At 41.8% G+C, this 72,089-nt stretch overlaps 3 protein-coding genes across 6 annotated transcripts; 1 reads left to right on the forward strand and 2 right to left on the reverse strand.

The window, feature by feature from the left end:
• Positions 1-13,208: 13,208 nt before the first annotated feature.
• On the reverse strand, positions 13,209-14,003 carry LOC139391877 (gap junction beta-3 protein-like). Its single transcript, XM_071139488.1, has one exon. It carries the CDS (start codon positions 14,001-14,003, stop codon positions 13,209-13,211), a length of 795 nt encoding a protein of 264 aa, XP_070995589.1.
• A 2,553-nt stretch (positions 14,004-16,556) lies between these two features.
• LOC139391836 (gap junction beta-4 protein-like) lies at positions 16,557-17,977 on the reverse strand. The gene is made up of 2 exons (XM_071139422.1): positions 17,442-17,977; positions 16,557-17,183 (listed from the first exon to the last, which is right to left on the reverse strand). Exons 1-2 carry the CDS (start codon positions 17,975-17,977, stop codon positions 16,880-16,882), a joined length of 840 nt encoding a protein of 279 aa, XP_070995523.1. The 3' UTR covers positions 16,557-16,879.
• Positions 17,978-24,906: 6,929 nt separating this feature from the next.
• On the forward strand, positions 24,907-54,408 carry LOC139391972 (homeobox-containing protein 1-like). Of its 4 annotated transcripts, none has more exons than XM_071139573.1 (11): positions 24,907-25,112; positions 25,578-25,715; positions 28,340-28,775; positions 44,780-44,865; positions 45,594-45,704; positions 47,265-47,522; positions 49,075-49,231; positions 52,363-52,445; positions 52,631-52,726; positions 53,506-53,624; positions 54,193-54,408. In XM_071139573.1, exons 2-11 carry the CDS (start codon positions 25,637-25,639, stop codon positions 54,337-54,339), a joined length of 1,572 nt encoding a protein of 523 aa, XP_070995674.1. In that variant the 5' UTR covers positions 24,907-25,112; positions 25,578-25,636; the 3' UTR covers positions 54,340-54,408. The 4 variants fall into 4 exon arrangements, with proteins under 4 accessions (XP_070995674.1, XP_070995676.1, XP_070995678.1 ...); XM_071139575.1 differs by having other exon boundaries at positions 25,625-25,715; XM_071139574.1 differs by having other exon boundaries at positions 25,106-25,112; positions 25,561-25,715.
• The last annotated feature ends 17,681 nt before the right edge of the window (positions 54,409-72,089 follow it).

The following is a 72,089-nucleotide window of genomic DNA, read 5'->3' on the forward strand; positions in this document are numbered from 1 at the left end:
TATGGAATACTATATTATAATGATGATGATATGGATATGATATGGAATACTATATTATAATGATGATGATATGGAATACTATATTATAATGATGATGATATGGAATACTATATTATAATGATGATGATATGGATATGATATGGAATACTATATTATAATGATGATGATATGGAATACTATATTATAATGATGATGATATGGAATACTATATTATAATGATGATGATATGGAATACTATATTATAATGATGATGATATGGATATGATATGGAATACTATATTATAATGATGATGATATGGATATGATATGGAATACTATATTATAATGATGATGATATGGAATACTATATTATAATGATGATGATATGGATATGATATGGAATACTATATTATAATGATGATGATATGGATATGATATGGAATACTATATTATAATGATGATGATATGGAATACTATATTATAATGATGATGATATGGAATACTATATTATAATGATGATGATATGGATATGATATGGAATACTATATTATGATGATATGATATGATATGGAATACTATATTATAATGATGATGATATGGAATACTATATTATAATGATGATGATATGGAATACTATATTATAATGATGATGATATATATTATAATGATATGATGATATGGATATGATATGGAATACTATATTATAATGATGATGATATGGATATGATATGGAATACTATATTATAATGATGATGATATGGATATGATATGGAATACTATATTATAATGATGATGATATGGAATACTATATTATAATGATGATGATATGGATATGATATGGAATACTATATTATAATGATGATGATATGGAATACTATATTATAATGATGATGATATGGAATACTATATTATAATGATGATGATATGGATATGATATGGAATACTATATTATAATGATGATGATATGGAATACTATATTATAATGATGATGATATGGAATACTGTATTATAATGATGATGATATGGATATGATATGGAATACTATATTATAATGATGATGATATGGAATACTATATTATAATGATGATGATATGGAATACTATATTATAATGATGATGATATGGAATACTATATTATAACGATGATGATATGGATATGATATGGAATACTATATTATAATGATGATGATATGGATATGATATGGAATACTTTATTATAATGATGATGATATGGATATGATATGGAATACTTTATTATAATGATGATGATATGGATATGATATGGAATACTATATTATAATGATGATGATATGGATATGATATGGAATACTATATTATAATGATGATGATATGGATATGATATGGAATACTATATTATAATGATGATGATATGGAATACTATATTATAATGATGATGATATGATATATATTATAATGATGATGATATGGATATGATATGGAATTTATTATTATAATGATGATGATATGGATATGATATGGAATACTATATTATAATGATGATGATATGGAATACTTTATTATAAAGATGATGATATGGATATGATATGGAATACTATATTATAATGATGATGATATGGAATACTATATTATAATGATGATGATATGGAATACTATATTCTAATGATGATGATATGGAATACTTTATTATAAAGATGATGATATGGATATGATATGGAATACTATATTCTAATGATGATGATATGGAATACTATATTATAATGATGATGATATGGAATACTATATTCTAATGATGATGATATGGAATACTTTATTATAAAGATGATGATATGGATATGATATGGAATACTATATTATAATGATGATGATATGGAATACTATATTATAATGATGATGATATGGATATGATATGGAATACTATATTATAATGATGATGATATGGAATACTATATTATAATGATGATGATATGGAATACTATATTATAATGATGATGATATGGATATGATATGGAATACTTTATTATAATGATGATGATATGGATATGATATGGAATACTATATTATAATGATGATGATATGGAATACTATATTATAATGATGATGACATGGATATGATATGGAATACTATATTATAATGATGATGATATGGAATACTATATTATAATGATGATGATATGGAATACTATATTATAATGATGATGATATGGAATACTATATTATAATGATGATGATATGGATATGATATGGAATACTATATTATAATGATGATGATATGGAATACTATATTATAATGATGATGATATGGAATACTATATTATAATGATGATGATATGGAATACTATATTATAATGATGATGATATGGAATACTATATTATAATGATGATGATATGGATATGATATGGAATACTATATTATAATGATGATGATATGGAATACTATATTATAATGATGATGATATGGATATGATATGGAATACTATATTATAATGATGATGATATGGATACGATATGGAATACTATATTATAATGATGATGATATGGAATACTATATTATAATGATGATGATATGGATATGATATGGAATACTATATTATAATGATGATGATATGGATATGATATGGAATACTATATTATAATGATGATGATATGGAATACTATATTATAATGATGATGATATGGAATACTATATTATAATGATGATGATATGGATATGATATGGAATACTATATTATAATGATGATGATATGGAATACTATATTATAATGATGATGATATGGAATACTATATTATAATTATGATGATATGGATATGATATGGAATACTATATTATAATGATGATGATATGGATATGATATGGAATACTATATTATAATGATGATGATATGGATATGATATGGAATACTATATTATAATGATGATGATATGGAATACTATATTATAATGATGATGATATGGAATACTATATTATAATGATGATGATATGGATATGATATGGAATACTATATTATAATGATGATGATATGGATATGATATGGAATACTATATTATAATGATGATGATATGGAATACTTTATTATAATGATGATGATATGGAATACTATATTATAATGATGATGATATGGATATGATATTATAAAAGGGACGAGTGAGCGTGATAAGATGACAGGTGATTGATAAGATGACAGGTAATAAGCTGACCGCAAGATGACAGGTGATTGATAAGATGACATTGTATATGACAGGTGATTGATAAGATGACAGGTGATAAGATAACAGGTGATTGATAAGATGACAGGTAAGCTCAGTGCTAGAGACGTCAATACAGACACCGTGGTTCGAATCCAGGCTGTATCACAACCGACCGTGATTGGGAATCCCACAGGGCGGCGCACAATTGGCCCAGCGTCGTCGTTGTAAATAAGAATTGGTTCTTAAACTGACTTGACTTTTAAATAAAGGTTACGTTTCCTTAACTAAAAATCAGCTGATCGCCTTTTTCAGATGTCAGTCATAACTTTTGGAGGCACTGTAACTACCTTGCTTACAGTTTGTGACGAGTGAGTGTGTTGTTGCAGAAATAAACAGGCCTGAAAACATTTAAAATTAGGCAGCTAGTAGTCGATGTTATGAAGTTCAAGACATGACTGATAAAAGTCCATTTATATTTTTCAAAGAAAAAAAAACTTTTTTCATTTTGAGCACCTGCTCCCTGAAAGGTCACTACACTGCCCTGCATTTCACTGTAAAGAAAACTATTATGAAGAAAACTATATTATGATATGGAATACTATATTATAATGATGATGATATGGATATGATATGGAATACTATATTATAATGATGATGATATGGAATACTATATTATAATGATGATGATATGGATATGATATGGAATACTATATTATAATGATGATGATATGGAATACTATATTATAATGATGATGATATGGATATGATATGGAATACTATATTATAATGATGATGATATGGAATACTATATTATAATGATGATGATATGGATATGATATGGAATACTATATTATAATGATGATGATATGGAATACTATATTATAATGATGATGATATGGAATACTATATTATAATGATGATGATATGGAATACTATATTATAATGATGATGATATGGATATGACATGGAATACTATATTATAATGATGATGATATGGAATACTATATTATAATGATGATGATATGGAATACTATATTATAATGATGATGATATGGAATACTATATTATAATGATGATGATATGGATATGATATGGAATACTATATTATAATGATGATGATATGGATATGATATGGAATACTATATTATAATGATGATGATATGGATATGATATGGAATACTTTATTATAATGATGATGATATGGATATGATATGGAATACTATATTATAATGATGATGATATGGATATGATATGGAATACTATATTATAATGATGATGATATGGAATACTATATTATAATGATGATGATATGGAATACTATATTATAATGATGATGATATGGATATGATATGGAATACTTTATTATAATGATGATGATATGGATATGATATGGAATACTATATTATAATGATGATGATATGGAATACTTTATTATAAAGATGATGATATGGATATGATATGGAATACTATATTATAATGATGATGATATGGAATACTATATTATAATGATGATGATATGGAATACTATATTCTAATGATGATGATATGGAATACTTTATTATAAAGATGATGATATGGATATGATATGGAATACTATATTCTAATGATGATGATATGGAATACTATATTATAATGATGATGATATGGAATACTATATTCTAATGATGATGATATGGAATACTTTATTATAAAGATGATGATATGGATATGATATGGAATACTATATTATAATGATGATGATATGGAATACTATATTATAATGATGATGATATGGATATGATATGGAATACTATATTATAATGATGATGATATGGAATACTATATTATAATGATGATGATATGGAATACTATATTATAATGATGATGATATGGATATGATATGGAATACTTTATTATAATGATGATGATATGGATATGATATGGAATACTATATTATAATGATGATGATATGGAATACTATATTATAATGATGATGACATGGATATGATATGGAATACTATATTATAATGATGATGATATGGAATACTATATTATAATGATGATGATATGGAATACTATATTATAATGATGATGATATGGAATACTATATTATAATGATGATGATATGGAATACTATATTATAATGATGATGATATGGATATGATATGGAATACTATATTATAATGATGATGATATGGAATACTATATTATAATGATGATGATATGGAATACTATATTATAATGATGATGATATGGAATACTATATTATAATGATGATGATATGGAATACTATATTATAATGATGATGATATGGATATGATATGGAATACTATATTATAATGATGATGATATGGAATACTATATTATAATGATGATGATATGGATATGATATGGAATACTATATTATAATGATGATGATATGGATATGATATGGAATACTATATTATAATGATGATGATATGGAATACTATATTATAATGATGATGATATGGATATGATATGGAATACTATATTATAATGATGATGATATGGATATGATATGGAATACTATATTATAATGATGATGATATGGAATACTATATTATAATGATGATGATATGGATATGATATGGAATACTATATTATAATGATGATGATATGGATATGATATGGAATACTATATTATAATGATGACGATATGGAATACTATATTATAATGATGATGATATGGATATGATATGGAATACTTTATTATAATGATGATGATATGGATATGATATGGAATACTATATTATAATGATGATGATATGGAATACTATATTATAATGATGAGGATATGGAATACTATATTATAATGATGATGATATGGATATGGACTACTTTATTATAATGATGATGATATGGAATACTATATTATAATGATGATGATATGGATATGATATGGAATACTTTATTATAATGATGATGATATGGAATACTATATTATAATGATGATGATATGGATACGATATGGAATACTATATTATAATGATGATGATATGGATATGATATGGAATACTATATTATAATGATGATGATATGGAATACTATATTATAATGATGATGATATGGAATACTATATTCTAATGATGATGATATGGAATACTTTATTATAATGATGATGATATGGATATGATATGGAATACTATATTATAATGATTATGATATGGAATACTATATTATAATGATGATGATATGGATATGATATGGAATACTATATTATAATGATGATGATATGGAATACTATATTATAATGATGATGATATGGAATACTATATTATAATGATGATGATATGGATATGATATGGAATACTATATTATAATGATGATGATATGGATATGATATGGAATACTATATTATAATGATGATGATATGGATATGATATGGAATACTATATTATAATGATGATGATATCGATATGATATGGAATACTATATTATAATGATGATGATATGGATATGATATGGAATACTATATTATAATGATGATGATATGGAATACTATATTATAATGATGATGATATGGAATACTATATTATAATGATGATGATATGGATATGATATGGAATACTATATTATAATGATGATGATATGGAATACTATATTATAATGATGATGATATGGAATACTATATTATAATGATGATGATATGGATATGATATGGAATACTATATTATAATGATGATGATATGGAATACTATATTATAATGATGATGATATGGAATACTATATTATAATGATGATGATATGGAATACTATATTATAATGATGATGATATGGATATGATATGGAATACTATATTATAATGATGATGATATGGATATGATATGGAATACTTTATTATAATGATGATGATATGGATATGATATGGAATACTTTATTATAATGATGATGATATGGATATGATATGGAATACTATATTATAATGATGATGATATGGATATGATATGGAATACTATATTATAATGATGATGATATGGAATACTATATTATAATGATGATGATATGGAATACTATATTATAATGATGATGATATGGATATGATATGGAATACTTTATTATAATGATGATGATATGGATATGATATGGAATACTATATTATAATGATGATGATATGGAATACTTTATTATAAAGATGATGATATGGATATGATATGGAATACTATATTATAATGATGATGATATGGAATACTATATTATAATGATGATGATATGGAATACTATATTCTAATGATGATGATATGGAATACTTTATTATAAAGATGATGATATGGATATTATATGGAATACTATATTCTAATGATGATGATATGGAATACTATATTATAATGATGATGATATGGAATACTATATTCTAATGATGATGATATGGAATACTTTATTATAAAGATGATGATATGGATATGATATGGAATACTATATTATAATGATGATGATATGGAATACTATATTATAATGATGATGATATGGATATGATATGGAATACTATATTATAATGATGATGATATGGAATACTATATTATAATGATGATGATATGGAATACTATATTATAATGATGATGATATGGATATGATATGGAATACTTTATTATAATGATGATGATATGGATATGATATGGAATACTATATTATAATGATGATGATATGGAATACTATATTATAATGATGATGACATGGATATGATATGGAATACTATGTTATAATGATGATGATATGGAATACTATATTATAATGATGATGATATGGAATACTATATTATAATGATGATGATATGGAATACTATATTATAATGATGATGATATGGAATACTATATTATAATGATGATGATATGGATATGATATGGAATACTATATTATAATGATGATGATATGGAATACTATATTATAATGATGATGATATGGAATACTATATTATAATGATGATGATATGGAATACTATATTATAATGATGATGATATGGAATACTATATTATAATGATGATGATATGGATATGATATGGAATACTATATTATAATGATGATGATATGGAATACTATATTATAATGATGATGATATGGATATGATATGGAATACTATATTATAATGATGATGATATGGATATGATATGGAATACTATATTATAATGATGATGATATGGAATACTATATTATAATGATGATGATATGGATATGATATGGAATACTATATTATAATGATGATGATATGGATATGATATGGAATACTATATTATAATGATGATGATATGGAATACTATATTATAATGATGATGATATGGAATACTATATTATAATTATGATGATATGGATATGATATGGAATACTATATTATAATGATGATGATATGGAATACTATATTATAATGATGATGATATGGAATACTATATTATAATGATGATGATATGGAATACTATATTATAATTATGATGATATGGATATGATATGGAATACTATATTATAATGATGATGATATGGATATGATATGGAATACTATATTATAATGATGATGATATGGATATGATATGGAATACTATATTATAATGATGATGATATGGAATACTATATTATAATGATGATGATATGGAATACTATATTATAATGATGATGATATGGATATGATATGGAATACTATATTATAATGATGATGATATGGATATGATATGGAATACTATATTATAATGATGATGATATGGAATACTTTATTATAATGATGATGATATGGAATACTATATTATAATGATGATGATATGGATATGATATTATAAAAGGGACGAGTGAGCGTGATAAGATGACAGGTGATTGATAAGATGACAGGTAATAAGCTGACCGCAAGATGACAGGTGATTGATAAGATGACATTGTATATGACAGGTGATTGATAAGATGACAGGTGATAAGATAACAGGTGATTGATAAGATGACAGGTAAGCTCAGTGCTAGAGACGTCAATACAGACACCGTGGTTCGAATCCAGGCTGTATCACAACCGACCGTGATTGGGAATCCCACAGGGCGGCGCACAATTGGCCCAGCGTCGTCGTTGTAAATAAGAATTGGTTCTTAAACTGACTTGACTTTTAAATAAAGGTTACGTTTCCTTAACTAAAAATCAGCTGATCGCCTTTTTCAGATGTCAGTCATATCTTTTGGAGGCACTGTAACTAGCTTGCTTACAGTTTGTGACGAGTGAGTGTGTTGTTGCAGAAATAAACAGGCCTGAAAACATTTAAAATTAGGCAGCTAGTAGTCGATGTTATGAAGTTCAAGACATGACTGATAAAAGTCCATTTATATTTTTCAAAGAAAAAAACCCTTTTTTCATTTTGAGCACCTGCTCCCTGAAAGGTCACTACACTGCCCTGCATTTCACTGTAAAGAAAACTATTATGAAGAAAACTATATTATGATATGGAATACTATATTATAATGATGATGATATGGATATGATATGGAATACTATATTATAATGATGATGATATGGAATACTATATTATAATGATGATGATATGGATATGACATGGAATACTATATTATAATGATGATGATATGGAATACTATATTATAATGATGATGATATGGAATACTATATTATAATGATGATGATATGGATATGATATGGAATACTATATTATAATGATGATGATATGGAATACTATATTATAATGATGATGATATGGAATACTATATTATAATGATGATGATATGGATATGACATGGAATACTATATTATAATGATGATGATATGGAATACTATATTATAATGATGATGATATGGAATACTATATTATAATGATGATGATATGGAATACTATATTATAATGATGATGATATGGATATGATATGGAATACTATATTATAATGATGATGATATGGATATGATATGGAATACTATATTATAATGATGATGATATGGATATGATATGGAATACTTTATTATAATGATGATGATATGGATATGATATGGAATACTATATTATAATGATGATGATATGGATATGATATGGAATACTATATTATAATGATGATGATATGGAATACTATATTATAATGATGATGATATGGAATACTATATTATAATGATGATGATATGGATATGATATGGAATACTTTATTATAATGATGATGATATGGATATGATATGGAATACTATATTATAATGATGAAGATATGGAATACTTTAATATAAAGATGATGATATGGATATGATATGGAATACTATATTATAATGATGATGATATGGAATACTATATTATAATGATGATGATATGGAATACTATATTCTAATGATGATGATATGGAATACTTTATTATAAAGATGATGATATGGATATGATATGGAATACTATATTCTAATGATGATGATATGGAATACTATATTATAATGATGATGATATGGAATACTATATTCTAATGATGATGATATGGAATACTTTATTATAAAGATGATGATATGGATATGATATGGAATACTATATTATAATGATGATGATATGGAATACTATATTATAATGATGATGATATGGAATACTATATTATAATGATGATGATATGGAATACTATATTATAATGATGATGATATGGATATGATATGGAATACTTTATTATAATGATGATGATATGGATATGATATGGAATACTATATTATAATGATGATGATATGGAATACTATATTATAATGATGATGACATGGATATGATATGGAATACTATATTATAATGATGATGATATGGAATACTATATTATAATGATGATGATATGGAATACTATATTATAATGATGATGATATGGAATACTATATTATAATGATGATGATATGGAATACTATATTATAATGATGATGATATGGATATGATATGGAATACTATATTATAATGATGATGATATGGAATACTATATTATAATGATGATGATATGGAATACTATATTATAATGATGATGATATGGAATACTATATTATAATGATGATGATATGGATATGATATGGAATACTATATTATAATGATGATGATATGGAATACTATATTATAATGATGATGATATGGATATGATATGGAATACTATATTATAATGATGATGATATGGATATGATATGGAATACTATATTATAATGATGATGATATGGAATACTATATTATAATGATGATGATATGGATATGATATGGAAATCTATATTATAATGATGATGATATGGATATGATATGGAATACTATATTATAATGATGATGATATGGAATACTATATTATAATGATGATGATATGGAATACTATATTATAATGATGATGATATGGATATGATATGGAATACTATATTATAATGATGATGATATGGAATACTATATTATAATGATGATGATATGGAATACTATATTATAATGATGATGATATGGAATACTATATTATAATGATGATGATATGGATATGATATGGAATACTATATTATAATGATGATGATATGGATATGATATGGAATACTATATTATAATGATGATGATATGGATATGATATGGAATACTATATTATAATGATGATGATATGGAATACTATATTATAATGATGATGATATGGAATACTATATTATAATGATGATGATATGGATATGATATGGAATACTATATTATAATGATGATGATATGGATATGATATGGAATACTATATTATAATGATGATGATATGGAATACTTTATTATAATGATGATGATATGGAATACTATATTATAATGATGATGATATGGATATGATATTATAAAAGGGACGAGTGAGCGTGATAAGGTGACAGGTGATTGATAAGATGACAGGTGATAAGATAACAGGTGATTGATAAGATGACATTGTATATGACAGGTGATTGATAAGATGACAGGTGATAAGATAACAGGTGATTGATAAGATGACAGGTAAGCTCAGTGCTAGAGACGTCAATACAGACACCGTGGTTCGAATCCAGGCTGTATCACAACCGACCGTGATTGGGAATCCCACAGGGCGGCGCACAATTGGCCCAGCGTCGTCGTTGTAAATAAGAATTGGTTCTTAAACTGACTTGACTTTTAAATAAAGGTTACGTTTCCTTAACTAAAAATCAGCTGATCGCCTTTTTCAGATGTCAGTCATATCTTTTGGAGGCACTGTAACTAGCTTGCTTACAGTTTGTGACGAGTGAGTGTGTTGTTGCAGAAATAAACAGGCCTGAAAACATTTAAAATTAGGCAGCTAGTAGTCGATGTTATGAAGTTCAAGACATGACTGATAAAAGTCCATTTATATTTTTCAAAGAAAAAAACCCTTTTTTCATTTTGAGCACCTGCTCCCTGAAAGGTCACTACACTGCCCTGCATTTCACTGTAAAGAAAACTTGAAATTATTAACAAAAAAATAAAAACAAATTACGAATTAAGATAATAATACATTAACCGTAAATCTAAAAAGGTAAAACAATACAGAAAAAAGCAGGGGGCCAGATCAGATGAGCGGGGGGCTAGATCAGATGAGCAGGGGGCCAGATCAGATGAGCAGGGGGCCAGATCAGATGAGCAGGGGGCCAGATCAGATGAGCAGGGGGCCAGATCAGATGAGCAGGGGGCCAGATCAGATGAGCGGGGGGCCAGATCAGATGAGCAGGGGGCCAGATCAGATGAGCAGGGGGCCAGATCAGATGAGCAGGGGGCCAGATCAGATGAGCATGGGGGTTGCGTTTCCTTGCTGAGACGTTACATGCATCAACCAATGATTGGATGCGACAACATCAACTGTGCAGTCGGGCACCAGATTAGCATAAAATGCGGTTAGCTGATATGTAAAATACTGACATTTGTGTTGTAAACTCTGGCATTCGTCAGCAACGTCTCAGCAACGTCTGACCTGTCAAATCACTTTCAAGAACTCTTAACCTTCGTCTGTCTTTCACCCTCACAGAGGTGTGTCCGTAAGGGAGGGTGAGGAGGTGGTTGGCCATAAAAATGACATTTGACTAAAATAAATGTATTGATAAAACTCAGGTTTTGGCTAACAACATTTAGTCAATAAAGATTTGTCATCTAATAAAAGTTAAATTGTAAAAAGTTGTCTGACTCAAAATATAGATGTACTTTTCTTCTCCATGGCTAAGTTGGCCTCGTTGCACTCCTGGTACTCTGCTGTTGCCGCCAGCGTCTGACACCCATCACAGTCCAGCTCAGAGCACCTAATGTTGGGGGAGGTATGGAGGCTTCCCCGATGACTGATCCTCAGCAACCGGATGGCTATCAGGTAAAAGATCTCACACACGTTGAGCACTATACACACAGCCGACGCCCCTACCATGAAGTAGGTAAACACCCTCTTCTCTGTGGGCCGGCCGATGTAGCAATCCACCTGGTTAGGACAAGGCCAGAGGTCGCATATGACGCGTCTCGGCAGGTCAAAGTTGTTGTAGATGAGATGGAGGAGGTAGAGGAACGCCACCTCGATGGCCGTCTTGAAGAAGAGGCTGAGGAGATACGTCCACCAGAGTCCTCCGTGCTTCTGTCCTGTGTTGTCGTAGAGACGGGCGTTTTCACCGTGTGCGATGCGGTACTTGCGTTCGCGTTCCTCACGGTACGCCACGTGCATCACGACCATGAAGGTAGGACAGGTGACGAAGATGAGCTGGAGTGCCCAGATCCTGGTGTGAGAGACAGGGAAGAAGTGGTCGTAACAGGCGTTGGCGCAGCCGGGTTGCCGGGTGTTGCAGTCAAAGTCTTTCTGGTCCTCACTAAAGACGCGTTCTGCGGCCACGACGAAGACCATGACGCGAAACACGAAGACTACCGCGAGCCAGATACGTCCAAACGCGGTAGAGTATTTATTGACCCCGCTAAGCAGCGCCTCGAACGTCTTCCAGTCCATGGTGAGATCGAAGTGGGATCCCCTTCTTTCACCGTTGAACTTTCACCCGGCTGTGTGGATGAGCGTCTGCCTTTGGACTTGAAGCTGGAGGAAGAAGAGAAAGCGATTCATTAATAAGTGTATGAATAACGGTTGAACAACCAGGGTATGTATTGAGCCCCGCCAACCTCCATTTCAGGGAAAGGGAACTACTTTAAAATCAAGTTCCAGACCCCTTGGCATCACCTAACACTGCCTTTGCCATCGCCTGCCCTACTGGAAGGCTACAGAACGAGAGGTAATAAAGCCACAAAAAACAGGAATCATCTACCAGCTGAACAACATATAATACAACTCTTCAATTTTACATTGAAACACATTTCTTCTGGGTGTTAAAGTAGTTTTCTTTTGAAAGATCTGTTCACAGCCTTTTATTTAGACTCTGATCACTTTTCATCCAAATCTCCCTGCGACTCTCTCTTCGCCTTCTGAAGCTGTTTGCTTAAAAGGAGTGGGGTTCTTTGAAGAAAGGCGGCTTTAATATTTGATCAAAACACTGTTTGCCTTCCCTCAAGAGTCTAATGCTCACAAATCCACATTCTGTTGTTATTGCGGGATTTCGTAGGAGAACATCTTGAGCAAAATCATTTCTTATAAAACAGTGGAATCATGTTCAAAAACAGGTAGAGTATATGATAGTTTACTTGTTGTTGAATACACATCATTTTGAGGCAAAAGTCATTCGTATCACTATTACAGATGGATTAAAAGTCAAGTCGTACTTACAGTTGTTTCAGATCACTAGGCTGATTGATGCTCAATTCATTTTAGCTTGTCCGTCTCTCTGTTCAAAGCTTGTCCGTCTCTCTGTTCAAAGCTTGTCCGTCTCTCGGTTCAAAGCTTGTCCGTCTCTCGGTTCTAAGCTTGTCCGTCTCTCGGTCCAACGCTTGTCCGTCTCTCTGTTACAACTTTGCCTCAGTCTGATTTTGATTATTGAATGGCAGGGCTGAACAAAATGGCTGGACTACTGTACGTCTGGACATGATGATTTAGCCTCACTCTGGAGGTGTGGTCAAGCTTTGGGATCAGTGCTGGGTTTCTTTTCCTCTCCGCTGACCAGTTAGTGACGCAACACCTTTGTTAAAATCAACATTGGCGTTGTCATGGTGACTAAGTGTTCCCACCAGGTGAGTCTGGTATCGGTAACACCCCAGGCCCACACAGATGAGTATTGGGTTGGTACCGCTCCATGTCTGCCTAGTCACCCTCATTTATCCGGCACTGCCACAGATTCCGAGATAAACGCTGATCCTTTATTTGCCAGGAGAGCTGGAGCTACAGAGGTATCAGGATGTGGACATAAGAGCACCTCCAGTCTCACAGAGAGCTGATACGGGGACCATAAGTGTTTGTAGTATTTGTTGTTGATTCATATTTCTAGATACTCAAACACTGAACATTTGGTGTTCATGCCCATTCAGCAAATGTACAGTGTATATTTGAGTCATTTAGCCGACACTCTAGACTAGACGGCTCAATCAGCTATAGAAGGTGTCACCTCTCGCCACCACATCACACAGCTGTACAGCTAGTCCTGCTGCTGAGGCTGATGGGGATTTTTAAGTCATGCCGGATGTGACTGTGATCAGATAATTTAGGAGGGGTCCTTTTAATGTGGATAAAGTGTACTTTCACCCCTGCTTACTGACCACTCCCAACCTACTACTGCCAACCTGAAGAATAAACTACTATTTAAATCATTTCATTATCAAGGTGTGTCATTTTGTGGTTCTCTTTCACTGCAAAAAAAACCCAAACACTTTGATCTCATCAGGTGTTTGTTTGCAGCATGCCACATGAAATTAACTTTGTTACATTAAGGTTCATGTGGATATTTAATGAGGGACTCTTGAACAAACTTCATTCAAAATGTATACATCACATATGATCATTTATCTGTGAGATTGTTGGGGTAGCCTAGTGGTTAGAGCGTTGGGCCAGTAACCGAAAGGTTGCTAGATTGAATCCCCGAGCTGACAAGGTAAAAATCTGTCGTTCTGCCCCCTGAACAAGGCAGTGAACCCACTGTTCCTAGGCCGTCATTGTAAATAAGAATTTGTTCTTAACTGACTTGCCGAATTAAACTAAGATAAAATATGTGATTGATTTAATGACATTGTGTAAAGCGTTGAAAGTGTACTATTCAATTCAATACCTTCTAGTGGAACACTGTTGCACTTCCTGTTGTACTGTAAAATGGCCTAGAAATGGTTGCTGGAATGAATAAGAGGCGTTGGATCCAATCAGTTTTGTGCTCAATGGGACTTTACTTTTAAGTTGAAAATCATCATGATATTTTAGTTGAAATTAAAGAAACATTTATATTTATAGAAAATACAACAACAAAAATATAATAGATCATAATAAAATATGTTTTATTTCAAATTACAAGCTGACTACAATCATCAGGCTTGAAATTATATTACACATGTCAATATCTAGACAATACAAGAAATAATGTACATTTAATGAAATGAAAACTTCTTACAAAAAAAAACAGATGGCATGTCATTCTCTAATTAATCACAATTAAATATTTTCCCATTTTGGCAGTGACTTTGTAAACAGCATTTTGGAGTATCCCATATACTCACACTGAACAGTATATGTGGCCCTTGCCTTAAACACAGACATGACAGAATGTTGTAGTCTTTCCATAGGCTTTTCGTCCAGACCAGTACTATCTACTAACTACTACTAGACTTACTAAAACACAACTGATCAACTAATCATCAATGCCTTGATTAGATGCATCTAATCACGTATTAATACTGGGTTTGAACGGAAAGCCTTCACAAGTTATGGCGTCTCCAGGACCAGAATTAAAGATAACAGTCTTAAGAGACAGTCACACTGTAACCCGGAGCAGGGCTCTCTCTCTTATCCAGTCCACCATCCCCATCAGCCATATTCATCTTCTTCAGTTCAGACTGCTTGAACACAGAGGTATCTTTCTCTGTCAGGGGTATGGTAGCTGGCATGGTGAACTGGGGGCTCTCCCTGATGGCACGGGGTCCTCCTCCGCCAATACACTCCCTGCACTTCTTCCCCAGCAGGTAGAGGATCTCACACAGGGTCAAGAGTATACACACCAAGCTTATCACCACCATGAAGGCCGTGAACACTCGTTTCTCTGTTGGCCTAGGGAGCAGACAGTTAAAGATGAGCTTTGTGAAATAGTACAGATCTTTGGTCGTTCAGAATAACAAAGCATTGTAATCACATACTGGTTCAGCTCATCAGCCGTTCATCACCGTCAACAAGTGCAGCATTTATGATACTTAGTGCTCAAGAGATTCTCCTGATGGTCAGGTCACATGATCAGGAGAACTGCAGGGCCATGCCAATGATCAGTGCAAAGTGTGCTCTGTTTGTAATAATAATAGTAATAATAATTACCTGGCAATAAAGCAGTCCACCTCGTTGGGACAGGGGTCCTCTGAGCACTTCACCACCAGCGGGAAGAAGTACGCATCGTAGATGTAAAACAACAGAAAGATGAACACGCCGTCTACCACCATCTTGAAGAGCAGACTGAAGAGGTAGGTCCACCACAGGCCGCCGCGCTTCTTCCCTGTATTGTCATACAGACGGGTGCATCCCTCGCCGTGCTTCAGACAGTGTTTCCTCTCTCGTTCATCTCTGTAGGCGACATGGAGGACGACCAGGAGTGAGGGACAGGTGACGAAGATGAGTTGGAGTGCCCAGAGCCGGCTGTGGGAGACAGGGAAGAAGTGGTCGTAACAGACATTGTGGCAGCCAGGTTGGCGCGTGTTGCAGTCGAAGTCTTTCTGCTCGTCACCCCACACTTTCTCCGCGGCCACGACGAAGACCATGAGTCTGAAGATGAAGACGACAGAGAGCCAGATACGACCGAACGCCGTGGAGTACTTGTTGACCCCGCTAAGCAGGCCCTGCAGAAACGCCCAGTTCATAGTGGAGGTACAAGTTGTAGAATTAGAGTTCGTAGTAATAAGTTCAGTTCAACCTCCAACAGACCACTGGCTCTTGCCACAACTGCCTCTCGTTCCCAGTGGGCTTCTACCCTTCTGGTAAAAAAAAATACTCAACTGCACTCAGGAAAGGTGAGTCTTTAATAAGACCTACTCAGCTTGGTACAAGAGGGGAGGGATGTGCTGCATGCCCATACTGAGTGTACTAGCTAGGTAAACATAGCTGCAACACCCTCAGCTCAGTGTTTGAGTAGATTAGGGAGTGGCTGACAACTTATTATTCAACTTTTACCATAGAGAGAAGGAGACTGTGATTCAAACCACAAAAAGGAGAGAGAGAGAGAGAAATATTTTTCTTGCGATGGTGAAGGTGTAAACTTAGCAAAATAAAGTCTGAACAGTATATATTTGACAGCTAACATCAAATTGTAAAAATAAAAAAAAAATCAAGCAGAAACCTATAAAAATGAACAGCAAAAAAAAGTGGTTTGATGAAGAGCGTAAACAACCCTCCCCCCCCACCAAAAAAATAATAATAAATTGAAACCTACCCAACCAAACACACAGACCCACAAAACTAGAACATACACCTTCACTATGTAATGTAAGTGCCTTAATGTGTTTGGACCACAGGAAGAGTAGCTGCTGCCCTAATAAATAAAAATACTATGGGGAAACACTAAAACAGTAAATAAGAAAAATGAAATGATAAAATAAAAACAGACAACAAATTCAAGTTGGCTACACTCAAACTCTTCATTATTATCCTCGGCTCTGGCATCTTCCCCAATATTTGGAACCAAGGTCTGATCACCCCAATCCACAAAGTGGAGACCAATTTGACCCCCATAATTGAATCTATGTCAACAGTAGCCACATCAATGGCAGACTCCAACATTTCCTCAGTGAAAAATGATGTCCTGTCACGAATATTACCGAAGGCGGCTCCCCTTCTTGTTCGGGTGGCGCTCGGCGGTCGTCGTCGCCGGTCTACTAGCTGCCACCGATCCTTTGTTCCGTGTTCGTTTTGGTTTTGTCTAATTGGTTTCACCTGTTTATGGTTTGGTTGTTAGGGTGGGGTTATTTAAGTTCGTTTAGCCCGCTTCTGTTTGTGTGGGCTTGTGCTTGTGTATTTGTGAGAGGTGTTAGTGTTTTGTTGGGTTTTCTCGCTGTCCTGGTATTTTTACCTAAGGGTACTATTTGTAGTAATAGTTACGCCTGTGTTGGGTTAATACTATTTTGTTCCTGTGATTTTTGGACATTAAAGCGTGTTTTTTCCCGCATCCTTTGCTCTCTGCGCCTGACTCCAAACCCATTCACTCATTGAGCGTTACATGTCCTGAGCAAATGTCAAATTGACTTCTTGTTAAAATATGACTGTGTAAATCCTGCATACTTTAACTGACAAACAAACAAAAGCAAAGTCTTCTCTTTGTTGAATCCCAAAATGAAAAGCAGTGTTAGGGGGAAAAAACCCACGATATTATAAAAATCAATGTTCACAAACAAGTATGCGGTCAAAATTGGCAATAAACACACAGATTTTTCGTCCATCAGGGCCAGGTGGGTGAGGCAGGGAAACAGCATGAGCCCCACTCTCTTCAACATTTGTATCAATGAATTGGCTATGGCACTAGAAAAGTCTGCAGCACCCGGCCTCACCCTACTAGAATCTGAACTCAAATGTCTACTGTTTGCTGATGATCTGGTGCTTCTGTCCCCCACCAAGGAGGGCCTACAGCAGCACCTAGATATTCTACACAGATTCTGTCAGACCTGGGCCAAGTAATTCTCAGTAAGACAAAAATAATGGTGTTCTAAAAAAGGTCCAGTCGCCAAGACCACAAAGAATAAATTCCATCTGGACACCATTTGCCTAGAGCACACAAAAAACTATACATACTTTGGCCTAAACTTCAGCGCCACAGGTAACTGGGGCGCTGAACGATCTGAGAGACAAGGCAAGAAGGGCCTTCTATACCATCAAAAATAATATAAAATTTGACATACCAATTAGGATCTGGCAAAAAATACTTGAATCATTTATAAAACATTTGCCCTCAGTGGTTGTGAGGTCTGGGGTCACCAACCAAAAAATTCACAAAATGGGACAAACACCAAATTGAGAATTATATTGTCTGAGTACAACAGTTCGTCTTGCAAAACTATTGTTCGTGTACAACGTAAAACACCAAATAATGCATGCAGAGCAGAATTAGGGCGATACCCGCTAATTATCAAAAACCAGAAAAGAGATTCCCAAACCTTTCATAACAAAGCCACCACCTACAGAGAAATGAACCTGGAGAAGAGTCCCCTAAGCAAGCTGGTCCTGGGGCTCTGTTCACTAACACAAACAGACCCCACAGAGCCACAGGACAGCAACATAATTAAAACCAACCAAATCATGTGAAAACTAAAAGATAATTACTTGACACATAGGTATTTGTGGTATTTGGCGATTGGCCCAATTTTATTGCAAGGAATTCTAATTGGTCAACCACAGGCTAGGCTTGGGTATATAGTACATCCTGTCTCTTTGTTCAGTGGAGAGAATCACTGAGGACAGGGGAGAATAAACAGCTACCTCTCAGTATAACAACTATGATACGTTCTCTTTGAATATATATATCCCACCCCTGATTTGCTTTGGGATCTGTGTTATTGAACATTAACATCAACTGCTAAACACTATCTATGTGAAAGACACAAACTCGGTCTCAACCTTTAAGTCTTTACTGAAGACTCATCTCTTCAGTGGATCCTATGATTGAGTGTAGTCTGGCCCAGGGGTGCGAAGGTGAACGACAAGGCACTGGTCCTTGCTGTCTCTGCCTGGCCGGCTCCCCTCTCTCCACTGGGATTCTCTGCCTCTGACCCTATTACGGGGGCTGAATCACTGGCTTACTGGTCCTCTCCCATGCCATCCCTAGGAGGGGTGCGTCACTTGAGTGGGTTGAGTCAGACGTGATCTTCCTGTCCAGTTTGGAGTCCCCCCTCGGGCTTGTGCTGTGGAGAAGACATTCGGGCGCTATACTCAGCCTTGTCTCAGGGTAGTAAGATGGTGGTCTGTTGATATCCCTCTGGTGGTGTGGGGCTGTGCTTGGGGGGATTTAGCAAAGTGGATGGGGTTATATACTGCCTGGTTGGCCCTGTCTGTGGGTATCATTGAACGGGGCCACCGTGTCCCTCGACCCACCCCCGTCTAAGCCTCCAGTATCTATGCTGCTATTGTCTATGTGCCGGGGGGCTAGGGTCAGTCTGTTACATCTGGTGTAATTCTCCTGTCTTATCTGGAGTCCTGTGTGAATTTAAGTATGCTCCCTCTAATTCTCCCTATCGCCTTCCCCTCCCGGAGGACCTGAGCCCTAGGACCATGCCTCAAGACTACCTAGCCTGATGGCTCCTGGCTGTCCCCAGTCCACCTGGTCAGCAGTTTCAACTGCTCTACCTGCTATGGAACCCTGACTTGTTCACCGACGTAATACCTTGTCCCAGACCTGCTGTTTTTCGACTCTCTCGACCGCACCTGCTGTCTCGACCTCTGAATGGTCGGCTATGGAAAGCCAACCGACATTTACTCCTGAGGTGCTGACCTGTTGCACCCTCTACTACAACCCTGCTGGTCATCTATGGACGTTTGAACGTGACACATTGGCTGATGTAAAAAGGGCTTTATAAATAAATTTGATTTTGTTGAACGTCTAACCTCAGGCTCCTGAGTGGCGCAGCGGTCTAAGGCACTGCATCTCACTGCAAGAAGCATCACTATGGTCCCTGGTTTGAATCCAGGCTGTATCACATCCGACCGTGATTGAAAGTCCCATAGGGAGGCGCACAGTTGGCCCAGCGTCGTCCGGGTTTGGCCGGGGTAGGCCGACATTGTAAATAAGAATTTGTTCTTAACTGACTTGCCTAAATAAAGGTTAAATAAAAAAATGTAAGAACAATCTGACCTTAATGGCCATGTACTCTTATAATCTCCACCAGGCACAGCCAGAAGAGGACTGGCCACCCCTCAGAGCCTGGTTCCTCTTCAGGTTTCTTCCTAGCTTCCTGCCTTTTTAGGGAGTTTTTCCTGATGATGTAAAAAGGACTTTTATAAATAAATGTGATTGAAATTTGATTGATACTGGTAATGTCTGATTGTTTTTGTTTAATTTGCTTTGATGTTTATTTGTTGTTGTTTTATTCATTTATTTTACTTGCTTTGTGAACGCGTTTCCCATGCCAATAAAGGCCATTTGAATTGAATTGAGTCGGAGACCAAGATGAATACGGCAGAGCTTGAAGAATTTTGTAAAGAATAATGGGCAAATGTTGCACAATCTAGGTGTGGAAAGCTCTTAGAGATTTACCTAGAAAGACTCACAGCTGTAGTCACTGCTAAAAGGTGATTCTACTGTATTGACTCATGGGTGTGAATACTTACAGTATAAGTCAAAAGTTTGGACACACGTCACCTGGAATGCATTTTAAATAACAGGTGTGCACTCTTAAAAAGTTAATCTGTGGAATTTGTTTGCTTCTTAATGCGTTTGAGCCAATCAGTTGTGTTGTGACAAGGTAAGGGTGGTATACAGAATATGGCCCTATTTGGTAAAAAGACCAAGTCCATTTTAAGTCAAGAACAGCTCAAATAAGCAAAGAGAAACGACAAGCCATTATTACTTTAAGACATGAAGGTCAGTCAATCTGGAACATTTCAAGAACTTTGAATGTTTCTTCAAGTGCAGTCAGAAAAACCATCAAGTAATATAATATAATGAAACTGGCTCTCATGAGGATCTCCACAGGAAAGGAAGACCCAGAATTACCTCTGCTGCAGAGGATTTCATTAGAGTTAACTGCACCTCAGATTGCAGCCCCAAAAAAATGCTTCACAGTGTTCAAATAAGACACATCTCAACATCAACTGTTCAGAGGAGAGTGTGTGAATCAAGCCTTCATGGTCGAATTGCTGCAAAGAAACAACTACTAAAGGACACCGATAAGAAGAAAAGACTGGCTTGAGCCAAGAAACACATGGACTGGTGGAAATCTGTCCTTTGGTCTGATTTGGTCCTTTGGTCAAGCTTCTTTTTTTTATTTAACTAGGCAAGTCAGTTAAGAACAAATTCTTATTTACAATGACGGCCTACCGGGGAACAGTGGGTTAACTGCCTTGTTCAGGGGCAGAACGACAGATTTTTACCTTGTCAGCTCAGGGGATTCGATCCAGCAACTAGGCCACCTGCTGCCCCAAAATGGTAACTTCTACATTTGCATTGCTTGCTGTTTGGGGTTTTAGGCTGGGTTTCTGAATAGCACTTTGCGACCTCTGCTGACATCTGCTGATAAATGCATTTGATTGATTAATGAGTCCACATTTTTTATTTTTGGTTCCAACTGTCGTGTCTTTGTGAGACAGAGTAAGTGAACGGATGATCTCTGCATTTGCAATTTCCACCGTGAAGCATGGAGGAGGAGGTGCAATGGTGTTTTGCTGGTGACACTGTCAGTGAGATGGTTTAGGATGCTTTGGACCACAGAGTGAAGGAAAAGCAGCCAATAAGTGTTCAGCAGATGTGGGAACTCCTCCAAGACTGTTGGAAAAGCATTCCAGGTGACTACCTCATGAAGCTGGTTGAGAGAATGCCAAGAGTGTGCAAAGCCATCATCAAGGCAAAGGGTGGCTACTTTGAAGTGTCTAAAATCTAAAATCTATTTTGATATGTTTAACACTTTTTTGGTTACTACATGATTCCATATGTGTTATTTCATAGTTTTGATATCTTCACTATTATTCTACAATGTAGAAAATTGTGAAAAATTAGTAGGTATTATCCAAACCTTTGACTGACCTGTATTTTCAGTAAAAACACGTTTTCACTTTGTGTGTAGATGTGTGAGAGAAAAATATATGTAATCCTTTTATTTTCAGGCCGTAACACAACAAAATGTGTAATAAGTCACGTTTCTGAAGGCTCTGTATCTTTCACTCGATGTCATTTATACGTCTGCATACAATCTGCATGATATGGGATCATTCCGAATGAAATACATAAAGAGACATATACACTGACAATGAAACACATTAAGGACACCTGCTCTTTCCATGACATAGACTGACAGGGTGAATCCAGGTGAAAACTATGAATCTCTTATTGATGTCACGTGTTAAACCCACTTCAAAAATCAGTGTGGATGAAGGGGAGGAGACGGGTTTAAAGAAGGGTTTTTAAGCCTCGAGACGTGTGTGCTATTCAGAGAGTGAATGGGCAAGACAAAATATTGAATTGCCTTTTAACGAGGTAGGATAGTAGGTGCCAGGCGCACCGGTTTGTATCAAGAACTGCAACGCTGCTGGATTTTTTTCAGTTTCCTGTGTGTGTGTGTATCAAGAACGGTCCACCACTCAAGGGACATCCAGCCAACGTGACACAACTGTGGGAAGCATCGGCGTCAACAAAGGCCAGTATCCCTATGGAATGACACCTTATAGTGTCCGTGCCCAGACAAATTGAGGCTGTTCTGAGGGAAAAAGCCCATAGTGTAGTTGTTCCTGGACGGTCATTAGGCCTACTTTATAAACAGCTAAGATATAGAAATATCAACAGGCTACAGAAGGAATAGAATGTTGCCTAATAGTGTTTTTATCAATCAATCAATGTATCAAGCAAACGTATTAACAAAGCCTTTTCTGTCACAAAATGCTTTGCCCCAAAGTACTTTACAGACCACTTTATTATAGGCTAATGGCTATAAGGTTTGCACTATTCACTTTTTTGGGGGGGTCGGGACTGAATGTATTAATTAATAATAAAAAATAAAAACCGTTTTGATTTTCCCTCCCAGATGAATAACTTCCTATATCATCCCGGGACAGTGTGGTGGGGTTAGAGGTCAGAAACTGAGACCGACTCCCCGTTTACCGTTTCTTTACGGTTCTGCTGTTGCATCCCGGGACAATGTGACCCTGCACGGATCACCTTCATTAGCTAGTTGGAAACCGTTACGAAAGTTTTGTTCGGTCGACGTGCACGGTTGAGCGTTTCAAGAGAAGTGCCCACATAGCGTCCCCTGCTGCGTTACAGCTACCCATTTAGACGGCTGCGGCTTGCCACAGCAGCGGGAGGTAAGATAAAGGGGCGCTGCCGGTTAGCATCATGTGTCTGCATTAGCATGCCATTATCTCCCACCTCGGCTAAATCAAGATACAATTTGGTGCAAAGTGCTCCGGTTTATGACCTAATTAGCGTGCGCTAGTTATTGGTGCAAGGTAAATGCAATGAGTTAGCTAGCTTTACAACTTAGCTCAAGTTTGCTACTTTTAATAGCTTGCAAGTTACTGTCAACAGCTAAGAGATAGCTAGCGAGCTAATAATTAGCTAGCGTGATAAGCTAACCATATAGCCGAACCAGGCTGCAGCGCGTCAGTGAAAGTGACTGGCGCTTCTCACCTGGCAAACAACAAGCCAACTTGATAGCTAGTTAGGTCCTTTTATTTAGCAACAGGCCACATCTAATTTAACTACAAAACTTTAATCATATTTGAAGTGAAGTTTCTAGCTAGTTGACCCCAGTGGCATTTCTTCCCTAGTCCCTACACCGCATCATCAAGTGTCGCCTACCTCTCCCCCCCGGCAGCTCCATCCAGCCATGCGACAGTGGTGCCTCCCGGCTGCGGCACCGCGAACCGAGCCTCTGCCCACAGGGCGCCTCTCACCCCCGCTGTCAGGTAGGCTGCAGTCGGGCACTGTAATTCCATGGGCATGGGGCAATGACACACATTATTTTACAATCAATGCACATATTTATTTATTCATGTCAGTATATAGCTAACGTTAAACATCATGGCAATAAATACATAGGTTATTTCGCGGAAAGTATTCAGACCTATTTACTTTTTCCAAAACGTGTTATGTTACAGCCTTATTCTAAAATAGATTCAATATACCCATAAACCCCATAATGACAAAGTAAAAACAGGTTTTTAGAAAAAATAAAAGGAAATATGATATTGACATAAGTATTCAGACCCTTTACTCAGTAAGCACCTTTTGGCAGAGATTACAGCCTCCAGTCTTCTTGGGTATGATGCTACAAGCTTGGCACACCTGTATTTGTGGAGTTTCTCGCATTCTTCTCTGTAGATCCTCTCAAGCTCTGTCAGGTTGTATGGGGAGCGTTGCTGCACAGCTATTTTCAGGTCTCTCTATAGATGTTCGAGTCTGGCTGGGCCACAAGGACATTCAGAGACTTGTCCCGAAGCCACTCCTGCGGTGTCTTGGCTGTGTGCTTAGGGTTGTTGTCCTGTTGGAAGGTGAACCTTCAACCCAGTCTTAGGTCCTGAGAGCTCTGGAGCAGGTTTTCATCAAGTATCTCTCTGTACTTTGCTCTGTTCATCTTTTCCTCCATCCTGACTAGTCTCCCAGTCCTTGCCGCTGAAAAACATCCCCACAACATGATGCTGCCACCACCATGCTTCACCATAGGGATGGTGCCAGGTTTCCTCCAGATGTGACGCTGCCACCACCATGCGTCACCGTAGGGATGGTACCAGGTTTCCTCCAGATGTGACGCTGCCACCACCATGCTTCACCGTAGGGATGGTACCAGGTTTCCTCCAGACATGATGCTGCCACCACCATGCTTCACCATAGGGATGGTGCCATGTTTCCTCCAGATGTGACGCTTGTCATTCAGGACAAAGAGTTCAATCTTGGCTTTATTAGACCAGATAATCTTGTTTCTCACAGTCTGAGTCCTTTAGGTGCCTTATGGCCAACTCCAAGCAGTCGGTCATGTGCCTTTCTAATGACAAGTGGCTTCCATCTTGCCACTCTACCATAAAGGCCTGATTGGTGGAGTGCTGCAGAGATGGTTGTCCTTCTGGAAGTTTCTCCCATCTCCACAGAGGAAGTCTGTCAGTGTGACCACCGGGTTCTTGGTCACCTCCCCGACCACAGCCCTTCTCCCCCATTTGCTCAGTTTGGCCAGGCGGCCAGCTCTAGGAAGAGTTTTGGTGGTTCCAAACTTCTTCCATTAAAGAATGATGGAGGCCACTGTGTTCTTGGGGGACCTTCAATGCTGCATATCCTTCCCCTAGATCTACAGACAATTCCTTTGACCTCATGGCTTTGTTTTTGCTCTGACATGCACTGTCAACTGTGGGACCTTTTTATATAGACAGGTGCCTTTCCAAGGCCCTTCTCCACCGATTTGCTCAGTTGGGCCGGGCAGCCAGCTCTAGGAAAACCATCAAGAGTTCCAAACTTCTTACATTTAAGAACGATGAGGGCCACTGTGGTCCTGGGGACCTTCAATGCTGCATATCCTTCCCCAGATCTGTGCCTCAATTAAATCCTGTCTCTGAGCTCTACGGACAATTCCTTCGTCCTCATGGCTTGGTTTTTGCTCCGACATGCACTGTCAGCTGTGGGACCTTTTTTATATAGACAGGTTGTGTGCCTTTCTAAATCATGTCCAATCAATTGAATATACCACAGGTGGAGTCCAATCAAGTTGTAGAAACATTATCAATGGAAACAGGATACACCTGAGCTCAATTTCGAGTCTCATAGCAAAGGGTCTGAATACTTATGTAAATAAGGTATTTTCTATTTTTAATAATTGTGCAAACATTTCTTAACCTGTTTTCATTTTGTCATTATGGGGTTATTGTGTGTAGATTGATAAGGAATTGTCCTTATTAAATCCGTTTTAGAACAAGGCTGTAATGTAACAACATGTGGAAAAGGGGAAGGGGGTCTCGATATTTTCCGGGCTGTGAATCAGCACTGTCTTATTATAACTTAATGAGTCATCGGGCTGTGAATCAGCACTGTCTTATTATAACTTAATGAGTCATCGGGCTGTGAATCAGCACGGTCTTATTATAACTTAATGAGTCATCGGGCTGTGAATCAGCACTGTCTTATTATAACTTAATGAGTCATCGGGCTGTGAATCAGCACTGTCTTATTATAACTTAATGAGTCATCGGGCTGTGAATCAGCACTGTCTTATTATAACTTAATGAGTCATCGGGCTGTGAATCAGCACTGTCTTATTATAACTTAATGAGTAATCGGTTTAGGGTTATGCTCAGGACAAATATGTAAGAGATGTGACTGTGCCAAAGTTCAGCCCGCTACTAGGCATTTATATTAACAGTTCTGACTGAGGCCTCAGTGAAAGTAGGTCAGAGATGTTAAATGATAATATAGATGCCTAGTTGTGGGACAAGGGACCCCATAGAGAATTTGTAAATCAAATTGATCTGTGTCTCTGATACAGTATTTTAGAGACCTTTTTTTTGAAAGTGTCTGTGAACTATTCGTGTCTGTTTTAACCCGTTAGATGTGAGGATGGAGTGTTGTGAGGTGGAGCCGCGTTATACCATCGAGCAGATCGACCTCCTTCAGCGTCTCCGTCTCTCAGGGATGACCAAGCCACAGATCATCCAGGCTTTAGCATCCCTAGAGCGGCTAGATCCCGACCATCGCCCCCCGTACTGCAACGACACCCACACCGCCAACCCCACAACCAACACTACCCCTACCACAGCCTCCGCCGCAGCCTCCTCCTCCTCCTCCTCCTCTTCCTCCCTCTCCTTGGCCTCCGTCACCACGCAGACACCCGGGCTGGATGGCGCCTCCCTGTCGCCTAGCAACAGCTACGAAACCTCGCCCCCGCCGCTGTACCCCCCGGCAGTTGGAGTTCAGAGGTCATTCAGCTATGACATCATGGCGGAGGAGGACTGGGACCTGGAGGAGAAGGTAGAGGAGTACATGAGGTGAGGAGGGGGCAAGAGGGCTGTTGAGAGAGTTGGTTTCATTTATGGAGACAAGAAAAGAGATGTGGGCCTATAGGACAGTAATGAGGAGAGGTGTGGGCCTATAGGACAGTAATGAGGTATAGGCCTATAGGACTGTAATGAGGAGAGATGTGGGCCTATATAACAGTAATGAGGTATAGGCCTATAAGACTGTAATGAGGAGAGACGTGGGCCTATAAGACTGTAATGAGGAGAGACGTGGGCCTATAGGACAGTAATGAGGAGAGACGTGGGCCTATAGGACAGTAATGAGGAGAGACGTGGGCCTATAGGACAGTAATGAGGAGAGACGTGGGCCTATAGGACAGTAATGAGGAGAGACGTGGGCCTATAGGACAGTAATGAGGAGAGACGTGGGCCTATAGGTCTGTAATGAGGAGAGATGTGGGCCTATAGGTCTGTAATGAGGAGAGATGTGGGCCTATAGGACAGTAATGAGGTATAGGCCTATAGGACAGTAATGAGGAGAGATGTGGGCCTATAGGACAGTAATGAGGTAGAGGCCTATAGGACAGTAATGAGGAGAGATGTGGGTCTATGGGACTGTAATGAGGAGAGATGTGGGCCTATATAACAGTAATGAGGTATAGGCCTATAAGACTGTAATGAGGAGAGACGTGGGCCTATAAGACTGTATTGAGGAGAGACGTGGGCCTATAGGACAGTAATGAGGAGAGACGTGGGCCTATAGGACAGTAATGAGGAGAGACGTGGGCCTATAGGACAGTAATGAGGAGAGACGTGGGCCTATAGGACAGTAATGAGGAGAGACGTGGGCCTATAGGACAGTAATGAGGAGAGACGTGGGCCTATAGGACAGTAATGAGGAGAGACGTGGGCCTATAGGTCTGTAATGAGGAGAGATGTGGGCCTATGGGTCTGTAATGAGGAGAGATGTGGGCCTATAGGACAGTAATGAGGAGAGACGTGGGCCTATAGGACAGTAATGAGGAGAGACGTGGGCCTATAGGACAGTAATGAGGAGAGACGTGGGCCTATAGGACAGTAATGAGGAGAGACGTGGGCCTATAGGACAGTAATGAGGAGAGACGTGGGCCTATAGGTCTGTAATGAGGAGAGATGTGGGCCTATGGGTCTGTAATGAGGAGAGATGTGGGCCTATAGGACAGTAATGAGGTATAGGCCTATAGGACAGTAATGAGGAGAGATGTGGGCCTATAGGACAGTAATGAGGAGAGATGTGTGTCTATGGGACTGTAATGAGGAGAGATGTGGGCGTATAGGACTGTAATGAGGAGAGATTTGGGCCTATAGGACAGTAATGAGGAGAGGTGTGGGCCTATAGGACTGTAATGAGGAGAGGTGTGGGCCTATAGGACTGTAATGAGGAGAGATGTGGGCCTATAGGACTGTAATGAGGAGAGATGTGGGCCTATAGGACTGTAATGAGGAGAGATGTGGGCCTATAGGACTGTAATGAGGAGAGATGTGGGCCTATAGGACTGTAATGAGGAGAGATGTGGGCCTATAGGACTGTAATGAGGAGAGATGTGGGCCTATAGGACAGTAATGAGGAGAGATGTGGGCCTATAGGACAGTAATGAGGAGAGATGTGGGCCTATAGGACAGTAATGAGGAGAGATGTGGGCCTATAGGACAGTAATGAGGAGAGATGTGGGCCTATATGACTGTAATGAGGAGAGATGTGGGCCTTTAGGACTGTAATGAGGAGAGATGTGGGCCTATAGGACTGTAATGAGGAGAGATGTGGGCCTATAGGACTGTAATAAGGAGAGATGTGGGCCTATAGGACTGTAATGAGGTAGAGGCCTATAGGACAGTAATGAGGAGAGATGTGGGCCTATAGGACTGTAATGAGGAGAGATGTGGGCCTTTAGGACTGTAATGAGGAGAGATGTGGGCCTATAGGACTGTAATGAGGAGAGATGTGGGCCTATAGGACTGTAATGAGGAGAGGTGTGGGCCTATTGGACTGTAATGAGGTAGAGGCCTATAGGACAGTAATGAGGAGAGATGTGATCCTATAGGACTATAATGAGGTAGAGGCCTATAGGACAGTAATGAGGAGAGATGTGGGCCTATAGGACTGTAATGAGGAGAGATGTTGGCCTATAGGACAGTAATGAGGAGAGATGTGGGTCTATGGGACTGTAATGAGGAGAGATGTGGGCCTATATAACAGTAATGAGGTATAGGCCTATAAGACTGTAATGAGGAGAGACGTGGGCCTATAAGACTGTAATGAGGAGAGACGTGGGCCTATAGGACAGTAATGAGGAGAGACGTGGGCCTATAGGACAGTAATGAGGAGAGACGTGGGCCTATAGGACAGTAATGAGGAGAGACGTGGGCCTATAGGACAGTAATGAGGAGAGACGTGGGCCTATAGGACAGTAATGAGGAGAGACGTGGGCCTATTGGTCTGTAATGAGGAGAGATGTGGGCCTATGGGTCTGTAATGAGGAGAGATGTGGGCCTATAGGACAGTAATGAGGTATAGGCCTATAGGACAGTAATGAGGAGAGATGTGGGCCTATAGGACAGTAATGAGGTAGAGGCCTATAGGACAGTAATGAGGAGAGATGTGTGTCTATGGGACTGTAATGAGGAGAGATGTGGGCGTATAGGACTGTAATGAGGAGAGATTTGGGCCTATAGGACAGTAATGAGGAGAGGTGTGGGCCTATAGGACTGTAATGAGGAGAGGTGTGGGCCTATAGGACTGTAATGAGGAGAGATGTGGGCCTATAGGACTGTAATGAGGAGAGATGTGGGCCTATAGGACTGTAATGAGGAGAGATGTGGGCCTATAGGACTGTAATGAGAGATATGGGCCTATAGGACTGTAATGAGGAGAGATGTGGGCCTATAGGACTGTAATGAGGAGAGATGTGGGCCTATAGGACAGTAATGAGGAGAGATGTGGGCCTATAGGACAGTAATGAGGAGAGATGTGGGCCTATAGGACAGTAATGAGGAGAGATGTGGGCCTATAGGACAGTAATGAGGAGAGATGTGGGCCTATATGACTGTAATGAGGAGAGATGTGGGCCTTTAGGACTGTAATGAGGAGAGATGTGGGCCTATAGGACTGTAATGAGGAGAGATGTGGGCCTATAGGACTGTAATGAGGAGAGATGTGGGCCTATAGGACTGTAATGAGGTATAGGCCTATAGGACAGTAATGAGGAGAGATGTGGGCCTATAGGACTGTAATGAGGAGAGATGTGGGCCTTTAGGACTGTAATGAGGAGAGATGTGGGCCTATAGGACTGTAATGAGGAGAGATGTGGGCCTATAGGACTGTAATGAGGAGAGGTGTGGGCCTATTGGACTGTAATGAGGTAGAGGCCTATAGGACAGTAATGAGGAGAGATGTGGGCCTATAGGACTGTAATGAGGTAGAGGCCTATAGGACAGTAATGAGGAGAGATGTGGGCCTATAGGACTGTAATGAGGAGAGATGTTGGCCTATAGGACAGTAATGAGGAGAGATGTGGGTCTATAGGACTGTAATGAGGAGAGATGTGGGCCTATAGGACTGTAATGAGGAGAGATGTGGGCCTATAGGACAGTAATGAGGAGAGACGTGGGCCTATAGGACAGTAATGAGGTAGAGGCCTATAGGACAGTAATGAGGAGAGATGTGGGCCTATAGGACTGTAATGAGGAGAGATGTGGGCCTTTAGGACTGTAATGAGGAGAGATGTGGGCCTATAGGACTGTAATGAGGAGAGATGTGGGCCTATAGGACTGTAATGAGGAGAGGTGTGGGCCTATTGGACTGTAATGAGGTAGAGGCCTATAGGACAGTAATGAGGAGAGATGTGGGCCTATAGAATTGTAATGAGGTAGAGGCCTATAGGACAGTAATGAGGAGAGATGTGGGCCTATAGGACTGTAATGAGGAGAGATGTTGGCCTATAGGACAGTAATGAGGAGAGATGTGGGTCTATAGGACTGTAATGAGGAGAGATGTGGGCCTATAGGACTGTAATGAGGAGAGATGTGGGCCTATAGGACAGTAATGAGGAGAGACGTGGGCCTATAGGACAGTAATGAGGTAGAGGCCTATAGGACAGTAATGAGGAGAGATGTGGGCCTATAGGACTGTAATGAGGAGAGATGTGGGCCTTTAGGACTGTAATGAGGAGAGATGTGGGCCTATAGGACTGTAATGAGGAGAGATGTGGGCCTATAGGACTGTAATGAGGAGAGGTGTGGGCCTATTGGACTGTAATGAGGTAGAGGCCTATAGGACAGTAATGAGGAGAGATGTGTGTCTATAGGACTGTAATGAGGAGAGATGTGGGCCTATAGGACTGTAATGAGGAGAGATGTGGGCCTATATAACAGTAATGAGGTTAAGGCCTATAAGACTGTAATGAGGAGAGATGTTGGCCTATAGGACAGTAATGAGGAGAGATGTGGGTCTATAGGACTGTAATGAGGAGAGATGTGGGCCTATAGGACTGTAATGAGGAGAGATGTGGCCCTACTGCTCAAAGAGATGGTAGAAGAAGATTAGGAGCGAACGGTGAATCATGAAAAAGAGAAGGATGGTTATTTGAGGTGAACACCGTAGGAGAGGTGGGGGGGGGGGGGGGAGAGAAACTAGTCTTGCGTCTGGAGAGGAGGATGATTATATCATTATCAGACAACGGCCTGAGGCCCTGGTGACGATGACTTATTCTCCTGCTGTTAGCTGTTAGTCTGGCTGATTTGAGTCAGGTGTGTAGGGAGTGAAAGAGATGATTGCATCCAGGCAATCATGTATATCTACCTCCATCACTCCAGTAACCCTGTACATATCTACCTCCATCACTCCAGTATCCCTGTACATATCTACCTCCATCACTCCAGTAACCCTGTACATATCTACCTCCATCACTCCAGTATCCCTGTACATATCTACCTCCATCACTCCAGTATCCCTGTACATATCTACCTCCATCACTCCAGTAACCCTGTACATATCTACCTCCATCACTCCAGTATCCCTGTACATATCTACCTCCATCACTCCAGTATCCCTGTACATATCTACCTCCATCACTCCAGTATCCCTGTACATATCTACCTCCATCACTCCAGTATCCCTGTACATATCTACCTCCATCACTCCAGTATCCCTGTACATATCTACCTCCATCACTCCAGTATCCCTGTACATATCTACCTCCATCACTCCAGTATCCCTGTACATATCTACCTCCATCACTCCAGTATCCCTGTACATATCTACCTCCATCACTCCAGTATCCCTGTACATATCGACCTCCATCACTCCAGTATCCCTGTACATATCGACCTCCATCACTCCAGTATCCCTGTACATATCTACCTCCATCACTCCAGTATCCCTGTACATATCTACCTCCATCACTCCAGTATCCCTGTACATATCTACCTCCATCATTCCAGTATCCCTCTACTTATCTACCTCCATCATTCCAGTATCCCTCTACATATCTACCTCCATCACTCCAGTATCCCTGTACATATCGACCTCCATCACTCCAGTATCCCTGTACATATCGACCTCCATCACTCCAGTATCCCTGTACATATCTACCTCCATCACTCCAGTATCCCTGTACATATCTACCTCCATCACTCCAGTATCCCTGTACATATCTACCTCCATCATTCCAGTATCCCTCTACTTATCTACCTCCATCATTCCAGTATCCCTCTACATATCTACCTCCATCACTCCAGTAGCCCTGTACATATCTACCTCCATCACTCCAGTATCCCTGTACATTGTTATTATGGTACTGACCCTGTATATAGTAACCTTAACCCTGTACATATCTACCTCCATCATTCCAGTATCCCTGTACATATCTACCTCCATCACTCCAGTATCCCTGTACATATCTACCTCCATCACTCCAGTAGCCCTGTACATATCTACCTCCATCACTCCAGTATCCCTGTACATATCTACCATCACTCCAGTATCCCTGTACATATCTACCTCCATCACTCCAGTAGCCCTGTACATATCTACCTCCATCACTCCAGTATCCCTGTACATATCTACCTCCATCACTCCAGTATCCCTGTACATATCTACCTCCATCACTCCAGTATCCTTGTACATATCTACCTCCATCACTCCAGTATCCCTGTACATTGTTATTATGGTACTGACCCTGTATATAGCAACCTTAACCCTGTACATATCTACCTCCATCATTCCTGTATCCCTGTACATATCTACCTCCATCACTCCAGTATCCCTGTACATATCTACCTCCATCACTCCAGTAGCCCTGTACATATCTACCTCCATCACTCCAGTATCCCTGTACATATCTACCATCACTCCAGTATCCCTGTACATATCTACCTCCATCACTCCAGTAGCCCTGTACATATCTACCTCCATCACTCCAGTATCCCTGTACATATCTACCTCCATCACTCCAGTATCCCTGTACATATCTACCTCCATCACTCCAGTATCCCTGTACATATCTACCTCCATCACTCCAGTATCCCTGTACATATCTACCTCCATCACTACAGCATCCCTGTACATATCTACCTCCATCACTCCAGTATCCCTGTACATATCTACCTCCATCACTCCAGTATCCCTGTACATATCTACCTCCATCACTCCAGTATCCCTGTACATATCTACCTCCATCACTCCAGTATCCCTGTACATATCTACCTCCATCACTCCAGTGTGCCTGTACATATCTACCTCCATCACTCCAGTATCCCTGTACATATCTACCTCCATCACTCCAGTAGCCCTGTACATATCTACCTCCATCACTCCAGTAGCCCTGTACATATCTACCTCCATCACTCCAGTATCCCTGTACATATCTACCTCCATCACTCCAGTATCCCTGTACATATCTACCTCCATCACTCCAGTAGCCCTGTACATATCTACCTCCATCACTCCAGTATCCCTGTACATATCGACCTCCATCACTCCAGTATCCCTGTACATATCTACCTCCATCACTCCAGTATCCCTGTACATATCGACCTCCATCACTCCAGTATCCCTGTACATATCTACCTCCATCACTCCAGTATCCCTGTACATATCTACCTCCATCACTCCAGTAGCCCTGTACATATCTACCTCCATCACTCCAGTAGCCCTGTACATATCTACCTCCATCACTCCAGTAGCCCTGTACATATCTACCTCCATCACTCCAGTAGCCCTGTACATATCTACCTCCATCACTCCAGTAGCCCTGTACATATCTACCTCCATCACTCCAGTAGCCCTGTACATATCTACCTCCATCACTCCAGTAGCCCTGTACATATCTACCTCCATCACTCCAGTATCCCTGTACATATCTACCTCCATCACTCCAGTATCCCTGTACATATCTACCTCCATCACTCCAGTATCCCTGTACATTGTTAATATGGTACTGACCCTGTATATAGTCACCTTACCCCTATACATATCTACCTCCTACTGACCCTGTACATAGTGTTTTTGTTCTTCCTTGTCAAAGTTGTTTGTGCTACATGGATATTGATTATTGGTTATAATAGTTCTAATTAATAGTTGTAATTATAGATTATTGCTCCATGGTTGTGTTTGGAGTAAGAAGTGAGTGTCCGCAGCACGTGACAGTAAAACTTGAGGCAACACGGCGCATCGACCAGAAACACACATCTCTTTTTAACATAGAATAAATGTTAAAAGTACAATTTTGGGATTTCCAACAAATTGTTTCTTATATATATAAAAAAAGAAGTGATGCCTTCAGTTTTCATTGGGAAGGCAGATAAAATGGTTCTTTAAAAAAAAATCCAAATCAATCACTTTTGTAAATGTGAAAACACAGAGTCATTTAAATTACTACAGATGCTTAAATATGTCACTTTTGTTTCGAGATGACTTCTGCCAGACCGGGGCTCCTTCCTCCTTCCTGGAGGCAGCCCAGGTTCCAAATCGCATGCAATCAACTTTCAACCGCGGCAACAACAATAATCAAAGACACACATATGTAGCAGATGTTATTGAGGTGTGTAGCGAAACGCTTGTAAACAAAACAAACCAACCCGGGGGAGATTAATCTAAACTCCCAGAAGTCTCTGACAATATAGGAGACAACGATGCTGCAGAAGTCCGAGTGTTGTGATTCTGCCAGATAACTTCCAACTAATGACAAGAAGCTGCGGGGAATCATTGGTGGCTCATCTTTATCTTGTTCTTGATACCGTGTCTTGTTTTGACTGGTCTATTTTGACATCTATGTAAATATGGCTAAACAATTGCCCGCTGGCTGACTAACCAACAACTATTAACACTGTATTCTGAGAGAGACAAGTCCTCCCCCTTGTGAAAATGTATTGATGTTTTCAATGAACATTGGAGACAAAATATAATTCACATCTTGTCAACAATCTAAGCCCTGTCTGTTTTTTTTTTCTCCCCCCCCTCTCAAGGTTTTAGACATTCCAGAAACCACAGTCGCTCTGATTTTATGTGTACGTTGTAGATTTCCAGAAAGGTTGAATCTTGAGTCAACATCTTGTTTATGTGAAAATACAGGGGAGGTAAAACCCATATGGTGAAGAATGTATTCACTTCCACCATTAGTGTTTCCCAAACGTTTTGTAATCCCGTACCCCTTCAAACATTCAGCTGTACCCCTTCAAACATTCATCCTCCAGCTGTACCCCTTCAAACATTCAGCTGTACCCCTTCAAACATTCAGCTGTACCCCTTCAAACATTCATCCTCCAGCTGTACCCCTTCAAACATTCATCCTCCAGCTGTACCCCTTCAAACATTCATCCTCCAGCTGTACCCCTTCAAACATTCATCCTCCAGCTGTACCCCTTCAAACATTCATCCTCCAGCTGTACCCCTTCAAACATTCATCCTCCAGCTGTACCCCTTCAAACATTCATCCTCCAGCTGTACCCCTTCAAACATTCATCCTCCAGCTGTACCCCTTCAAACATTCATCCTCCAGCTGTACCCCTTCAAACATTCATCCTCCAGCTGTACCCCTTCAAACATTCATCCTCCAGCTGTACCCCTTCAAGCATTCATCCTCCAGCTGTACCCCTTCAAACATTCAGCTGTACCCCTTCAAACATTCATCCTCCAGCTGTACCCCTTCAAACATTCATCCTCCAGCTGTACCCCTTCAAACATTCATCCTCCAGCTGTACCCCTTCAAACATTCAACCTCCAGCTGTACCCCTTCAAACATTCATCCTCCAGCTGTACCCCTTCAAACATTCAGCTGTACCCCTTCAAACATTCATCCTCCAGCTGTACCCCTTCAAACATTCATCCTCCAGCTGTACCCCTTCAAACATTCATCCTCCAGCCGTACCCCTTCAAACATTCAGCTGTACCCCTTCAAACATTCATCCTCCAGCTGTACCCCTTCAAACATTCATCCTCCAGCTGTACCCCTTCAAACATTCATCCTCCAGCTGTACCCCTTCAAACATTCATCCTCCAGCTGTACCCCTTCAAGCATTCATCCTCCAGCTGTACCCCTTCAAACATTCAGCTGTACCCCTTCAAACATTCATCCTCCAGCTGTACCCCTTCAAACATTCATCCTCCAGCTGTACCCCTTCAAACATTCAACCTCCAGCTGTACCCCTTCAAACATTCATCCTCCAGCTGTACCCCTTCAAACATTCAGCTGTACCCCTTCAAACATTCATCCTCCAGCTGTACCCCTTCAAACATTCATCCTCCAGCTGTACCCCTTCAAACATTCATCCTCCAGCCGTACCCCTTCAAACATTCAGCTGTACCCCTTCAAACATTCATCCTCCAGCTGTACCCCTTCAAACATTCATCCTCCAGCTGTACCCCTTCAAACATTCATCCTCCAGCTGTACCCCTTCAAACATTCATCCTCCAGCTGTACCCCTTCAAACATTCATCCTCCAGCTGTACCCCTTCAAACATTCATCCTCCAGCTGTACCCCTTCAAACATTCAGCTGTACCCCTTCAAACATTCATCCTCCAGCTGTACCCCTTCAAACATTCAGCTGTACCCCTTCAAACATTCAGCTGTACCCCTTCAAACATTCATCCTCCAGCTGTACCCCTTCAAACATTCAGCTGTACCCCTTCAAACATTCAGCTGTACCCCTTCAAACATTCAGCTGTACCCCTTCAAACATTCATCCTCCAGCTGTACCCCTTCAAACATTCATCCTCCAGCTGTACCCCTTCAAACATTCAGCTGTACCCCTTCAAACATTCATCCTCCAGCTGTACCCCTTCAAACATTCAGCTGTACCCCTTCAAACATTCATCCTCCAGCTGTACCCCTTCAAACATTCATCCTCCAGCTGTACCCCCTCAAACATTCATCCTCCAGCTGTACCCCTTCAAACATTCATCCTCCAGCTGTACCCCTTCAAACATTCATCCTCCAGCTGTACCCCCTCAAACATTCATCCTCCAGCTGTACCCCTTCAAACATTCATCCTCCAGCTGTACCCCTTCAAACATTCATCCTCCAGCTGTACCCCTTCAAACATTCATCCTCCAGCTGTACCCCTTCAAACATTCATCCTCCAGCTGTACCCCCTCAAACATTCATCCTCCAGCTGTACCCCTTCAAACATTCATCCTCCAGCTGTACCCCTTCAAACATTCATCCTCCAGCTGTACCCCTTCAAACATTCATCCTCCAGCTGTACCCCTTCAAACATTCAGCTGTACCCCTTCAAACATTCATCCTCCAGCTGTACCCCTTCAAACATTCAGCTGTACCCCTTCAAACATTCAGCTGTACCCCTTCAAACATTCATCCTCCAGCTGTACCCCTTCAAACATTCAGCTGTACCCCTTCAAACATTCAGCTGTACCCCTTCAAACATTCAGCTGTACCCCTTCAAACATTCATCCTCCAGCTGTACCCCTTCAAACATTCATCCTCCAGCTGTACCCCTTCAAACATTCAGCTGTACCCCTTCAAACATTCATCCTCCAGCTGTACCCCTTCAAACATTCAGCTGTACCCCTTCAAACATTCATCCTCCAGCTGTACCCCTTCAAACATTCATCCTCCAGCTGTACCCCCTCAAACATTCATCCTCCAGCTGTACCCCTTCAAACATTCATCCTCCAGCTGTACCCCTTCAAACATTCATCCTCCAGCTGTACCCCCTCAAACATTCATCCTCCAGCTGTACCCCTTCAAACATTCATCCTCCAGCTGTACCCCTTCAAACATTCATCCTCCAGCTGTACCCCTTCAAACATTCATCCTCCAGCTGTACCCCTTCAAACATTCAGCTGTACCCCTTCAAACATTCATCCTCCAGCTGTACCCCTTCAAACATTCAGCTGTACCCCTTCAAACATTCATCCTCCAGCTGTACCCCTTCAAACATTCAGCTGTACCCCTTCAAACATTCAGCTGTACCCCTTCAAACATTCAGCTGTACCCCTTCAAACATTCATCCTCCAGCTGTACCCCCTCAAACATTCATCCTCCAGCTGTACCCCTTCAAACATTCATCCTCCAGCTGTACCCCTTCAAACATTCATCCTCCAGCCGTACCCCTTCAAACATTCAGCTGTACCCCTTCAAACATTCATCCTCCAGCTGTACCCCTTCAAACATTCATCCTCCAGCTGTACCCCTTCAAACATTCATCCTCCAGCTGTACCCCTTCAAACATTCATCCTCCAGCTGTACCCCTTCAAACATTCATCCTCCAGCTGTACCCCTTCAAACATTCAGCTGTACCCCTTCAAACATTCATCCTCCAGCTGTACCCCTTCAAACATTCAGCTGTACCCCTTCAAACATTCAGCTGTACCCCTTCAAACATTCAGCTGTACCCCTTCAAACATTCAGCTGTACCCCTTCAAACATTCATCCTCCAGCTGTACCCCTTCAAACATTCATCCTCCAGCTGTACCCCTTCAAACATTCAGCTGTACCCCTTCAAACATTCATCCTCCAGCTGTACCCCTTCAAACATTCAGCTGTACCCCTTCAAACATTCATCCTCCAGCTGTACCCCTTCAAACATTCATCCTCCAGCTGTACCCCTTCAAACATTCAGCTGTACCCCTTCAAACATTCATCCTCCAGCTGTACCCCCTCAAACATTCATCCTCCAGCTGTACCCCTTCAAACATTCATCCTCCAGCTGTACCCCTTCAAACATTCATCCTCCAGCTGTACCCCCTCAAACATTCATCCTCCAGCTGTACCCCTTCAAACATTCATCCTCCAGCTGTACCCCTTCAAACATTCATCCTCCAGCTGTACCCCTTCAAACATTCATCCTCCAGCTGTACCCCTTCAAACATTCATCCTCCAGCTGTACCCCTTCAAACATTCAGCTGTACCCCTTCAAACATTCATCCTCCAGCTGTACCCCTTCAAACATTCAGCTGTACCCCTTCAAACATTCAGCTGTACCCCTTCAAACATTCAGCTGTACCCCTTCAAACATTCAGCTGTACCCCTTCAAACATTCAGCTGTACCCCTTCAAACATTCAGCTGTACCCCTTCAAACATTCAGCTGTACCCCTTCAAACATTCAGCTGTACCCCTTCAAACATTCAGCTGTACCCCTTCAAACATTCAGCTGTACCCCTTCAAACATTCAGCTGTACCCCTTCAAACATTCAGCTGTACCCCTTCAAACATTCAGCTGTACCCCTTCAAACATTCAGCTGTACCCCTTCAAACATTCAGCTGTACCCCTTCAAACATTCATCCTCCAGCTGTACCCCTTCAAACATTCAGCTGTACCCCTTCAAACATTCAGCTGTACCCCTTCAAACATTCAGCTGTACCCCTTCAAACATTCAGCTGTACCCCTTCAAACATTCAGCTGTACCCCTTCAAACATTCATCCTCCAGCTGTACCCCTTCAAACATTCAGCTGTACCCCTTCAAACATTCATCCTCCAGCTGTACCCCTTCAAACATTCATCCTCCAGCTGTACCCCCTCAAACATTCATCCTCCAGCTGTACCCCTTCAAACATTCATCCTCCAGCTGTACCCCTTCAAACATTCATCCTCCAGCTGTACCCCTTCAAACATTCAGCCTCCAGCTGTACCCCTTCAAACATTCAGCTGTACCCCTTCAAACATTCAGCTGTACCCCTTCAAACATTCAGCTGTACCCCTTCAAACATTCATCCTCCAGCTGTACCCCTTCAAACATTCAGCTGTACCCCTTCAAACATTCAGCTGTACCCCTTCAAACATTCAGCTGTACCCCTTCAAACATTCAGCTGTACCCCTTCAAACATTCATCCTCCAGCTGTACCCCCTCAAACATTCAGCTGTACCCCTTCAAACATTCATCCTCCAGCTGTACCCCTTCAAACATTCAGCTGTACCCCCTCTAGCACCAGGGTCAGCGCACTCTCAAATGTTATTTTTTTTCCCATCATTGTTAGTCTGCCACACACACACACTATACAATACATTTATTAAACATCAGAATGAGTGAGTTTTTGTCCCAACCCGGCTCGTGGGAAGTGACAAAGAGCTCTTATAGGACCAGGGCACAAATAATAATATAATAATAATCAATAATTTTGCTATTTATTTAACCATCTTACATATCAAATCTTATTTGTTCATCAAAAATGGTGAATAACTCACCACAGGTTAATGAGAAGGTTGTGTTTGGAAGGCTGCACATAACTCTGCAGTGTTGGGTTGTGTTGGAGAGAGTCTCAGTCTTAAATCATTTTCCACACACAGTCTGTGCCTGAGGGCAGAGAATCCACTCTCACATAGGTATGTGGTTGCAAAGGGCATCAGTGTCTTAACAGCGCGATTTGCCAAGACAAGAAACTCTGAGCGCAGCCCTATCCAGAAATCTGGCAGTGGCTTCTGATTCAATTCATTGAATATAGTTGAGAGTCCCTGTAATCCTAGATTCAGATCATTCAGGCGAGAAAAAACATCACCCAGATTAGCCAGTCGTATAAGAATCTCGTCATCATGCAAGAGGTCAGACAAGTGAACATTATGGTCAGTAAAGAACTTTTTAAGCTGGTCTCTCAATTAAAAACAACAACCTGTCAGTACTTTGCCCCTTTAACTAACGCACATCTATATGTTTGGCTATATACGGACTGTTAGTGGAATTCCCACGAGAGAGTATCAGTTAATGTGATTGGATGTTAATTATTTGACCAGGCTTCCTGTATTTTGACATTGTGTTGTTATTTTGCTGAACACCTAAATGGTTGAATTTTTATTTTTTTGGCAGTGAAACGAAGCTACTCAGGTGAGAGAAAAACCTCACCGAAATGTATAGATAGCCCCTTTGGAAAATCTAAATGGACTGTTTGAAAATGTGAATCACGTTTTCATTTGACGGCATTAGTAGATTCACATTAGTGCAGATGTGAGGAGGCAGGAAGTGTGTGTGTGGTCTGTTCTTACTCTGTGGTGTCTGTTGCAGGAAGTGTGTGTGGTCTGTTCTTACTCTGTGGTTTCTGTTGCAGGAAGTGTGTGTGGTCTGTTCTTACTCTTTGGTGTCTGTTGCAGGAAGTGTGTGTGGTCTGTTCTTACTCTGTGGTGTCTGTTGCAGGAAGTGTGTGTGGTCTGTTCTTACTCTGTGGTGTCTGTTGCAGGAAGTGTGTGTGGTCTGTTCTTACTCTGTGGTGTCTGTTGCAGGAAGTGTGTGTGGTCTGTTCTTACTCTGTGGTGTCTGTTGCAGGAAGTGTGTGTGGTCTGTTCTTACTCTGTGGTGTCTGTTGCAGGAAGTGTGTGTGGTCTGTTCTTACTCTGTGGTGTCTGTTGCAGGAAGTGTGTGTGGTCTGTTCTTACTCTGTGGTGTCTGTTGCAGGAAGTGTGTGTGGTCTGTTCTTACTCTGTGGTGTCTGTTGCAGGAAGTGTGTGTGTGGTCTGTTCTTACTCTGTGGTGTCTGTTGCAGGAAGTGTGTGTGGTCTGTTAGTACTGCACTGTTGGAGTAAGATCTAACGATACACACATCTAAAAGTACAAGAATGGAATTAAGAAATATATAAATATTAGATTGAGGAATGTTGGAGTGGCATTAACTAAACTACAGTAGAATAGAATACAGTATATACATATGAGATGAGGAAAGCAGTATGTAAACATGATGTAAACATTATTAAAGTGACTAGTTAGTAAATACAGTAGAATAGAATACAGTATATACATATGAGATGAGTAATGCAGTATGTAAACATTATGTAAACATTATTAAAGTGACTAGTTAGTAAATACAGTAGAATAGAATACAGTATATACATATGAGATGAGTAATGCAGTATGTAAACATTATGTAAACATTATTAAAGTGACTAGTTAGTAAATACAGTAGGATAGAATACAGTATTTACATATGAGATGAGTAAAGCAGTATGTTAACATTATTAAAGTGACTAGTTAGTAAATACAGTAGGATAGAATACAGTATTTACATATGAGATGAGTAAAGCAGTATGTTAACATTATTAAAGTGACTAGTGTTCCATTATTAAAGTGACCAGTGATTCCATGTCTTTGTATATGGGGCAGCAGCCTCTAAGGGGCAGGGTTGAGTAACCGGGTGGTAGCCGGCTAGTGATGGATATTTAACAGTCTGATGGCCCTGAGATAAAGCTGTTTTTCAGTCTCTGGATGGTAGCGGGGTGAACAGGCAGTGGCTCGGGTGGTTGTTGTCCTTGATGATCTTTATGGCCTTCCTGTGACGTCGTGTGCTGTAGGTGTCCTGGAGGGCAGGTAGTTTGCCCCCGGTGATGCGTTGTGCAGACCGCACCACCCTCTGGAGAGCCCTGCAGTTGCCGTACCAGGCGGTGATACAGCTCGACAGGATGCTCTCGATTGTGCATCTGTTGAGGGAGAGGTTAATTTCCTGGCACCCCTCCACCAGGGCTCTCACCTCCTCCCTGTAGGCTGTCTGGTCGTTGTTGGTAATCAGTCCTACTATGGTTGTCGTCTGTTAACTCTGTGGTGCCTGTTCTTCTAGGAGGGACAGTAACCTGGTGAAGGAGGAAATCAAAACCTTCCTCAACAACCGCAGGATCTCCCAGGCCATCGTGGGACAGGTCACAGGTAATACATGTATTCTGCTCAGACAGCTTTCAGTGTACCTGTGGGGGGGGGGGGTACTGTTTATGTAATTTTTGTTTGTCTATTACTGTCTTTCTGTCTAGGATATTTTCTAATGCGTTCACCCTGGCTCTCTTCTCCTCCCCTCATTCTATTCTTCTCCCCTCTTTCTCTTTTCATTCTCTTCTCCTCTCCACCCCTCTTTCTCCTCTCCTCCCCTCTCCTCCCCTCTTTCTTTCTCTCTCCCTTCCTCCCCTCTTTCTTTCTCTCTCCCTTCCTCCCCTCTTTCTTTCTCTCTCCCTTCCTCCCCTCTTTCTTTCTCTCTCCCTTCCTCCCCTCTTTCTTTCTCTCTCCCTTCCTCCCCTCTTTCTTTCTCTCTCCCTTCCTCCTCTCTTTCTTTCTCTCTCCCTTCCTCCTCTCTTTCTTTCTCTCTCCCTTCCTCCTCTCTTTCTTTCTCTCTCCCTTCCTCCCCTCTTTCTCCTCTCCTCCCCTCTTTCCCTCTCCTCCCCTCTTTCTCCTCTCCTCCCCTCCTTCTCCTCTCCTCCCCTCTTTCTCCTCTCCTCCCCTCTTTCTCCTCTCCTCCCCTCTTTCTCCTCTCCTCCCCTCTTTCTCCTCTCCTCCCCTCTTTCTCCTCTCCTCCCCTCTTTCTCCTCTCCTCCCCTCTTTCTTCCTCTCCTCCCCTCTTTCTTTCTCTCTCCCTTCCTCCCCTCTTTCTCTTCTCCTCTCTCTAGGTATCAGTCAGAGTTACATCTCCCAGTGGTTGCTGCAGCAGGGCTTGGAGATGAGCGACTCCAAACGCAGATCTTTCTACCGCTGGTACCTGCTAGAGAAGAACAACCCAGGTAAGAGCCACGGTAGGAGGTGGAGGCTACTGTTTGCTGGGTCTGTCGGGGAGGGGAGGAAAGGGTTCATGTTGACTCTATGACACGTTTATGGGCTCTTTTAGGAAGCTGTTTGTCCATTAGTTTATGTCCCGTCCCTGTGACCAAGGATTGTGACATGGACGGACGAGCGCGCGCACACACACACACACACACACACACACACACACACACACACAGAGTCCTGGAGGGCTGGCTAGAGTTCAGTGAAGGACAGAGATCAGGAGACGAGATATTTATGACGAAAAAAGACACAGTAGGATAAAGAGATCTGTTACTGTAGATACTAATCAATAATGTTAGTCATCTGGCTTGAATGAATGTGGTTTCTGTCTAGCTGTGTCTTAAAGACACAATTACGCTAGCTGTTCCTGTTGACTTCCTGTCTTTGCGCTAACGCTAGTTAGCAATGGCTCCAGAAACGACCTTCGACTTCCTTCAAACTACACACAGAGACATACAAATGATATCTATGAGTGGGGCTCCCGAGTGGCGTAGCGGTCTAAGGAACTGCATCTCAGTGCTTGACGCGTCACTACAGACCCTGGTTCGAATCCAGGCTGTATCACAACCCGTCCTTGATTTGGAGTCCCAGAGGGCGGCACACAATTTGGACCAGCGTCGTTTGGCCGTCATTGTAAATAACCAAATCAGTTAAGAACAAATTGTTAGTTAAATAAAATAAATAAAAATATGACTCTGGTAAAGTAGAACAAGTAGTTAATTGCCAAAATCTTGAACTATCCCTTTTAAGACAAGCTAGAGTAGCATCGTGACCTGATGAGAGAATTAACACCAACCACAGACATGCACTAGGAGGGTTTTCTAAACAACACTAAACGTTTTGCTCAATTCTACGTCAGCAAATGATGAAATAAATAAATAAATCATGGAATGTTTAGGCTACGTCCCACCAGACAAGTGGTTTTTACTCCTATGTCAGTCACATGCATGAAATAAGCGCCTCCTCACACCATCTCCTCTCCTATGTCAGTCACATGCATGAAATAAGCGCCTCCTCACACCATCTCCTCTCCTATGTCAGTCACATGCATGAAATAAGCGCCTCCTCACACCATCTCCTCTCCTTTGTCACTGCTGCTATCTTTCTGTGGTACTCAGTCGTGTTACTGGACGTGCTGGTTTTCATTCCTACGTGGCTAACAATGATAACTCTTATCGCAACGCTAACAGAGATGCTAATTGTGGATACTAATGCTAACGTGTTGCCTAGCATTTCTCTACGCTTTTTTTTTTTTTCCTACACGAGCAGGCACTTTAATAATTCTACAATTATTTGCTGCTTTGGCGCTAAATACCTGTTCAGAACAGAACCCCAACGTTCAGTATGATTCAGCGATAAAACAAGTTATGTCTGGCCTGCCATTTAAAAAAACTATATTCCTGTTTGATAGCCATATAAACAGGTCATTAGGAGGTCAGCTTCTGCTAAAACTCTCAAAACGTCTCCGTATATCTGCCGTTGGCCTGACCACTGGTTTGGTTTTGTCCTGACTGAAGGGCTGAGGTGGAGTGAAAGCCAGCACGGCCCGGCGGGTCTGGGCCTGGGGCTCAGTGGTCTCGGCCAGGGGCTGGGCCAAAACCTGGGCTCTGGACCCAGGGCAGCCAGGGGAGGGGACAGAGACGTCACGGGGACGGGCAACGCCGCCACGGGCGCCACGGCCACTACAGTCGCGACCGCCTCCACCACCTGGGGCAGACAGAGAGAGCTGCTGATGCACCTGCTGCCATGGTACACTGCAGCCTCCTCACAGCCAGGTAACCAGCCTCCTCACAGCCATGTAACCAGCCTCCTCACAGCCATGTAACCAGCCTCCTCACAGCCAGGTAACCAAGTAACCAGCCTCCTCACAGCCAGGTAACCAGGTAACCAGCCTCCTCACAGCCAGGTAACCAGGTAACCAGCCTCTTCACAGCCAGGTAACCAGCCTCTTCACAGCCAGGTAACCAGCCTCTTCACAGCCAGGTAACCAGCCTCTTCACAGCCAGGTAACCAGCCTCTTCACAGCCAGGTAACCAGCCTCTTCACAGCCAGGTAACCAGCCTCCTCACAGCCAGGTAACCAGCCTCCTCACAGCCAGGTAACCAACCCCCAACTTCCAAAGACGTTTGGAACCACCAAGACTCTTCCTAGAGCTGGCCGCCCGGCCAAACTGAGCAAATGGGGGAGAAGGGCTGTGGTCGGGGAGGTGACCAAGAACCCGATGGTCACTCTGACAGAGTTCCTCTGTGGAGATGGGAGAACCTTCCAGAAGGACAACCATATCTGCAGCACTCCACCAATCAGGCCTTTATGGTAGAGTGGCAAGACGGAAGCCACTCCTCAGTAAAAGGCACATGGCGGCCCTCTTGGGAGTTTCAGACCATGAGAAACAAGATTCTCTGGTCCGATGAAACCAAGATTGGCCTGAATGCCAGTCGGCACGTCTGGAGGAAACCTGGCACCATCCCTATGGTGAAGCATGGTGGTGGCAGCATCATGCTGTGGGGATGTTTTTCAGCGGCAGGGACTGGGAGACTAGTCAGGATACAGATCCTGTAAAATACAGATCCTTGATGAAAACCTGCTCCAGAGCTCTCAGGACCTCAGACTGGGGTGAAGGTTCACCTTCCAACAGGACAACGACCCAAAGCACACAGCCAAGACAACACGGGAGTGGCTTTGGGACAAGTCTCTGAATTTCCTTCAGTGGCCCAGCCAGAGCCCGGACTTGAACCCAATCGAACATCTCTGGAGAGACCTGAAAATAGCTGTGCAGCGACGATCCCCATCCAACCTGACAGAGCTTGAGAGGATCTGCAGAGAAGAATGGGATAAACTCTTCAAATACAGGTGTGCCAAGCTTGTAGGGTCATACCCAAGAAGACTGGAGGCTGTAATCGCTGCCTCTGTTGCTTCAGCAAAGTACTGAGTAAAGGTTCTGAATACTTATATAAATTTGCTATTTCATGTTATTATTCGTTTTTTAAAAACCTGTTTTGCCTTTCTCATTGTGTGTGTAGATAAGGGGAAAAAACAATTTAATGCTTTTTTTTTAAAAAGGCTGTAATGTAACAAAATGTTGAAAAAGTCAAGGGGTCTGAATACTTTCCGAATGCACTGTCTGCCCTCCTGATGTGTGGGTTTTTACTGTGTATCGTAAATGTTGACTTGAAACCGTTTTATACTTTCTTCAATAACTATTTTATTTTGCTATCAGGCTACTAGTTGTAATCAGTGATCTTTTTAAATGTTTTAAAAAATATATTTAGTATGTTTTCTCCTCCGTTGTTTTTAATGTCATCTCTCCCTCCCTGGCACCCGCTATAGGTGCTACCCTGTCGATGCGCTCCCTGGTGAAGGAGGAGCCTGATTGGAGGACGGGGGTCAGCCCCGGGGAGAGGGGCGGGATGGTTGGCGGTCCTCTTAGGCTGCGGAGGGGAAGCAGGTTCACCTGGAGGAAGGAGTGCCAGTCCATCATGGAGAGGTGAGCCAATCACAGACCCCGATTGGGTCAGGTTTCCTTGACAACAGATTCTCCACCCAGCACTAACCGATGGTGGTTGTGATTCTGTCACCAAAACATTTTTAGGGGTGCGTTCATTTCGCTTCAACGTTTGCTACGTTGCGCGGCGGTTTGTATTGAATGACAACGTTTTTCCAAAATGGTGCCTTTTTTTTTAAGGTATGTTTGCTCCCGTTTTGGTGGTTGGTGAGGTGTGGCTTGATCAATACGGGTGTGATCATTTTTGAAATGGGTTGGCGAAATTGCTTGAGCCGCACTGAGAATTCGGAAAAGCATGAAAGCCAACTGTCCAATAATCTAGAACACTGATGTGTGGACATGTTTTCGGAGTCTGATGAGTGCTTTACTCTACTAGGGCCAGTGGTCCCCAACCCTGGTCTGGGCTGGAGAGCTATGCTGGAGAGCTATGGGTTGTCCAGGCCTTTGTCCAAGCCCAGCACTAAACAATAAAAGTGGTTGAGTCTATTGAAGTTTGTGATAAGGCTTCTAATTTAACTCCCGAGTGGCGCAGCGGTCTAAGACACTGAATCTCAGTGCTGGAGGCCTGGTTTGATCCCCGGGCAGTATCACAACTGTCCATGATCAGGTGTCCCATAGGGCGGCACGCAATTGGCCCAGCGTCGTCCTGGTTAGGGGAGGGTTTGGTCGGGGGGTAGGCTGTCATTGTCAAATAAGAATTTGTTCTTAACTGACTTGCCCTAACAATGTCACCTTGTCATTGAATCATGTCGACTGTATTTTATTTAACCTTTATTTAACTAGGCAAGTCAGTTAAGAACAAATTCTTATTTTACAATGACAGCCTTCCCCTAACCAGGACACATTGGGCTTGTTAAGGCTCTGAAGTCCAATCAATTTGGTCGCATATATGACAAAATATCGATAGCATCACGGTTGCGCCATTTATCTAGCTCAATCAGGTCAAAAAAAGATCTGACCTACAGTGCATGTATATTTGAGTCATTTAAGCCGACACTCCAGACTAGACGGCTCAATCAGCTATAGAAGGTGTCACCTCTCGCCACCACATCACACAGCTGTACAGCTAGTCCTGCTGCTGAGGCTGATGGGGATTTTTAAGTCATGCCGGATGTGGTGACTGTGATCAGATAATTTAGGAGGGGTCATTTTAATGTGGATAAAGTGTACTTTCACCCCTGCTTACTGACCACTCCCAACCTACTACTGCCAACCTGAAGAATAAACTACTATTTAAATCATTTCATTATCAAGGTGTGTCATTTTGTGGTTCTCTTTCACTGCAAAAAAAAACCAAAAACACTTTGATCTCATCAGGTGTTTGTTTGCAGCATGCCACGTGGAATTCACTCTGTTACATTAAGGTTCATGTGGATGTTTTTGCAGTGTCATTATTGGGTATTGTGTGTAGATTGATGAGGAAAAATTGATATTTAATCGATTTTAGAATAACGCTGTAACGTAACAAAATGTGGGAAAGGTGAAGGGGTCTGAATACTTTCCGAATGCTCTGTATATTACTGTATAAACCATGTCGTGGTCCGTTTTTTAAAACTGCTCGCGCGTTGCCATCGTTAACCATCTGTTTACACTTTGTTCAGTCGTGTTCACTCGTCGGTTGGCGAGCTGAGGGGCCGCGGGAAAGAAAGGGGATCAATGGTCATAGCAACACACTTTCTTCGATAGCAATGAATGTATGACAGATCTCTTGTCATTGCACGTTGTCATCACAAACCCGCCATTTTTTTTTTTTTAAAGAGACAGTGTACAATTTTCAAGGTGTTGAGACTCAATAGGAAAACAGTGCTTTTAGACTGAAACCTACTATTTACACGTGGCTTTTGTAATTTCACCCGACAGGTGTTTTGTATAAACATTTTAGCTTTCATAATCGACTAATGTATTTTGTTTCTAGGTTACAACATGTCCTTCGAAAGTAGCTAGAATTCATATAGTTAATATCTCAATAAATTGTTAAAAAAACAACATTTTCTGCTGCTCCTAAATTTTATATGGTGCTCCTCTTAACTTTTTTAAAACATTTAATTCATTTAATTCAGAGCCCAGTATGTATCTTAACAGATTCTTTATAACCAGTCTGTTTTGTGTGTTTTTTTTTTTAAACAAGGCATATCCTAATATAAGCGATCGACGACTCTGTGATATTTCTAAGCAGAGGGCACTCTCAGTAATGAGAAATACACAGGCACTTAGACAAGCCACACCATCCCACAGCTCTATGAATTACGCAATAACACTGCAGTGCTGCTACTCCTTTATGGGCTAGTTTAGAGTCACTGAAGGACGGTACTGTAGAGGTTATTGTGATTGAGAAGGTGGGAGGGAGTGGTGGGAGGCAGGGAGTGGTGGGAGGCAGGGAGAAGGTGGGAGGCATGGAGGGAGAGGTGGGAGGCATGGAGAGGTGGGAGGCATGGAGAGGTGGGAGGCATGGAGAGGTGAGAGGCAGGGGGAGGCAGGGAGAGGTGGGAGGCAGGGAGAAGGTGGGAGGCATGGAGGGAGAAGGTGGGAGGCATGGAGGGAGAGGTGGGAGGCATGGAGGGAGAGGTGGGAGGCATGGAGAGGTGGGAGGCAGGGGGAGGCAGGGAGAGGTGGGAGGCAGGGAGAAGGTGGGAGGCATGGAGGGAGAGGTGGGAGGCATGGAGAAGGGAGAGACGGAGAAAAATGCTGCTCCTACATTTTGTGAAGTTATTCTTTTTCAGACAGGGGCATAGAGAGAAAAAGAGAGAGGGGAGGGGCATAGAGAGAAAAGGAGAGAGAGAGAGGGGAGGGGCATAGAGAGAAAAGGAGAGAGAGAGAGGGGGGAGGGGCATGGAGAGAGACCAGACCTGGGCCCTGACAGTAAATCTCAGTAAGACAAAAATAATGGTGTTCCAAAAAAGGTCCAGTTGCCAGAACCACAAATACATCTACTGTCCCGCTTCAATGAGTGTCTAGTTTGCTCTGGTTAATGGCCCTGATTTAGGCTGATGTAGCTGCACTCTCATTGGCTGGATGGTGTCTTTCTCCCGCCTCCATTATGATGAGAGTTTGAGATTTGGTTATGGTCATGGGCAGGAAGGACTCCTCTTTCTGTTTTCTTATTGGCTATCAAGTTTCTTCATGGAGAACCAGTACCCTGACGAGGCGAAGAGAGAGGAGATCGCTAACGCCTGCAACTCAGTCATCCAGAAACCCGGTCAGTTTGGTTTGTTTGGCAACACCTGTAATCAATCTGTTTCTGTCTCTCAAATGTCTGCTTTGTCAATCGAATCCCATGTTTAAAAAGGCTCTCATTTTATCATGACGAGAGAGCAGCTCACCCAATTAAATATATTCACTTGTTCATCTTTTTTTTTTTTTTTCCCTGTTGTCATTACCCAGGAGGCAAGCTGTCTGAGTTTGAGCGTGTCACGGCTCTGAAGGTGTACAACTGGTTCGCCAACCGCCGGAAGGAGATGAAGAGGCGGGCTAATATAGGTGAGAATCTCTGATGCTCAACACCGAGTCCGCACGCCACACCGAGTCCGCACGCCACGCCGAGTCTCGCACGCCACGCCGAGTCTCGCACGCCACGCCGAGTCTCGCACGCCACGCCGAGTCTCGCACGCCACGCCGAGTCTCGCACGCCACGCCGAGTCTCGCACGCCACGCCGAGTCTCGCACGCCACGCCGAGTCTCGCACGCCACGCCGAGTCCGCACGCCACGCCGAGTCCGCACGCCACGCCGAGTCTCGCACGCCACGCCGAGTCTCGCACGCCACGCCGAGTCTCGCACGCCACGCCGAGTCTCGCACGCCACGCCGAGTCCCGCACGCCACGCCGAGTCCCGCACGCCACGCCGAGTCCCGCACGCCACGCCGAGTCCCGCACGCCACGCCGAGTCCCGCACGCCACGCCGAGTCCCGCACGCCACGCCGAGTCCCGCACGCCACGCCGAGTCCCGCACGCCACGCCGAGTCCCGCACGCCACGCCGAGTCCCGCACGCCACGCCGAGTCCCGCACGCCACGCCGAGTCCCGCACGCCACGCCGAGTCCGCACGCCACGCCGAGTCTCGCACGCCACACCAAGTTGTACATCAGGGACCATCAACTAGATTCAGCCGCGGTATGTTTTTTCCGAAAGCGGATGGTTTGCGGGACCAGAACATAATTGCAAATAATTTGTAGACTGGAAATAGATCGCAAGAAGTTCCACACTCTCATTCGCTATTTACCTTCCTTACTCTTTCCTTCCTCCCCTCTCTCGCGCCCTCAGAGGCGGCCATCTTGGAGAGTCATGGTATCGAGGTTCGCAGCCCGAGCTGTCACTCCAACGGGGAGGAGCAGGAGCCCCATGACTACGCAGAGCAAGTGAATCAACGATTTTCAGAGCAGGTGAGTCAGTGAATCAACGATTCTCAGAGCAGGTGAGTCAGTGAATCAACGATTCTCAGAGCAGGTGAGTCAGTGAATCAACGATTCTCAGAGCAGGTGAGTCAGTGAATCAACGATTCTCAGAGCAGGTGAGTCAGTGAATCAACGATTTTCAGAGCAGGTGAGTCAGTGAATCAACAATTCTCAGAGCAGGTGAGTCAGTGAATCAACGATTCTCAGAGCAGGTGAGTCAGTGAATCAACGATTCTCAGAGCAGGTGAGTCAGTGAATCAACGATTCTCAGAGCAGGTGAGTCAGTGAATCAACGATTCTCAGAGCAGGTGAGTCAGTGAATCAACGATTCTCAGAGCAGGTGAGTCAGTGAATCAACGATTTTCAGAGCAGGTGAGTCAGTGAATCAACAATTCTCAGAGCAGGTGAGTCAGTGAATCAACGATTCTCAGAGCAGGTGAGTCAGTGAATCAACGATTCAGTCAGCGATTTGTTAAACTATCCCTGAAACAATGAACTGAATTGCATGTATCGGGAGTCAACTGTTTTAATAAATGAATACCTATTTCCTTCACAGGAAGAGATTTCATCCAGGAAGGACCTTGATCAACAAGACCCCTCCTCATTGGCTGCCGTCAATGTCCTTCCCCCTCCTAGCCCCGCCCCTCAGGTCCTGGAACACAAAGCTGACGAATCGAAAAGGGAGACTGTGGATGAGGAGTGACCTATGGGAGAAGAACGTCACTAAAGTGTGGATTTTTACATATATAAGGGATTTTTTTTTAAGAAAAGAAAAATGACTGCTCTGAGTGTCTGTCCTCCTGGAGGTCTTCAGGGGTTATGACTGCTCTGAGTGTCTGTCCTCCTGGAGGTCTTCAGGGGTTATGACTGCTCTGAGTGTCTGTCCTCCTGGAGGTCTTCAGGGGTTATGACTGCTCTGAGTGTCTGTCCTCCTGGAGGTCTTCAGGGGTTATGACTGCTCTGAGTGTCTGTCCTCCTGGAGGTCTTCAGGGGTTATGACTGCTCTGAGTGTCTGTCCTCCTGGAGGTCTTCAGGGGTTATGACTGCTCTGAGTGTCTGTCCTCCTGGAGGTCTTCAGGGGTTATGACTGCTCTGAGTGTCTGTCCTCCTGGAGGTCTTCAGGGGTTATGACTGCTCTGAGTGTCTGTCCTCCTGGAGGTCTTCAGGGGTTATGACTGCTCTGAGTGTCTGTCCTCCTGGAGGTCTTCAGGGGTTATGACTGCTCTGAGTGTCTGTCCTCCTGGAGGTCTTCAGGGGTTATGAGTGATCTGAGTGTCTGTCCTCCTGGAGGTCTTCAGGGGTTATGACTGCTCTGAGTGTCTGTCCTCCTGGAGGTCTTCAGGGGTTATGACTGCTCTGAGTGTCTCCTAGAGGTCTTCAGGGGTTATGACTGCTCTGAGTGTCTGTCCTCCTAGAGGTCTTCAGGGGTTATGACTGCTCTGAGTGTCCTCCTAGAGGTCTTCAGGGGTTATGACTGCTCTGAGTGTCTGTTCCCCTGGAAGTCTTCAGGGGTTATGACTGCTCTGAGTGTCTGTCCTCCTAGAGGTCTTCAGGGGTTATGACTGCTCTGAGTGTCTGTCCTCCTGGAGGTCTTCAGGGGTTATGACTGCTCTGAGTGTCTGTCCTCCTAGAGGTCTTCAGGGGTTATGACTGCTCTGAGTGTCCTCCTAGAGGTCTTCAGGGGTTATGACTGCTCTGAGTGTCTGTCCTCCTGGAGGTCTTCAGGGGTTATGACTGCTCTGAGTGTCTGTCCTCCTAGAGGTCTTCAGGGGTTATGACCGCTCTGAGTGTCTGTCCTCCTGGAGGTCTTCAGGGGTTATGACTGCTCTGAGTGTCTGTCCTCCTAGAGGTCTTCAGGGGTTATGACTGCTCTGAGTGTCTGTTCCCCTGGAGGTCTTCAGGGGCTATGACAGTCAGAGTTAATAGTGGAAAGGGTGCTACAGGTTGCTCTGGTGCCTCTAGTGGTAGGGAGGCCACTGTATGTATACGGTAATCATGCTTTATAGTAATGGCAATATTTATCTCTCTATATATATATAGTGCATTCCAAGACTGTCTTAAACGGAAAAAAACAACTCCTTTGAAGGAAGAGGGTTGTACCGGTAAGCGGATTTATCGGCCCTTCTATAAGCTAAAAGCCTTTCTTTAAAAAATGTATTTGCGATTTTTCTTTTTAAAAGGTATTGACGAGTGGTTGTGTAAAATGGAACTGGAGCTAAGTGGAGGGAGGAAGGAATGTTTTCAACCTGCAGGTCAGGTGTGTTTGATGATAAGGTGAGTCCGGTGTGTTTGGTTGAAGCAAGCGAGGCTGAGTTTGGTTGATCTTTGTTGTGACGATAGTGTTTTTAAGATAACATCAGCATGATAATATCCGCCTTTCTCTGCTCGCTTGAATGTCTGACCTGATCTTAGTAACCTTTGTTAGACTTTGGGCTCAATCTATCGATCCGTCAAGTGATCGATCAAGTAGTCTGGTCAGTGTTAAGAGTCCAACCCTGAGGGACAAACGGAATCTCAGGTAAACCCAAACATGGTGGATGGAGGCTGATGAATCGTCCAATATTTCTCTGTAGTAAAGCTTGTTCAAAGGAATGTTTCATATCATATAATAATATTGACTGTTTTCTGCCAAAACATGAGCACCCAGTGAGCAAAAATGGGTTGAAAGGACGTCTTTTTTTAACTTGTTTTCCTCACTGCATCTACTATGTATTATGTACAGTTGAAGTCTGAAGTTCACATACACCTTTAGCCAAATACATTTAATCTCAGTTTTTCACAATTCCTGACATTTATAATCCTAGTAAAAATGCCCTGTTTTAGGTCAGTTAGGATCACCACTTTATTTTAAGAATGTGAAATGTCAGAATAATAGTAGAGAGAATTATTTATTTCCGCTTTTATTTATTTCCTCACATTCCCAGTGGGTCAGAAGTTTAGTATTTGGTAGCGTTGCCTTAAACAATTTAAACTTGAGTCCAATGTTTCGGAGAGCTTTCCACAAGGTTCCCACAATAAGTTCCTCCTGACAGAGCTGGTGTAACTGAGTCAGGTTTGTAGGCATCCTTGCTCGCACACGCTTATTTAGTTCTGACACACATGTTCTATAGGATTGAGGTCAGGTCTTTGTGATGGCCACCTTGACTTTGTTGTCCTTAAGCCATTTTGCCACAACTTTGGATGTATGCTTGGGGTCATTGTCCATTTGGAAGACCCATTTGCGACCATCCTGATGGATGTCTTGTGGATATATTGAAGCAACATCTCATCATTTTCTTTCCACATGATGCCATCTATTTTGTGAAGTGCACCAGTCCCTCATGCAGCAAAGCACCCCCACAACATGATACTGCTACCCCCGTGCTTCACGGTTGGGATGGTGTTCTTTGGCATGTAAGCCTCCCATTTTCGGCTTCGGCTTGTAAGCCTCCCATGCAAGCCTCCCTCAATTTACTGTGGATATAGATACTTTTGTACCTGTTTCCTCCAGCATCTTCACAAGGTCATTTGCTGTTGTTCTGGGATTGATTTGCACTTTTCTCACCAAAGTACGTTCATCTCTAGGAGACAAAACGCGTCTCCTTCCTGAGCGGTATGACGGCTGCGTGGTCCCATCGTGTTTATACTTGTGTACTATTGTTTGTACAGATGAAAGTGGTACCTTCAGGTGTTTGGAAATTTCTCCCAATAATGAACCAGACTTGTGGAGGTCTACAATTGTTTTTCTGAGGTCTTGGCTGATTTCATTTGATTTTCCCATGATGTCAAGCAAAGAGGCACTGAGTTTAAAGGTAGGCCTTGAAATACATCCACAGGTACACCTCCAATTGACTCAAATTATGTCAATCAGCCTATCAGAAGCCATGACATAATTTTCTGGAATTTTCCAAGCTGTTTAAAGCTGTCAACTTAGTGTATGTAAACTTCTGACCCACTGGAATTGGGATACATTGAATTTTAAGTGAAATAATCTGTCTGTAAACAATTGTTGGAAAAATGACTTGTCATGCACAAAGTAGATGTCCTAACCGACTTGCCAAAACTATAGTTTGTTAACAAGAAATGTATGGAGAGGTTGAAAAAACTAGTTTTAATGACTCCAACCTAAGTGTATGTATTCTTCCGACTTCAACTGTATGTCTTATTTTTAATGTCAGTAAGCCAAGGTAGCCCAGGGTTCCCTTCTATATACTTCCGTCTACTCGTCTTTCTTTGTCAATGAATGTCTCTATTAATCAAAGGAACATTATGTATTAGTAACTAATTATAATTAGTTAATTATGTCCCTTTTTTTTCTCTCTCTGTTCAACATACATTAACCACTCAAGTCTACTATTCTCTGAAACCCAGATAAGCTAGTCTGTAGTCTACAGGTTTGATTTCTAAAAAAAAAATGTTCTTGGCGACATAAAATGTGTTTGTTAATCATGACTTGTAATGTCTGCTGTGCTATAAGTACCTCTGCTCATTGTAGTATAAGCTACTCTTTACATATGGTGTGTATGACTGAAAACTTCCTGGTCACTTCCTTTTTATTTCATGTATTTTCCCAGAAGTGGAACAACTATGGTAATGTGTGCTTTCAAGTTCATTTTCTGTCAATTCTTTGCTCTTGGTCGAGAGCTTGGGTTTTTTTTGGGGGGGGGGAGTGAAACTAAATTACATTTATGCATATGAAACATAATTCTCTGCATGTGTTTTCCCTTCTTAAAAATGATATAGACAGTGTTTAAGGAAGCACTTTGTTTCCAATATGGATTTAGCACTTCTCCCCCCTTAGCCACTGGCCCAAGGCCTTTCTCTATTGGTCACCAAGACATTTCTGTTATCACAGGGCCTGAATCCTAACTTTACTGACATATCCCTAACTCTGTGACCTCTCCATAAATCATACATTTAAGTAAATAGGAAAGATAAGGCAGGTTAAGCTCAGACGACCCTCCCCACACCCCTATACAAGCCCACTAACATTTGACCTCCTAATGCCAAAGCTATGCCAAGGTACGAGTGGTGAGGTAGACTCATTTAGGAACCAGTAGACATGTACAGCTTACAGTGCATTTGGAAAAATATTCAGACCCCTTTACTTTTTTCCACATTTTGTTACATTACAGCTTATTCTAAAAAAAAATTTTATTTTTTTAAATCCCCTCATTAATCTACACACAATACCACATAATAAAGGAAAAACAGTTGTTGTTTTTTTTACACATTTTATTGACATTTTTTTAAACTGAAATATCACATTTACATAAGTATTCAGACCCTTTACTCAGTACTTTGTTGAAGCACCTTTGGCAGCAATTACAGCATCGATTCCTCTTGGATATGCCGTTACAAGCTTGGCTCACCTGTATTTGTGGAGTTTCTCCCATTTCTTCTCTGCAGATCCTCTCAAGCTCTGTGAAGTTGGACGGGGAGTTTGATGCACAGCTGTCTTCAGGTCTCTCCAGAGATGTTCGATAGGGTTCAAGTCCGGGCTCTGGCTGGGCCACTCAAGGACATTCAGACACTTGTCCCAAAGCCACCCTTGCATTGTCTTGGCTGTGTGCTTAGGGTCATTGTCCTGTTGAAAGGTGAACCTTCGCCCTAGTCTGAGGTTCTGAGTGCTCTGGAGCAGGTTTTCATCAAGGATCTCTCTGTACTTCGCTTTGTAAATCTTTTGTTTGATCCTGACTAGTCTCCCTGTCCCTGCAGCTGAAAAACATCCCCACAGCATGATGCTGCCACCACCATGCTTCACCATAGGGATGGTACCAGGTTTCCTCCAGACATGACGCTTGGCATTCAAGCCAAAGAGTTCAATCTTAGTTTCATCAGACCAGAGAATCTAGTTTCTAATGCTCTGAGAGTCCTTCACTCCAAGCGGGCTGTGACGTGCCTTTTTATTGAGGAGTGTCTTCCGTCTGGCCACTCTACCATAAAGGCCAGATTGGTGGAGTGCTGCAGAGATGGTTGTCCTTCTGGAAGGTTCTCCCATCTCCACAGAGGAACTCTGGAGCTCTGTCAGAGTGACCTTCTCCCCGATTGCAGCCAGCTCTAGGAAGAGCCTTGGTCGTTCCAAACTTCTTCCATTTAAGAATGATGGAGGCCACTGTGTTCTTGGGGACCTTCAATGCTGCAGACATGTTTTGGTACCCTTCCCCAGATCTATGCCTCGAAACAATCCTTTCTCGACGCTCTATGTACAATTCCTTCGACCTCATGGCTTGGTTTTTGCTCTGACATGCACTGTCAACTGTGGGACCTTATGTAGACCGGTGTGTACCTTTCCAAATCATGTCCAATCAATTGAATTTAACACGGGTGGAGTCCCAAGTTGTAGAAACATCTCAAGGATGATAAATGAAAACAGGATGAACCTGAACTCAATTTTGAGTCTCATAGCACAGGGTCTGAATACTTATGTAAATAAGGTATTTCTGTTTTGTTTGTTTGTTTAATAAATTAGCAAAACCTGTTTTGTTATCATGGGGTATTGTGTATAGATTGATGATTAAAAAAAAATGTTTTTATTCCATTTTAGAATGTGGAAAAAGTCAAGGGGTCTGAATACTTTCCGAATGCACTTTATGTCACCTGACTTATCCCTGTTATAACACATACCACTGCGTAGGTTACCTCATTAGCTTGATTTCGTATATTGTATGGGATTTGGGAGTAGCCTCGACCAGGACTCGATATTGGGTCAACTAAACAGCCGTTATGCCAAGAGATCCGATGACCCCTTGATGAGGTTGTTCGGTGTTGGGTTAAAGTCGCTGCAATATTTACTGTAACTTTAGCCAAGTAGCCTGACCTGCAATTTCTACAGTTAACTTTTGCTAAGTCGCTGACTGGCAGTATCTACAGTAACTTTAGCCAAGTAGCCTGAACTGCAATTTCTACAGTTAACTTTTGCTAAGTCGCTGACTGGCAGTATCTACAGTAAATTTAGCCAAGTAGCCTGACCTCTGGGTTAGGGAGGTTATAAAGTCAGCGGTCGTAGACATAACATTAGTTGTTATGACTGTTTTATGACACCTCTTATAGACCGGATGATAAGAGGGCGTAAAGTAGTGTTACCCTGTTGTTTATAGCAGTGCAATAACAACAGATTAGGGTTGCTACGGTAACTTCCCCCCAAACTCCCCAGGTTTTTCCAGTAATCCTGGTTTGGGAACATTCCTGAAAATGTAGGAGAGCATAAGCTGTAATTCCGAGAATTCTGCAACCAGGCTTTCTGTAAAACCAGGGAATGTTAGGAAAGTTACTGTTACCCTACTACAGACCCAGTCCGAGGGGGGAAGGGTTGCCGCTACACACATTCTAAGGCCCGCTTTTAAATGGAGAATAGGATGATCCTAGATCAAGTTACCCACTGACACTGATATCAGGTCAGTTATGTGTCCCTCCGCCATAATGTTTAATGGAAGGTAGTCTGATCCTATACTGAACAAAAATATAAACGCAACTTGCAACAATTTGTAAACGTTTTTACTGAGATACAGTTTATAGAAGGAAATCTGTCAATAGGCCCTAATCTATGGATTTTGGCAGGGGAGCAGCCACGGGTGGGCCTGGGAGGGCCAGCCAATCAGAATTTGTTTGTTTTTTTCCCACAAAAGAGCTTTACAGAAATACTCCTGAGTACCCCCCCTTCTCAGGCGATCCCGCAGGTGAAGAAGCCGGATGTGGAGGTCCTTAGCTGACATGGTTACATGTGGTCTGCGGTTGTGAGGCCGGTTGGACGTACTGCCAAATTCTCTACAACAACGTTGGAGGCAGCTTATGGTGGAGAAATGAACGTTCAATTCTCTGACAACAGCTCTGGTGGACATTCCTGCAGTCAGCATGCCAATTCCACGCTCCCTCAAACTTGAGACATCTGTGGCATTGTGTTGTGACCAAATGACACATTTTAGATTGGCCTTTTATTGTCCCCAGCACAATGTGCACCTGTGTAATGATCATGCTGTTTAATCAGTTTCTTGATATGTCACACCTGTCAGATGGATGGATTATCTTGGCAAAGGAGAAATGCTCACTAACAGGGATGTAAACAAATTTGTGCAGAAAACTTGAGAGAGAAATAAGCTTTTTGAGCATCTGGAACATTTCTGGGATATTTTATTTTCAGCTCAGCAAACATGGGACCAACACTTCACATGTTGCGTTTATATTCTAGTTAAGTATAGATCTGTATTTAAGGGGCTCTCCGTATGGACGGACCCTTAAAGCTCTTCTTTTCTGTCTGCTTTTACCTGTCAACAAAACAATAAATAAAAAGAAAACATGTAAACAAGCTTTAGTGTTTTGGTTCCATCAGTCTGACCACGTAAAGTCCTTTAAAAAGTACAGTGTGTATGTATGAGGTACAGTGCAATTCCAGTGTAGGTTTACATAGTTCTCGTATATCTATCTGCCAGTAATAACTCATGAAGCATCAAGCCTGTGATTCCTCATATAGTCAATCATTGTTGGCCATTGTAGGCTGACATTAAAAGTTACCTTGTTATTCTGACATCCCCAGACCTAAGGCAATGAAGTATTGTCATGCTGGAGGGTCATGTCAGGATGAGCCTGCAGGAAGGGTACCACATGAGGGAGAAGGATGTCTTCCCTGTAACGCACAGCGTTGAGATTGCCTGCAATGACAACAAGCTCAGTCCGATGATGCTGTGACACACCGCCACAGACCATGATGGACCGACCCTCCACCTCCAAATCGATCCCGCTCCTGACTACAGGCCTCGGTGTAACGCTCATTCCTTCGACGATAAACGCGAATCCGACCATCACTCCTGGTGAGGCAAAACTGCGACTTGTCAGTGATGAGCACTTTTTGCCAGTCCTGTCTGGTCCAGCGACGGTTGGTTTGTGCCCATAGGAGACGCTGTTGCCGGTGATGTCTGGTGAGGACCTGACTAACAACAGGCCTACATGTCCTCAGACCAGCCTCTCTCAGCCTATTGCGGAAAGTCCGAATTATCTTTGAAAGACAAGGTTCTGAAAAAGGGATGTTTTATTTTTTTGCTGAGTTTAGTCTTGACAACTTTCTTTTGTCATTCTTGTTGGCACCAAACGTTTAAAAGTGTTGATAGGGGTTAGAATGCGGTCGGACCAAAATATATTTGGCATATATATATTACTCTTACTGAATCCTGACATGGGTGACGATATTGGATATTTAATCAAAAGCCTATTGGATGATAACTTGTTTTTAACTAGGATAGAGGAATTTACAACTGCATTTTTGGGGAAATAACATAGGTACAGCAAATTCCCTTATTGTATAGGACACTTTTAAATGTGCCTTTAGAGGCCATGCAGCTCTGTACTCATCTCTACAACAAAAACAATTTAGGTCAAAAGAGTCCATACTAATGTAACAGTTGTTAAAGTACTATGTGAATTTCACCAGGTTCATATATCAATATGTTGTGTTGATTTGTTATGCATGCCTGCATCCTGGGAGATGGGGAGTGTGTACTTACGTTTTGCCCGGCGTGCTCGTGCTCAAATCATTTTGATGCACCGAGAGAGGTAGGTGTTTGAATGCTAAATGACGAGACAGAGGCATTGATGCGAGTAACCAGTCGTGTTCAGTACATCACAACACATCCGGGTATCTCAAGCACCCCGGTAAAACCCAAGAGTTGCAGTAATGAACATTTACCAACAGATGGCATCACTGTGCCATCTTACACCCATAACATCTTCCCTTTAATAAAATAGGACAGGAGGTGTCAATTCACTAACAAAACAAACCTAGTAACAATTTCCAACATGAACAGTTTAGTATTTATTTATTTTTTTTCCAGAACAACAACACATTTTGATATTCTCTTCACTTTTATCTCTGTCAACAATCCCTGATGGGAAACCTACAGATTAAGTCTTTTTGGTGGCTGGGACAGACGCCCGCATCGTGAAAAAACAGGGGGCTTGTCTGCGAGGACTGCGGGTTCCCGCACAGGCGTGTCACCTGAATGTCTAAGGGGAGAATTGATGGGCGAGGGAGCGGCCGACCTGTGATCCCCTGGCTCTTCGCCCAGTGCCTCAGGCCCCATGTGACTTTCTGGGGTTCTGTCTTTTGTCATGCGACCCCTTTGACCATCAGGGTTCTGAGTAGGTGCTGGCTCAGCAATCCGAAGGTCAACCCTGTTACGACGGTACAGTGATCCATTCACTTCGACCAAGTAGGAGCGTGGTGCCACTTTCTGTACACAGGATCCGAGTCTCCAGAGGCCTGTCCGGTCCCCTGGTAGTGGCTTCATTCGCACCGTTTCAGGCGCTGTGCCGGGCTGTGCCGGGCTGCTGTCCATGCCTTCTGTCGGGGTATTGCGCCACTGCAGGATTGCTTTCCAGGCATCTTTGCCCTCTCGCAGAGCCTTTTTGCAGAGGTTCTTTGCGATTTTTACTGCGGACTCTGCCTTCCCATTAGCTTTTGGGTGTCGTGGTGATGAAGTGACGTGCTCGAATTCCCATCCTGCAGCAAATTTTCGGAACTCAACTCCGGAGAATTGGGGTCCATTGTCTGAAATTACCCTATCTGGCTGGCCATAGCGGGCAAACTGAGCCTTGCAGCGTTTGATCGTTGTCTCTGCTGAGAGGTCGGGGAGGAGGTCGATCTCCCAAAAGTCTGAGTAATGATCGACTACCAGCAGAAAGTCTTTGCCACTGTGCTGGAAGAGATCTAGACTTACTATCTGCCAGGGGCGCATCGGTAGCTCGTGGGACATCATCGTCTCTCTCTGTTGCTCAATGGCATATTCATTGCAGATTGTGCATTTACTGACATAGTCTTTAATTTCACTCTGCATTCCTGGCCAATACAGTGTGTCACGTGCTTGTCTGTAACAGGCCTCACCTCCTATGTGACTTGAGTGCACGCGTGCCAACATCTCAGGGCGCAGAGACCGGGGAATAACGACTCTCTGACTCTTGAATATCACTCCGTTTTGAACACTGAGCTCCTCTTTGATTGGCCAATATTCTCTGACGGCTAAAGCAGTTTCTTCCCTGCAGTCGGGCCAGCCCATCAGAATCACAGACCTCAATGCCTGGAGTTGCCCGTCCCTGTCTGTGTGCTGTCTGATTTGTATAAGGCGCTGGTCCGTAACATTAAGGTAGTCAGCCTGGTTGATGTGTTCAACATCCACTTGCTCTGTTTGTAAGCTGCACACTGCGTGTTGTTCATGCATGGAGCGTGTGTGAGTGCCTGATGCAGTAGCCCTGCTGAGCGTGTCACTCACATACATCTCTGGCCCTGGCTTATACACCACCTTGAGGTTGTAGTTTTGTAGGGCCAGTAGCATGCTCTGCAGTCGTTTTGGGGCATTCAGGAGAGGCTTGCTGAATATAGCAATAAGGGGCTTGTGATCGGTCTCTGCGGTAATATTGTCGCGCCCGTACAGGTAGTGGTGGAAGCGTTGGCATGCAAACACAATGCTGAGGCACTCCTTCTCTATCTGGGCATAGTTCTGCTCTGTTGGGGTGAGTGCCCTAGAGGCGAATGCCACAGGCTGGCCCTCCTGCATGAGGCAACAGCCAAGTCCATACTGGCTTGAGTCACTCTGAATCGTGACAGGTTTTGACACATTGTAGTATCGCAGTACAGGTGTCTGGGTGACCAGTTGTTTTATTTCCCTCACCGCTGCGTCATGTTTTTGGAGCCAATGCCAGATGGTGTCCTTGTCCATGAGCCTCCTCAGTGGCTCACACACTTCAGAGAGCCGCGGTAGGAATTTGGCCAGGTAGGTGACGAATCCGACGAAGCGCTGCTCTCCCTTCACGTCAGATGGGTGGGGCATTTCCGCCTTCAATCCGGTGGAGGACAAGATGTGCCCATGAAAGCGGACCTCTGGCACTTTAAACTGAAGCTTTTTTATGCTTAGCCTTAGCTTGACCTGTCTGCATCTGACCATCAGGGCCAGCAGCTTGGCGTCATGGTCACATTCTGCCTCCTCATCACTGTCCCCACAGCCCACTACGAGAATGTCATCTGCTATGGGTTCCACGCCACTAAGTCCCATCAACAGCTCATGCTGTTTCCGCTGATACACCTCTGGAGCCACGGAGACACCAAACGGAAGCTTCAACCACCTCTTCCTGCCCCAGGGTGTCCAAAAGGTGGTCATGTAGCTGCTGGGCTCGTCGAGCTTGCACTGCAGAAAGGCATCTCTGGCATCCACGAGCGTGAAGACTCTGGCCTTTGGGAGCTTGTAAAGAACATCCTCCAACGTGGGCATAATGTAATGTGAACGTCGCAGAGCCCGGTTGAGGTGTTTAGGATCAATGCATATCCGTAGCTTGTCTGGTTTCTTGACGATAACCATATTACTTATCCAGTCCGTAGGCTCGGTGACGGATATGATGTGGCCATCTGCTTCGTATTTGTCAAGCTGAGCCTTCGTAGCTGCTTTCATGGCCACTGGTACATTGCGGGGTGCACACTGGACAGGCTGGATTTCTGCGTCCAACTCAAAGTGGACTTCCCCAGGAACTGACTCGACCGGTGCGTTGAAGACATCATGGTACTTGCTTAGGAGTGTCTCCTTGCTCAGGGGCCCAGCCTGGACTTTGTCTATAATGTTAAGATCAGCTGGGATGGTGAAGTTAATAAGTCCAAGGCGCTCGCATGTTGAACCTGACAGTAATGGCTGTTGACTAGCCTCAACTATTTCAAACTCAAGGGTGTATTTCTGGCCACGTAAAACACACTCTGTCACAAACAGGCCTAAAGAGGTCATGAACTGGCCTGAATACAGTTTCAGCTTGGTGCTACTCTGTGTGAGTTTGTCTCTGGGCGCGAGCCTCCTTTTGTCTTTAAGGCTCATAACGTTGCATGTGGCCCCTGAATCTAGCTGGCATTGCTGTGGTTTATTATTAAGTAGCAGAGTGACAAACCACTTTTGTCCTTTTGCCCTCACTGCCCCTATGCACTCGCTAGCATATACATCCTCTGTGCTGTCGTTCCCTTCATCTGTGTTTGTTTCCATGGAGTGCACTTTACCCTCCTTTCTCTTGCTTTTCATGCAGACCCTTGCGAAGTGATTAGCTGTACCACAGGATTTGCATATTTTTCCATAGGCTGGGCAGTGTTCTTTTCCTCGTCCATGAGAAATGCCACAATATCGGCATGTATTGGGGTTGTCTACTGCAGAGTTGGCTGTAGTAATAGCATTAGCTGTGGCAAAGGGGAATTTCTTTACTGGCTGCCTGAATGTAGCATTTACATTGTCCGTATGTTGCCTTTCTAGCTCCATGGACCTCATCCGTATATCAGTAAGCTCTGCTGCACGGCATGTCTCCACTGCCAAGGCCAGCGTCAGGTCACGTTCTCTCAGCAAACGTCTGCGGGTGCCCTCATCCGTTATGCCAAGCACAATCGTATCTCTGATCAGTTCATCTCTTAAAGCACCATAGTCACATGTAGCTGCCTTTTCCCTTAACCTAGTGACAAAGCTGTCAATGGACTCCCCGTCCTCCTGTTTGCAACGACCGAAAACATAACGCTCGTAGATGACGTTCTTTGCTGGCGTAAAGTAATGTTCAAGAGCATCAAGAATAGCTATAGCGTTACCTTGCTGTGCTGCTGTTAGGTTCAGGTTGTGTTTGTATACGTGTCGGCATTCAGTTCCCATTATAGTCCTCAAAGTGGCAGCCACTACCTCATCTTCCTTTTCCAGAAGTCCCGTTGCTAGCGCATAGTCCTCCCATTCACCTCTAAACGTATCCCAGTTCGTGCTCCAATCCCCGCTGAGCTTCATAACGGCGGGAGGGGGAATGTTCGCTGCCATGTCTAACCGGTGCTAACAACACTGAAGCTAACTAGCAAACTCACTCTAGCTTAAGGCCAATTCCGGGCGAAATTTTACACAAATAAGCATTTGTTTGTAAACCAGAGCAGGTGACTCTAATTTGCGGAAAGCATGGTTAGTTATCCGACTCTGACACCATGTTTGAATGCTAAATGACGAGACAGAGGCATTGATGCGAGTAACCAGTCTTGTTCAGTACATCACAACACATCCGGGTATCTCAAGCACCCCGGTAAAACCCAAGAGTTGCAGTAATGAACATTTACCAACAGATGGCATCACTGTGCCATCTTCCACCCATAACAGTAGGCACACTTTTTCTGTCTTCAGAAAAGTTTGATTCTTTTAAGTACAAAGTCATACACACAATGTTTTGTTCATGAATAATGATGTATATTTAGAGGTTACTCATAAGTGGATGGTATTGTTAAGATGCACTTGTAATTGTACATTTTAGGATGATATCAACATTCTGAATTCAACATGTGGTTAATAGCTAGCTAAGGTATTAGCAGGCTATTGTATGTGTGAACGATGGCTAGCTCCTCGAATGATCCCAATCCTTCCTATTGTGCATCTGTTGTAGAAAGAGGCGACGATTCTCAGAACAGATGTGCTCTACAAATGTTTTATTTCCTTTTGGATGCAGGTATGTGGTTTTATCAATGTAAAATATGTTATGTATAATAAGGAGAGAGTGTATTAATATTTGTATTCCAAAAATCATGTTGATGCCCTGAGAGAGAAAGAGGTGACGATTCTCAGAACAGATGTGGCTCTACAAATGTTTTATTTCCTTTTGGATGCAGATGCAAGATGCAGAGAGTCAGTTCTGCTTGATTAAAACTACCTGATCTCCAAAGTCCACGTTTATGGTCTCTATCAACCACACACAACGCAGAGTTACAGCGGTGCAGTATAGCACCGGCTACACTAACAATAGAGTCCACACTAACAAAGGAGTCCACACTAACAAAGGAGTCCACACTAACAAAAGAGTCCACACTAACAAAAGAGTCCACACTAACAAAAGAGTCCACACTAACAAAAGAGTCCACACTAACAAAAGAGTCCACACTAACAAAAGAGTCCACACTAACAAAAGAGTCCACACTAACAAAAGAGTCCACACTAACAAAAGAGTCCACACTAACAAAAGAGTCCACACTAACAAAAGAGTCCACACTAACAAAAGAGTCGATACTAACAAGAGTCCATCCATACTAACAAAAGAGTCCACACTAACAAAAGAGTCCACACTAACAAAAGAGTCCACACTAACAAAAGAGTCCACACTAACAAAAGAGTCCACACTAACAAAAGAGTCCACACTAACAAAAGAGTCCACACTAACAAAAGAGTCCACACTAACAAGAGTCCACACTAACAAAAGAGTCCATACTAACAAAGGAAATAGAAGGTCTAACAGAACAGATAGATTGTAATAAAAACTTTACCATAAAGACTCAGAGAAAGTTAGAGGAAAAACAGAAAGAAATGGAGGAATTTATTCAAGAAAGATCAAGTGTAAAATATTATTTAAAAATTAAGCGATCTGGATGGAATATGGGGAAAAATAACAGCTGTACAGACAGACTCATGTGAAGGCCAAATTGTAGATGGATGCTGACCTTCTAGGCAGAGTTGCAAAGAAAAAGCCAAATCTCAGACTGGCCAATAAAAATAAAAGATTAAGATGGGCAAAATAACACAGACACCGGACAGAGGAACTCTGCCTAGAAGGCCAGCATGGGAAAAATTAACTGAAAAATGAATTAAATACTTTTTTATTCTTCAACATAGAAATGCTACCAAAAATAATTTACTGAAACTTTTTTTTTTTTTTACAAAGGACGTAGTCACCCGTTATTCACCAAATTATATTATGAAAAGAGGACGCAAAGTACTTTAAGGAAATGTTTTTACTTCAGTCTCCTCCATCTCCTCTAACCACAGATAACTGTGTTGATTGTTAAACAGCAGCACAGAAAGACTCATGTGAAAGCCAACCTACTTAGGAGGAAAGTCTTGATGCAATTAAAGCCTTTAAGTCCGGGAAATCTCCAGGGCTGGATGGCGGTACAGTGGATTTATACTAAACCTTTTCTAATATACTCAGAGGACTGTTATTACATTTTTTTAACCAGGGATGTTCCGATATGATGTTTTTGGTCGATACCGATATTTTCCTTGCCCCCCCCCCCCCCCCCCGTCAAAAAAAAACAATACCGATAAACGCATTTTACATTTTAGCTGCCTTTTAAGCATTCTAGTAAAAGTTTAATCGTTCCAGAATGTATCACATCTGGTCGTGATTGGGAGTCCCATAGGGCGGCGCACAGGGTAGGCCGTCATTGTAAATAAGAATTATGTTAACTGACTTGCCTATTTAAATAAAGACCCTCCACACCACACTGACTAAACAGTTATTTTGTTGGCCCTTATGTATGTCCCCATTACCACTAAAACATCAAAACCTATTTCTTTCACTTACTTGCTGTGATGTTTCGTTGTTCATTTGTTCAGTCGTTTCATTCTCAACCAGGATTTCTACGGAACGCTGTTTGGGTCGTTGCTATGGAACGCTGTTTGGGTCGTTGCTATGGAACGCTGTTTGGGTCGTTGCTATGGAACGCTGTTTGGGTCGTTGCTATGGAACGTCGTTTGGGTCGTTGCTATGGAACGCCGTTTGGGTCGTTGCTATGGAACGCCGTTTGGGTCGTTGCTATGGAACGCCGTTTGGGTCGTTGCTATGGAACGCCGTTTGGGTCGTTGCTATGGAACGCCGTTTGGGTCTTTGCTATGGAACGCTGTTTGGGTCGTTGCTATGGAACGCCATTTTGGGTTGTTGCTATGGAACGCCATTTGGGTCGTTGCTATGGAACGTCGTTTGGGTCTTTGCGTGTCAAAAGATAGACTATTGAATACTATTTGACGTGTCAATTAAGCTTGTTGACCAATCAGGACCTGAATATGACTGCACGTCACATAATAATTTAACACGTTCATAAATGTTTTTTTTTAAAGTTTTTACATTGATTACACTATCACTCGTATTTCATATGTCACAAGGATTCATCGATAAGTATGCTATGATGCTGGTAAAGTTGTCTCTCGCACCTACAGTGCTGGTCATTTTTTTTAAAAGCTAGCGCATGGATGCAAACAATGTTCTTCCCCAAAAACATAGAAAAATGACATCTGTTTCAGTAGCTATCGTTAGCTAGCTAACAATAAAGCTAGGTGTCATCATCTAAAATAGTTATTCATTATTAATAATAATAATAATTTATACGACAGTTCTCATTTGATTAATGCTGGTTGGACCCATCTATGTGAAGCTAGCCACATAAGGATTAGCCACAATAGTGGACTTTGCGGTTAGCCCTCAAAATAAAAGTATGTCATTGACAGTGATGCAAATGAATACAAATAGTAGAATTATGCCATAATTGAATAGATAGTTTCCTACCTTCACCACCTGGGGGGCGACCCGTCTTGAAGTCCATGACCCAATTGCACAGGGCAGGGTCGAGACCCAGGGTCTCAAGCTTAATGATGAGTCTGGAGGGTACTATGGTGTTGAATGCTGAGATGTAGTCAATGAACAGCATTCTCACATAGGTATTCCTCTTGTCCAGATGGGATAGGGCAGTGTGCATTGTGATGGCGATTGCATCGTCTGTGGACCTATTGGGGCGGTAAGCAAATTGAAGTGGGTCTAGGGTGACAGGTAGGGTGGAGGTGATATGGGCCTTGACTAGTCTCTCAAAGCACTTCATGATGACAGAAGTGAGTGCTACGGGGCGATAGTCATTTAGTTCAGGTGTTTACGGACATATTCAATCAATCCCTATCCCAAACTGGGATAAGGTTTGATTGAATATGTCCCTAAACACCCCACCCAGCCAGCTGGTCTGCGCATGCTCTGAGGACGTCAGGGTTGGGATGCCGTCTGGGTTGGCAGAAGGTTACGAAGGTTAACACTTTAAAATATTTTACTTACATCGGCCACGGAGAAGGAGAGCCCACAGTCTTTAGTAGCGGGCCGTGTCGGTGGCACTGTATTATCCTCAAAGCTGGCGAAGAAGGTGTTTAGTTTGTCTGGAACCAAGACGTCGATGTCCACGGAGGGGCTGGTTTTCTGTTTGTAATCCGTGATTGTCTGTAGACCCTGCCACATACGTCTCGTGTTTGAGCCGTTGAATTGCAAGTCCACTTTGTCTCTATACTGACGTTTTGCATCTTGGATTGCCTTATGGAGGGAATAACTACACTGTTTGTATTTGGCCATATTCCCAGTCGCCTTACCATGATTAAATGTGGTGGAACGTGCTTTCAGTTTAGAGCGAATGCTGCCATCCATCCACGGTTTCTGGTTAGGGAAGGTTTTAATAGTAACAGCGGGTACAACATCTCATACACTTCCTTATAAACGCCCTCACCGTGTCAGCGTATATGTCAGTTCACGTGATCGAAACAATCTTGAAGCGTGGAATCCGATTGGTCAAACCAGCGTTGGATAGACCTAAGGACGTGCGCTTCCCGTTTTAGTTTCTGCCTATAGGAAGGGAGCAACAAGATGGAGTCATGGTCAGAATTGCCAAAAGGAGGGCGGGGGAGGGCCTTGTATGCATTGCGGAAGGGC

This window comes from Oncorhynchus clarkii, chromosome 32 (assembly GCF_045791955.1).
Source record: "Oncorhynchus clarkii lewisi isolate Uvic-CL-2024 chromosome 32, UVic_Ocla_1.0, whole genome shotgun sequence".
NCBI classification, from domain to species: domain Eukaryota; kingdom Metazoa; phylum Chordata; class Actinopteri; order Salmoniformes; family Salmonidae; genus Oncorhynchus; species Oncorhynchus clarkii.

Excerpts from the sequence above, each read along its gene's own strand:
- LOC139391877 (XM_071139488.1), bottom strand. The coding sequence starts at position 14,003 with ATGGACTGGAAGACGTTCGAGGCGCTGCTTAGCGGGGTCAATAAATAC.
- LOC139391836 (XM_071139422.1), bottom strand. The coding sequence starts at position 17,977 with ATGAACTGGGCGTTTCTGCAGGGCCTGCTTAGCGGGGTCAACAAGTAC. Across the intron at positions 17,184-17,441 it reads GTGGACTGCTTTATTGCCAG|GCCAACAGAGAAACGAGTGT; the intron begins GTAATTATTATT and ends TCTGCTCCCTAG.
- LOC139391972 (XM_071139573.1), top strand. The coding sequence starts at position 25,637 with ATGCGACAGTGGTGCCTCCCGGCTGCGGCACCGCGAACCGAGCCTCTG. Across the intron at positions 25,716-28,339 it reads CCTCTCACCCCCGCTGTCAG|ATGTGAGGATGGAGTGTTGT; the intron begins GTAGGCTGCAGT and ends TTAACCCGTTAG. Across the intron at positions 47,523-49,074 it reads TGCAGCCTCCTCACAGCCAG|GTGCTACCCTGTCGATGCGC; the intron begins GTAACCAGCCTC and ends CACCCGCTATAG.